Below are 72,089 nucleotides of genomic sequence, written 5' to 3'. Positions count from 1 at the left end.
CGGTGAGTGAATGAATGAACATGGTATAAATAGACTGAGACTAACAGAATGATGGGACACAAGTGAATGCAATCAGTGATAATGAGGTACAGGTGAATGTGATGAGTGATCAGAGATGAGTCCGGGCAGTGAGTATGGGAATTGTAGTCTGAGAGTGAACGTGAGTGTCTGATGTGGAGTGCCCTCTGGTGGCTCTCAAGGGCACTCCAGCTGGTGACCGTTACATAGCCCCCCCTTTAAGGAGCGGATTCCAGACGCTCCTAAATTGTCCAGGAGGGTGGTGGAGCGGAGGCGGACCCAGGGGCGGGATGGAGGGCCAGGCCCGTGCAGCGGAAGAGGACCTGAAGACTCCGGCAGGGCGGAAGGCCAGGGCGGAGCAGGCAGTGCAGGCGACGAGGGCGGATCAGGCTGTGCAGGCGGCCAGGGCGGAGCAGGCTGTGCAGGCGGCCAGGGCGGAGCAGGCTGTGCAGGCGGCCAGGGCGGAGCAGGCTGTGCAGGCGGCCAGGGCGGAGCAGGCTGTGCAGGCGGCCAGGGCGGAGCAGGCAGTGCAGGCGGCCAGGGCGGAGCAGGCAGTGCAGGCGGCCAGGGCGGAGACGACGGTTCAGGAACATGAACGGGCTCAGGGGATGTGGTGGCCATCTTGTCCGAAGACACAGGCGTGAAGTCGGCCATCTTGTCCAAAGACACAGGCGTGGAGTCGGCCATCTTGTCCGAGGACACAGGCGTGGAGTCGGCCATCTTGTCCGAGGACACAGGCGTGGAGTCGGCCATCTTGTCCGAGGACACAGGCGTGGAGTCGGCCATCTTGTCCGAGGACACAGGCGTGGAGTCGGCCATCTTGTTCGAGGACACAGGCGTGGAGTCGGCCATCTTGTCCGAGGACACAGGCGTGGAGTCGGCCATGCTGGATACCAGCCCTGGACGGTAATAGACCGATCCGGTGACCAGCTTGATGGTTGGCATGATGAGAAACTTCTCAGGCTGGACGGACGGGACGTGAACTGAATCAGGCTCGGGGGGTGCCAAATTGCTCAAGGAAAGGGCCAGGTTGATATACCCTTCTAGGGTCCAGCCGGTATTGTCATCCGGCATCATCTGAGCGATCGCCTCATCCAGTCCACTCCAAAACAGGTCCATGAGCTGAGTATCATCTAATGACGCTAAATGACAGCAAGCCAGAAAATCCCTCACATACCTCTCGATAGGTTGACCATCCTGATACATGGAAGATAGCCATCTTATTAGAGCTCCATTACTGACAGCTGCTGGATCCATGGTGGCGAAGTCTTCTGTTACGGACTGCTCCGAGACTTGAAGGTTGGGATCCAAATGCAGCTTTTAATAAACAGAGTAATCCAAAGAACAGGCAAGGGTCATACACAGGCAGGCAGTCAAAACAAAGAAACAAACAAACAAAACAGGCAGGGACCAGAGGCAAGAGAGTAATCCAGGGAACAGGGCAAGATATCCAAAACCAAAATACAAGAAACCAGGGAAAACGCTCAGAGATGCAAGTGTAACACTTAAACAAGACTTCGCGGTGAGTGAATGAATGAACATGGTATAAATAGACTGAGACTAACAGAATGATGGGACACAAGTGAATGCAATCAGTGATAATGAGGTACAGGTGAATGTGATGAGTGATCAGAGATGAGTCCGGGCAGTGAGTATGGGAATTGTAGTCTGAGAGTGAACGTGAGTGTCTGATGTGGAGTGCCCTCTGGTGGCTCTCAAGGGCACTCCAGCTGGTGACCGTTACAGGGGACATCAGAGACTTATTTTACATCTTGTGAAAATGGGCATAATACGGGACCTTTAATACTCATAAAACCTGCCCAGAAAGCCACATGGACAAAAAGGTGCAAACTTATTGTGTAAGATGTGGTGGTCCTATCTGCAACGATTATAGCTACAAAATCTACAAAGGTTAGTAGCAAATTTAAATTTCTCTCGAACACTATAACACGCAAATTATCAAATTTTAAACATTAGAGTATCATCAAAATCTTAAATTATGTAATTATTAAGTTAAAGATAAACATAAAACAAGGAACTCATTTTTGGAAAAAAACAATATAATTCAATAGGGTTTATTATTTTAATTTTATACTAATGTAATTGTTGAGTTAAGAACTAATTTCTCAGCACTCAGTAGTGTTTGGAATTAATATTAACTACCATCATTGTTCAAATGAGTAACTAGTTTACTAGTGCAAGCTAAATAATGCTACTACTGATTTAATTTCAGTTTACCGGTTCAGTCTGATTGCCGTCCTCTTCACTGGCTCAGGTACAGGTAGGGAGGGTGTTGTTGGTCATCATCAGCAGGCGCTGCTGGTTCATCATCACTGACATTGACTGTGCCGATGGGTCCAGCCTCACTATCCTTGACCTCAGCTGTAATACTAGAGCCGTCAGAGCCTGCTGAACTGCAACTTCCCTTCGCGCCAAATGCATAATATGTTCATTTGAAGCATTTCACAGCATCTACTACATCTAATGTTTTTTGTTTTTTTTGATGTGTAACTTTTCAGCTCCACCTTTTCTTTTCTTCCACTTTTTCATCTATGGACAATTATTTGTAATTATCTGCTCAGAGAAATTCACTGTAACGAATCAATCTCTCTCTCTCTGTAAATGAGACATGAAAGGGGGCGTATTTCAAGATACGCAATGGAGTAGACCAAACTAATTAACAGGGAGGGAGGGCAATACACTCACATGCACACAAAACACCAAAACACACTCCTTGTTGGCCGCGCCCGCGCGATCGACTCACTCTCACATTGGCCAGTGGCCCACCGGGAAAAGTCCCGGTGCTCCAGATGACCAGTCTGCCCCTGCATTCACCCTCTCAGTGTCCAGCCCCTGGCTGTTTTACCGGTACAGCATATGATGCCTTTCCATGGAAGTCAAACACCAATTCTTTTGTCTTGGTAGCATTGATGTGAAGGTGATTAAATTCACTCCAATCAACAAAGTCCATGATCACTTTCTTATACTCCAGGGGTCTCATTTATAAAACTGTGCTTAGGATCTTACTAAAAGTGTACGTGTGCCCAAAAGCCAAAAATGGCATACACAAACAAATATTCAGACTTATAAAACCATGCGTACGCCAGAACCTGCGCAGAATTCACTTTATAAATCCCAGTCAGCGGAAGATTGTGCGCACATATGTCTCCACCCCCGAAATAACCATCTATGGAGCTTACAACGCCTAGTTTTACTATATCATATATCTGCATATAATTTGCATATGCATATTCATCCACGTGATAACATAGCGGTACAAGACATTTGGAAAACATGAGTTACGGATGTACCATCACATTACATTGATAAAAAATCAATTAGTAGCCTATCCTTGCCTTGTTTTTGAATAAATAAATCAAATAGTATAAAATACAATTCATATAGTTTTTCTCAATCTTTTCCACTGGCCAAATCGTATTTTTAATTGATTTATATTTTTAATGGAAACAGATAGGCCTTTGTTGACAATCTGCTATTATCATGATAAGCAATTCTCTCTGTAGTTAAAACATTAAAACACAGCATGCCAGAGGAAAGGTGTTCACAGAGCATCGCATCCACAACAAATATTTCTATTGATTGAATATAAAAAAAACTTGTAACTTCTCAGTAATGATTTCATGTAATTTAAGTGTTTAACTCCATTAATGAGAATGGCATATTTAATCTGAATGTTTATATCAGGAGTAAAACACAGTTTAAATCATTATTTTATTTATTTAAACTTTTATTGTGAACATGCATTGTATTTATGATTAGTAGTAGTAGTAGTAGTAGTAGTAGTAGCTTTATTGGTCACTAGTCACAGGTACCAGCGAAATTCCGCCATCAACCTGTCCATACAAACATACATACAATATGACAAGGGGGAAGACAGGACAGGAAGACAGAGCATTGAGGAAAAAAATACAGCATAACATGAGGAGAGGTGAGGAGGAAAAAAAGGCAACCCCCAGACTATGCTCCTGTAAGGAGTACAGTTTGGGAACAGTAAAAAAACACCTCAGCAACATTAGCACATAATCAGTACACAACATGAACACACAAGACTTGCAACAGGGGAGGGGAGTGGGGGGTGGAGGTAACCCAGCACAGGCAAGCAGCCATCCGGTCCTGCAGCCATTTTCGGCGCTGGTCAGACCCGCCTGTCAGACTGGGGGTACAAAGCGTCGAAGGCGAGGGATGGGGGGTGGGGGGGGGGTGATTGCATATCTGTGTATATGTAAGAGTCCGTGTATGTGTAGGCCTCGAGAGTCGCTACGCCTGACATCCTAATCTAGGTGCTTCAGTCCGCAGGATGTCATAGCGATACACAGCAGTTGCCATGGAGTCAACCTTGATCAGGTCCCAGACAGAGTCAACAATCAGCAGGTGTCAGTGGGGAGTGGGGGAAGGAAGGCAAGAGCGTCTCGCTGCAGTGCTCTCTCCAGAGGGAGTTGTTGTTGCAGCAGCAGCCTCGGCCAAGGCCAGTATTAGGACTCATAATGAAGATTTACAGTTTTACTTCATCTGCTGTTAGATAGTAGGCTACATGCGTCAGTTTCAATAAACGGCCCAATGCACTCGCTGGCGCGGACATTTAAGAAGGGATGGATATTTGTTTCAAAGTGATAGGCTTGGTGAGTGAAATTATATTTGTATTATCTTTCTGTATATGTATCATTTTCTTTACATTTTCTGTCTAAAAGTGACCAAAAAGACATAACTCCAGCTCACCATTGGTGTCGCTAAACTGCTCCGTCTCCAAAATGTTCGCACACATGGGTCAGAGTTTGCGTGCAGGTGCACAAATTTTCCCGTCAAGTTTGTTTTTATAAATCACAACTTATTCGTCAGAAGGGGCGTACGCCTCTTTCAGGGCCTGTTTTTGTACGCAATGGTTATAAATGAGGCCCCAGGTCATTCCCATCCGATTCCCGTCCAACAATAGCTGTGTTCTCTGAGAACTTCTGGATATGACAACTGCTAGTGTTATAAATGAAGTCTGATGTGTACAGGGTAAACAGGAAAGGAGAGAGCACTGTCCCCTGTGGAGCCCCTATGCTGCAGAACACCTTTTCAGACACACAGCCATGAAGCCTCAGGTACTGTGGTCTGTTTGTGAGGTAGTCAATGGTCCACACAGTCAGCTGACTGTTAATAATGTACAGAACCACCTGACAAAGCTGGTCTGCACAGTCCCTGAGCAGTTTTGAGCAAATACCGTCTGGCCCTGTAACTTTTTTTCACCTTGATTCTCTGTAGTTCTCTTCTTACCTGATCCTTAGTTATACAGAGGCTCGTAGAAGAGGTGAGGGTGGATACATTTACATTTACATTTAGTCATTTAGCAGACGCTTGTCCAAAGCGACTTACAAATTAGGCCTAAATTAAGCGAGTCATCGTGAAGAGGCAAAAAACAACGCAAGAAGTGCTCAAAATACGAAGTTCAGTCATTGTTCAGAGTAGCATAAGCGAGGACATAAAGGAAAAGGAAAGGTAGGATATAAAGGAAAAGGAAAGGTTTTTTTTTTTTAGGTTTTTTTTTATGAGGATAAGTGCTCTCGGAAGAGAAGGGTTTTCAGTTGTCTTTTGAATGTTGCCAGGGATTCTGCATTCCGGATGAGGGTGGGGAGAGCATTCCACCAGCATGGAACTGTGAATGAGAATGTTCTGTAAAGTGATTTTGTGGCTCTCTGTGATGGAACCACGAGACGTCGCTCGTTGACCGATCGTAGGCTTCTGGTACGGAGCTGAGCCTGTGATAGATCTGTAAACAAGCGTCAATGCCTTGAACTTGATGCGAGCAGCGAGATGTAGCCAGTGCAATGTGATGAAGAGAGGAGTGACGTGGGCCCTTTTGGGCTCGTTGAAGACAAGACGAGCTGCAGCATTCTGAATCATTTGTAGAGGTTTAGTTGCACATGATGGAAGTCCAGCCAGAAGAGCATTGCAGTAGTCAAGCCTAGAGATGACCAGGGCCTGGACGAGAAGTTGTGTTGCATGCTCAGTTAGGAAAGGCCTGATCTTCCTGATGTTGTGCAGTGCAAACCTGCATGATCAAGCTGTCTTTGAAATGTGATCTGTGAAGGTCAGCTGGTCATCCAGTATCACTCCAAGATTTCTGACCGACCTTGATGGGGTGAATGATGATGAATCTAGCTGGATAGTGAAGTCGTGTTGTAGAGACGGATTGGCAAGGACGACGAGAAGCTCAGTCTTTGCCAGGTTGAGCTGCAGGTGATGTTCCTTCATCCATGTCGAGATGTCCGCCAAACAGCTTGAGATCCGTGCAGCTACTGTGGGATCATCTGGTTGAAATGAGAGGAAGAGCTGTGTGTCATCAGCATAGCAGTGGTAGGAGAAACCATGTGCCTGTATGATGTGTCCCAGTGATGTGGTGTAGATGGAGAAGAGCAAGGGTCCAAGAACTGAACCCTGAGGAACCCCTGTGGTCAGCTGATGTGCTTTGGATACCTCGCCTCTCCATGAAACCCTGAAAGACCTACCTGTGAGATAGGACTCAAACCAGTGGAGAGGAGTTCCTGCGATGCCCAGAGATGAGAGGGTGGACAGAAGGATCTGATGATTCACAGTGTTGAAGGCAGCAGACAGATCCAGGAGAATGAGAACTGAGGACTTGGAAGCAGCTTTTGCGATCCGTAGGGCTTCTGTGACCGACAGTAATGCAGTCTCAGTTGAGTGCCCTTTCTTGAAGCCAGATTGGTTGACATCCAGCTGGTTGTTCAGAGACAAGAAGGATGTTACTTGGTTGAAAACAGCTCTTTCAAGTGTTTTCGCAATGAATGGTAGGATAGAGATAGGTCTGTAATTCTCTACAAATGATGTGTTTAGTGTTGGTTTTTAAGCAGTGGAGTTATCGGAGCCTGCTTGAATGCAGTAGGGAAAGTGCCAGTATGGAGGGATGAGTTGATGATGTGTGTGAGTGCTGGTAGAAGTGTGGGAGAGGTAGCTTGTAGAAGGTGTGAGGGGATGGGGTCTAGAGGGCAGGTGGTAGGATGACTGGAGAGGAGGAGTTTAGATACTTCTTCCTCAGTTAGCGGAGAGAAGGAGGAGAGAGGGTTATTGGCTATGGAAGGGGTCGGTCTGGGTTCCTGTGTGTGTGGAGCTGAGAACAGACTGCTGATAGATGTTGTTTTGTTGGTGAAGAAGTTAGCAAAATCGTCAGCAGTTAAAGAGGAGGCGGGTGGAGGAGGAGGCGGACAGAGGAGAGAGTTGAATGTCTTCTAGAGTGATTGTGTGTTGGAGGAGGATTGTCTTGTTGTGGAAGTAGGAAGATTTTGCAGCATGAACATCAGAGGTGAACATCAGAATGAACCTCTGCAGTTCTGTTGAACAAATTAATGCATTTCTTGATAAAACAAAAGGCAAAGCTGGTGTTGATGTAACTAACTTCTTCCCTGACATTGAGAAGTTTATTGCTTCGGTTATATGGGCTAGGAAAGCGAGCAACTATGATGATCTTTCGCAACAGAAGCGGTTTCGTCTTAAGAAGCACATTACTGCTCTCAGACGAGGCAAAAAGACAGGGAAAGCGAGGGGGAAAACTAAATAATCTAAATGGTTTATATTTTTTCTTTCTGGTTTTCTTTTCTTCTTTTCCCCTTGTTAATGGAGATCTTGAGGGTGGGATCAATTAATATAAATGGATTGAGGGACAGGAGAAAGAAAGGGTTATTATCAGAAATTTTTCGATTGAAAGATTTGAGTGTTGTCTTTTTGCAAGAAACACATAGCAGTCAAGACAATGAAATTGATTGGGGCTTGTGGTGGGAAGGAGATAGAATTCTTAGTCATAGAACTAATGTAAGTGCTGGAGTAGCTGTGTTGTTTTCCCCTGCTCTCAAAACAAAAATAAATATTTTATCTAAAGATGAAGTGGTACCAGGGAGTCTTTTGACTGTAAGAGCTGAAATTATGAATCTTAATTTCCTGTTTGTTAACATTTATGCCCCTAATATAGGAGCAGACAGAGTAAAGCTTTTTACTAAACTAGAGAAGATTTTAAAACAAAAGCAGGATGGTGATCTTATTGTGTTAGGGGGAGATTGGAATTGCACGCTAGACTTTGTGCGAGACAGGAATGGGGAAGAACCTCATTCACAGTCAGCTTTTTGTTTAGCTAAAATAATTAAAAATCTAAAATACTCAGATGTATGGAGAGAGCACAACTTATTAGCACGCCAGTATACGTGGATGAAAGTTACCAATGGCAGTGTTTCTGGAGCACGTTTAGACCGTTTTTATATATCACATAACATGAGAAATAATTGTTAACACAAATATCTTCCCTACGGCTATTTCTGACCATAATCTTATCACTTTTGAGTGTATCCTGACTGAAAGGAAGCATACTAGCTATTACTGGCATTTTAATGTTAAACTCTTGGAAGATAAACATTTTTGTGAGAATTTTTATTTTTTTTTGGGAAAACTGGAAGAATGAAAAATGTCTTTATGAAAATGTTATTCAGTGGTGGGAAGTTGGCAAAGCGCACATTAGAGATCTCTGTCAACAGTACGCATCTCATACCTCTTTCATTTTTAAGAAGACACTTGTACTGTTGGAAAAAGAGATTATAGACATGCATGATAATAATGATGATGGAGATCTACAAGCATTGTGGACTGAAAGAAAAAATCAGTTAAGCTCTTTCTTAAATGAAAAAGTTAAAGGAGCTCTTGTAAGAAGTTGGTTCTTAACAACAAGAGACATGGATGGACCTTCTTCTTTTTTCTTTAACTTGGAGCGAAAAGCAGGCCAAGAAAAATTGATGTATGTTTTAAAGGACAATAATGGACACAACACCTCAGATCCAGAAGTGATGCGCAAACTTGCGGTGGATTTTTATTCTAATTTATATGCTGCTGAAAATTCAGATGAACTGTGCAGAAATCAACTTCTACAAGATCTTTCCTGTCCTAACATTAGAACATAAGGATTTTTTAGAGACTGAACTCACATTTGCAGAGGTTACTGCTGCTGTTATGGGACTTTCCTCAGGACGAACCCCTGGACTTGATGGGTTACCTGCTGAATTTTATAAGTTTTTTTGGAATATTATTGGTGATGATTATTTTGAGGTGATCCAAAAATGCATTAATGATGGAATTCTTCCTTTGAGTTCTCAGAGGGCAGTTTTAACGTTACTCCCAAAAAAAGGTGACCTAACTCTTTTAAAGAACTGGAGACCTATAGCAATTCTAGGCTCTGATTACAAAATTTTCTCAAAATGTCTGGCCAGCAGGGTAAACAGTATACTATATACGATTATACATAGAGATCAATCTTATTGTGTAAAAAATAGATCTATGATAGACAATTTGCATCTGGTACGTGATATTTTTGATTTTGCTTCTCACAATAATGCTAATTTGGGTTTTTTGTCATTGGACCAGGAAAAGGCCTTTGACAGAGTTGATCACACTTTTCTTTTTGATAACTTAAAGTCTTAACTATATTTTAACTATATTTTAACTATATTTTAGTTAACATAAATCTAAAATTTCACTCCTGGGACTTAAAAGTGCCCGTAGTTGCAGAAACACCCAGCTACGAACTTGAGGATATAAAATTGTTTTTAAGATCGACGAAAAACAAGAGAGGAGTAAGGGTAAAAGATTATTTCCCTGACCTAAAACAGTTTGCTGATAAAGCAAAGAGTTTTATGGACGGAGATTGCTTTACCAACAAGGAAGTTTATAGACTTAAAAAAATTGTGAGGAACACTAACAATGCCCTAAATAAAGATGCCTAGTGAAATAAAGTATATAGCTCCTTTTTTTGGCATCATGGAGTGTATCTTTTCTATCTAACTTTTCTTTTGACGAGTGAAGTACATCTCGCTTCTTTAAACGTAAATGGTGCAAGGAATTTTAAGAAAAGAGCAAATATTTTTGATGAAATTCAACAGAAAAATATAGATATAGCATTTTTACAAGAGACACATAGTAGCTCAAATAATGTTATTGATTGGATGAAAGAGTTTAATGGAACACCTGTTTTAAGCCGCAACTCTAATTTAAGTGGCGGAGTTGCTATTTTATTTAGCAAGAATTTTAAACCAATTTCTTATGATGTTGATGAAATTATAAAAGGTCGTTTGTTAAAAGTTCGAGCTACTTTTCAAAGTTTTGTTCTTGTTTTGATTTGCATCTATGTTCCTATTGCACCTGTGGAAAGACTTTTATTTTTAGACACCCTTTGCTCAACCTTAGAAAATTGTTGTACAGAAGACTTACTAATTGTAGGTGGTGATTTTAATTGTACTGAATGTGATCGAGACAGAAATCATGTTGAACCCCACATGGCCTCACGTAAACGTCTGGTTCATTTTATTGAAAAATATGATTTGTGTGATGTTTGGAGAGCTCTGAATGGAAATGAAAGACAGTATACATGGGCCCATACACATGATAATAATTTATCTTTAGCTAGATTATACAGACTGTATGGTTTTAAGCATCAATTGAACATGTTTAATAAATGCTATATCACGCCAGTATCGTTTTCTGATCACCATTTAGTGAGTTGTAAATTCTTTTTGAATACATTTAGATTTAAAAGTGCATACTGGCACTTTAATACAAGTCTTCTAAATGATAAGTTTTTTTATAGAATCTTTTGGGGTTTTTTGGAAAGAGTTTAAAAAAAACAAAGTCATCTTTTAATTCTCTACAACAATGGTGGGACTATGGCAAAGTACAAATAAAACAGTTTACACAGCAATACACTAAAAATGTCACAAAAGATTTAACTCGTTCATTGGAGTCGCTAAAAAAACAAATAATGGATTTACAGGAATTGACTCAAACCTCAAGTGATAGTATTTATTTAGAAACCTTTTTAAAGAAAAAAGCTGAGCTCAAAGAATTAATAGACTATAAAGCACAAGGGGCTTTAGTCCGTGCTAAATTTTTTAATGTTGATCAGATGGATGCACCTTCCAAATATTTTTTTTGGCCATGAAAGAAAAAATGGGCAAAAGCGTATAATTCATGCTTTACGCTCCGAGGATGGTAATTTATTATAAAATCCTAGAGAGGTTCGTGAGAAGGCAGTGAGTTTTTATCAGTCCCTGTATGGGAGTGAGGGTAGGCTAGAAAGTGGAGAACGGTTTTTGGGTGAAAGCTTACCCAAGATCTCAGAAGAATCTAAAAATGACCTGGAGAGTTCCCTAACTTTAGGAGAACTCCATGAAGCACCCCAGAGTATGGAGTCCGGAAAAACTCCTGGAATAGATGGGATACCGGTCGATTTTCTGAAAACGTTTTGGTCACAGATTGGAGCTGATCTGCTGGAGGTGCTCAACGAAGGTTTGCTGGAGGGCGGGCTGCCGTTGAGCTGCCAAAGAGCAGTGGTTACCCTTCTGCCAAAAAAGGAGATCTCACCGAGATTAAAAACTGGAGGCCAGTCTCGCTCTTATGCAGTGACTATAAGTTAGTCTCAAAAACATTGGCAAATAGATTGGCCAGGGTAATGGGGCAGGTGATCCATGCTGATCAGTCTTATTGTGTGCCTACAAGGTCAATTTTTGACAATGTTTCTTTTATTAGAGATATTATACAGGTTTCTGAAATATTTAATATCAATTGCGGTTTGTTGTCCCTTGATCAAGAAAAAGCATTTGATCGAGTTGAACACTCATATTTATGGAATACTCTAGAAGCTTTTGGTTTCAAAGAAAAATTTTTAGGTATGGTGAAAAATCTATATTGTGACATTGAAAGTGTAATCAAAATTAATGGTGTCTTATGTGCTCCATTCAAGGTTAATAGAGGAATCCGACAAGGATGTGCATTGTCAGGAATGCTATACTCTCTTGCAATTGAACCACTACTCCAACAAATTAGGAAGAGTTTGGATGGTTTAAGAATACCAAATTGTAGTTTTAATTTTTGTTTATCAGCGTATGCTGATGATATTATAATTTTAATCAATAGACAAAATGACATACAGGTTTTATCTAAATTATTAGAAGACTTTGAAAAATGCTCCTCAGCAAAAATAAATTGGAAAAAAAGTGAGGCCTATTTATTAGGAGCATGGAAAGAGGGGGAACCCAATCTTCCTGAAGGTTTATGTTGGAGTAGATGTGGTATAAAATATCTTGGGGTGTTTTTGGGAGATGATAATGTTGTGCAAAAAAATTGGGATGGAATGTTACAGAAAGTAAAAGGTCGTCTCGATAAATGGAAATGGCTTTTACCTAACATGTCTTATAGAGGTAGAACACTTATTGTCAATAATTTGGTTGCATCACTGCTTTGGCATAGACTGGCATGTATTGATCCCCCTGTAAAGTTAATGGCAGAAATTCAAGCGACCTTTGTTGACTTTTTTTGGGATAAACTTCATTGGATCCCACAGAGCATCTTGTATCTACCTAAAGAAGAAGGTGGTCAGGGATTAATTCATCTACAAAGCAGAATTGCAACTTTTCGATTACTTTTTCTACAAAGACTTCTCGATGGGCCAGTGAATGTAAGCTGGAGGGCCATTAGTTGTGCTTTACTACGTACTGTTGGAGGTTTTGCTCTGGATAAAGCCCTTTTTTTGATGGACCCCAAAAGTATGGACCTCTCGCATCTGTCTTCTTTTTATCAGAACGTTTTTAAAGTTTGGAGTCTTTTTCACATCCAGAAGACTGAGAACTTCCATTCCATTTACTGGCTTTTGAATGAACCTTTGATTTTCAAAGCTAGATTGGACATTTCCTCTTCCACTTTTCTGCAGGGTTTCAGTAAGGTGCTACAGAACTCAGGAGTGGTGGTGTTGAGCCATTTAGTGTCCTTAACTGGGCCTCATTTTAAGGACATAGAGGCTGTTACAAAAAAACTTGGACTAAGATCTATGCGGTTGATGACACGTTTTGTAAACAAGTTAAAAGAAACCTTTACAAGTGAAGAAAATTTGATATTGGAAGATTTTTTTTCAGGGGCTAGTATCCCTGATAGTGATGACCTGTTTCCATGTGTGTTAATCCAGCCGAATTTCGGAGAGTGTTCAGGGTTTTTTTTAAAAATAGAAGGTTTCCTTTCAGTTGATTTTTTTTCTTGTAAAGGCAAAGATCTGTATAAAATGTGTGTTCTTATTCTGAACAAAAAAATGCTTGACAAGAGAATTGATACCCCTTGGCGGTCAGTTTTTAAAGTATGCAATGATGTAAAACCTGAATGGAGAGTGCTATATAAAACACCATTACTAAAAAAGACGGGTGATTTGCAGTGGAGAATTCTGCACGGGGCTATTGCAGTCAATTCTTTCATTTCTGTATTGGATGCGAGTAAAAACCCGGGTTGTCCCTTCTGTCTTCAAAAGGAGACTGTTTTTCATGCCTTTGTGTACTGTTCTAGGCTTACGCCTTTATTTGTGTTGGTTCAAGAAATGTGTGATAAGTTCAATGAGATTTTTCATCCAGAAACCTTTATATTTGGTTTTAAGTATGTGCAGAAAAAACGCATAGAGTTTCAATTGTTGAATTTTATTCTTGGTCAAGCCAAATTGGCGATTTATACGAGTAGGAAAAGTAAAATAGAGAAAGGGTGTAATGATGATGTGATTCTGGTTTTTAGATCTTTAGTCAAAGCAAGAATGCTGATTGATTTCAGATTTTACAATGACATGAATGATCTTTCCACTTTTAAAACGAGATGGTGCAGTCATGATGTGTTGTGTACAGTAATTGAGGATGATTTAATCTTTTGCTTCAAAAAAAAAAAAAAAATTGTAAGTAGCCTAATTTATATACGCACTATTGTTTGTTAAAAAGGTGATTAATTTTTGGCTACTTGTGAATTAAAGTTTTTTCAAAATTCAATTCTCTCTCTCTCTCTCTCTCTCTCTCTCTCTCTCTCTACGCATGTGCGGGCGTTTGTTGAGTGGAGTGAGTGGTGTGGTGAGTGTGTGGTCTTTTTTTTGTGCCCGCTGTGGCTTTAAAAAATACTTTTTTCTCCCCCTTTTTTGTGTTTTTTGTTTGTTTTGTTTGTGTTTGTTGTTTGTTGTGAAATTAGCATAGAAACCTAACTGAGCGCCTGCTTAAACCAGTCTTTGTACTGGGAAGCATGGCGACTCAAGGAGTTAATGTTCTCGATTCACTCACGCGGCGCCACGGTGTGAAGGTGGTGGCTGCGGGGAGTGTAGTGTAGCGGTCGGTGATGTAGTGGGTCATGAATGTGTGTTAGCGGCGTCCAAAATGAATAATTCAATTGTACTGTTCTTAAATACAGTAGAGAAAGCGAATGAAGTCGTTGGAAAGGGAATACATATACGTGGTTTATTTACTCCGGTACTACCTCTTTCTACTCCCGCTAAAAAAGTCACCATTTCAAATGTACCCCCCTTTATTAAAGATGAGATGTTGATGAAGGAATTGTCACGCTTTGGCAAACTGATTGCTCCCATAAAGAAGATCGCTATAGGATGTAAATCGGGGTTAGTGAAACATGTAGTGTCGTTCAGGCGTTTCACGTACATGATTTTGAACGGAAATAGAACTGAGCTTGACGTAAATTTTAAATTTAAAGTGGATGATTTTGATTACACCGTTTTTGTAACTACAGACACGATGAGGTGTTTTGGTTGCGGAAAGTCTGGTCATTTGATCCGCGGGTGCCCGGAAAACAGCGCTCATCACAGTGGGCAGAATGATGGTGAAAAAGGTAACGCTGTGCAGAATGGAGACGGAGAAGTCGCCAGTACTTCCAATGCGCCGAATTCTAGTGGTCTAAAAATAGTGTCTGTAGAAAAAAATGTTGAATCTGAGCTAACTAGACAAAGCGTTGAAATTGATGAAAGAAACGCAAATAAATCCGAAATTGTAACCTGTGAGAGTGTTGAAAGCAACATTATTGATTGTGGAGAAGCTCTTGGTAACACACAAACGACGATAAATCAGGTTTCTGATACTGAGTTACAAGTGGAAAGTGTAATTCAAAATGAGGATACATTAATGGATATGGATCAGGTTGTTTTTAAAACACCTCTGAAGAGAAAAAAAATTGACAAGAGCATGGTTTTGAAACAGGCTAGAAAGAATCAAGTAGAGAATAAAGTGGACAATGAAAGCAGTGAGAGTGAGTGCTCTGATTCCGTTTGTTCTCAATCCAGTTGGTCATGTCTTGAATATGGAGTAGATGAGATCAGAAAATTCTTAAAAGTGACCAAAAATATGAGAGGAGTGAAAATTGATGATTATTTTCCAGATCTCAGAAGACTTCTGGAAAATATTAAGTGTTTAATGAGTGAAGGAAGATTTGCAGATAAAGAAGTATATCGTTTAAAAAAAATCGTCACAAAAATTCAACTTCAATTGAATAATGATGATGAAATGGTTTAGTATTTATGCCCTTACTGGATGTATTGCTCTCTGTGCTGTAGTTTCTTTTTCATTTTTATTTATGAGTGACATTCGCATTGCGTCTTTAAATGTGAATGGGGCTAGAGATTGCAGAAAGAGAGCTCAGATATATGAAGTAGCGAAACAGAATAAAATTGATGTCCTGTTTTTACAGGAGACACATAGTGACGTGAACATTGCTGTTGAGTGGGCTAAGGAATGGGGAGGTCTTCTTTTTCTAAGTCATAATACTTCACTCAGTGGAGGAGTTGCAGTTCTGTTTAATAAAAATTTTGCTCCCTCATCTTGTTCAGTAGAGGAGATTGTAAAAGGTAGATTGTTAAAGCTGCAGTCGGCAAGTCTGGCAGATTGAGTGGACTTAGCCAAAATTTTGAATGTTTACAACTCTCATGCCCCTCCCCCACTACCAACGAGCACCCGCCCATCATCAGTGCATGTGTACCTGATTTTCTGTGAACGCGCGCGTCTCTTCAGCATCGATCAACACCATGGACTCGGAGGTAGGCTGCCCTGGCTAATCTATCCATAGATAGCAATAACAGAGGAATTGGAAGCTTGTTAGTAGATTTTTTCTCTGCCATCACGCTTCCTACAATCTTCAGGCGAACTTCAGGCGTGTCGTGTGCATGTGATATTGTAATGTGCGCGTCTGCGTGAGGGAGAGGGGATCTGTGGCGTGTGCACGAACTGTGATTGACAGTCAGATCTCACACCCCCCTGCGCTGATTGGACCCGATGAGACGGGAGCGGTGGATTTTTGCAAAACAAATAACACGCTCCAGGTGGAGTTAGAAGCTCGGGTTTTTTTCTAAAACCAATTTATTTATGTTGTTCTGTCGGATTATAGTGTCGATTTCACTGAATATGATCAAAAAAAAAGTTGCCGACGGCAGCTTTAAAGATAAAAGCTCAATTTGAAGATCATGTTTTTGTTTTTATTTGTGTATATGCACCAACCTCACAGATAGAAAGAATGTTGTTTTTAGATCAATTGAGTACAGTAATAGAAAAATGTGATAATGAAGAATTTTTGGTTGTAGGAGGAGATTTTAATTGTGTCGAAAGAAATATAGACAGGAATCATGTAGAACCACATATGGCTTCACGCCGAAAACTGATACAAATGATAGAGGGGAATGAGCTTGGTGATGTATGGAGAAATTTTAATCATCATGTCAAACAATACACATGGACGCATGCTCGTGAGAATGTGTTGTCAATGGCACGATTAGACAGATTTTATGTTTTCAAACATCATCTTAGTTTTTTTGTAAATAGCTCAATTCTTCCAGTAGGTTTCTCTGATCATAGTTTGGTTGTGTGTAGAATGATTGTTAGTTCTGTTAAATTAAGTAGTTCTTATTGGCATTTTAATGTGACATTGTTGTCAGATTTACAGTTTAAAGATGTTTTTAGTTTTTTTTGGGAGTCTTTTAGAGAACAAAAAGATCAATTTCCCTCTTTACAGGAATGGTGGGACATTGGGAAAGTAAATATTAGGCAACTATGTCAACAATATACTCTAAATGTCACAAGAGTTTTAACTCAGTCTATAAAGAAGTTAGAAGAGGAAATTATAGAAATTCAAGTTTTAATTCAAGAAACAGGAAATCAAGACCATTTAGATAATCTTTTCATGAAAAAATCAGCCTTGTCTGAATTCTATAAAAGAAAGGCCCAAGGGGCATTGGTCAGATCACGTTTCCAGGATGTGGAGCAGATGGATGTTCCATCAAAGTTTTTTTTCGGATTAGAAAAAAAGAATGGTCAAAGACGGTATATTCAGAATTTAAGGTCTGAAGCTGGGGTTCTGTTATCAGACCCAGTCGAAATGAGAAAAAGAGCAGTAACATTTTATGAAAAGCTTTATAGTTCTGATCATAGGATAGATCAAGATATTGATGGTGGTTTCTTTGAAGATCTGCCTAAATTATCAGAAAGTGCCAATGCAAAACTTAGTGAAGATATAACTTTAATTGAACTGTATGAAGCTCTCCAGAGTACGCAAAACGGGAAAGTTCCAGGGTTAGATGGGATTCCTTTTGAATTCTATAAAGCATACTGGAGCATAATAGGAGAAGACTTGCTTGCAGTTCTTAGTGATAGTTTGGTCTGTGGTTTTTTACCACTTAGTAGTCGGAGAGCAGTTCTTACACTCCTCCCAAAGAAAGGAGATTTGAGTGATATTAAAAATTGGAGACCTGTGTCTTTACTGTGCTCTGACTACAAAATTCTGTCTAAGGTATTGGCGATTAGATTAGGGAAAGTTTTAGATGATATAATTAGTCCTGACCAATCCTATTGTGTGCCTGGGAGATCTATATTTGATAACATTTTTTTAATCCGAGATTTGATGGATTTTTCAAAGATTTGTGGTGTTAATTTTGGCTTGATTTCCATTGACCAAGAAAAGGCATTTGACCGTGTAGAGCATGATTATTTATGGAAGACTCTAGATGCCTTTGGTTTTAATTTGGTTTCTAAAGGCTATATTAAAGTATTATATAATGACATTGAGAGTATGTTGAAATTTAATGGTGGCTTGTGTTTTCCTTTTAAAGTTCAGCGTGGAGTGAGGCAAGGTTGTTCATTATCAGGTATGCTCTATACATTGGCAATAGAACCACTTTTGCAAAGATTGAGAAAGGTAATGAAAGGCCTCTCATTGATGAACTGTGAAAGGACTTTTGTTTTATCAGCTTATGCTGATGATGTTGTTGTAATTGTAAAAGAGCAAAATGATGTGAACCTCTTAATGAAAACTTTGGATGATTTTGAAATGGTATCAGCTGCAAAAGTGAATTGGTCAAAAAGTGAAGCTGTTTTGGTGGGAGAGCGGACAACAGTGCCCCCCAAACTCCCTGGTGGTCTGACATGGAAAAAAGATGGGTTAAAGTATTTGGGAGTTTATTTGGGGGACGAGTCTTTTCAATTAAAAAATTGGGAAGGGATGATTGAGAAAATAAAGGGCCGCTTGGATAAATGGAAGTGGATTAAGAAAATATTGTCCTATAGGGGTCGAACCCTTATTATTAATAACCTTGTTGCTTCATCTCTTTGGCATCGACTGACTTGTGTTGACCCACCACTACTTTTTCTTGCCAAGATACAATCGATGTTGATAGACTTCTTCTGGGATAAGATGCACTGGGTGATCCATAACATCTTGTACTTACCAAAGGAAGAAGGTGGACAAGGACTTGTGCATCTACAAAGTAGGACAGCAACATTTCGTGCACAATCTATACAACGTTTCCTGACAGGCCCAGAGTCTGTGAGTTGGAGACCAGTGGCAAGTGCTATTTTAAAAACTGCTGCAGGTCTAACTCTGGACAAATCCTTATTTTTATTGGATCCAAAAACTTTGAATGTGGAGAAATTTCCAGTTTTTTATCGGAATCTTTTTAAAGTATGGAGTCTTTTTAAACTCCAAAGGATAAGCAATCCCACATCGTTGTATTGGCTTTTGGAAGAGCCATTGCTTTATGGTGCAAGACTGGACATTACTAATGCATCAGTGTCATTGACAGAAGCCTTTGTAAAGGCTAAGGTGGTGACTCTTCGTCAATTAATGAGTCCAGATTTTATTGAAGTGGATGCAGTGGCAACACAATTGGGGTTTAGATCCACTCGAGTGGTTGAAAAACTATTACGAAAGATACAGACTATCCTTACAGTGGAAGAGACCGATTTACTCAAGAAACATTGTGAGGGAGAAATTACTCCCAATGATAAAGATTTTTTTCCAAGGTTGATGGTTTCACCTAATTTAGAGGAGGAAGGTGGAATTTTTCTGGAATCAGAAAAAGTAGTGGTCATGGACTTTGAAGAAGTGAATGGCAAGAGATTGTATAAGTCATGTGTGAAATGTTTTAATAAAAAAGCATTAAATGGAAAAACTGATACGCCTTGGCGAATTGTGTTAGGTTTGGATGATGTTTTTAAGCCAAATTGGAGAACTTTTTACAAGCCACCATTAAATAAGAAAATTGGAGATTTGCAGTGGAGGATTTTACATTGTATTATTGCTGTAAATGCCTTTATATCTGTGTTGAATCCTGATGTAGGTCATGAATGCCCATTTTGCTTACAAAGGGAGACTGTGTTTCATGTTTTTATGAGTTGTCATAGACTTAAGCCTTTATTTGAAGTTTTACAAAATTTGTTTAAGTCTTTTGATGAAGATTTTTCAATGCAAGCTTTTATCTTTGGTGTTAAATATACAAAGAGACGACAGAGAGAGTGTCAGTTGTTAAATTTTGTTTTGGGCAAAAGTAAAATGGCAATATACATGAGTCGGAAAGATAAAATTGAACAAAATCAGGAATTTAATTTGGTGTCTATGTTTGGTGCCATGGTGAAGTCAAGAATTTTGATTGATTTTAGGTTTTATAAAGCTACTTCATGTCTTGCCATGTTTGAGGATGTTTGGTGTTATGGAGGGGCTTTGTGCTCTGTTGAAGATGACAATCTTTATTTTACTCAATTTATGTAATTTATTTTAAATAATTTGTTTTTAATGTTTTAAAACACTTAATAATTTGTAATAAAGGTGTTTTCAAATTCAATTCTCTCTCTCTCTCTCTCTCTCTCTCTCTCTCTCTCTCTCTCTCTCTCTCTCTCTCTCTCTCTCTCTCTCTCTCTCTCTCTCTCTCTCTCTCTCTCTCTCTCTCTCTCTCTCTCTCTCTCTCTCTCTCTCTCTCTCTCTCTCTCTCTCTCTCTCTCTCTCTCTCTCTCTCTCTCTCTCTCTCTCTCTCTCTCTCTCTCTCTCTCTCTCTCTCTCATGCAGTACTCCAAACCATCAGCAGCTGATGTTAATTAGCAGGAGCTTGGCAGTGTGTATAAAACAGCAAAGAAACCGGCTTCAGATAGAGTCCCTCTTCGGCTATCCCAGACGTCGTTGGTGTTAACTGTAGTTGACCAAGAAATATTTGTGAATTCTATTGTCTGAAGATAATGTGAATTTAAACTGTGTGAGTTTAAACCGTGTAGGGAGTTGGGTGCCAATTTGTTTGGAGTATCCACTCCTTAACTTTTCTCCTGTTTATTTTTGGTTAGTCAGGGAGAAAGGTAAGGTAATTGTCTTTAATTTTGTTTTGTTTTTGTTTAGGGAATTTAACTTGGTTTAAACTTTAGTAAGCCCCTGTTTTGTTTGTTATTTTGGCCTGGTCCCCTCTCCTGACGATTTGGTTTCTATTCTAATTTGTTTTCCTATCTGATCTTTAGTTGTCCTATAACTATATTGGTTAAACCTTTAATAAAGAAATTAACTATTTAAGTAAACTCTTTCAGCTTCCTTCTTGTGACCAGGTGTGAATTAAAGGGTGTTTTTGACAATGTGAAACACAGTTAGTGCTGGGATAGAAGAAAAGGAGACTTCTCACGTTTATTTCTTTATTTCTTTATTATTGTTACGTCTTTCTTTAAATCCCCTAGACTGTAGAACTAAAGTGGGAACGTAACAATTGGGGGCTCGTCCTTTGTGTTCTTTTGTGTGATCTTGTTGGGGGGTTTTTTCAAAGTACTACAAATTTTGCCCCATGACAATTTGCTCGTCTTTACTAATATTGAGGATTCGTTACTCGTTTGCAAGCAACTCTACTTTGGTGAGTACAACTTTTTTTTTCTTTATTGCTGGCTGTTTTCTTCTTTAGGTGAAAGAGGAGAGTGTAGTAGGGGATTAAGATGGAATTTGATCTGCTCTCGTTTACTCTTGTGCCATCTTTCGAAGTCTTTAATCGCTGTAAAAAGAAAGATCTTATTCAGATAGCAGAATTTTTTAACATCGTCATTATCAAAGAAGCTACCAAACAAGTCATTAAAGAAAAGTTGTATGACAAATTGGTCAGTGATGGAATTTTGCCTAGTCAGAGCGACGATCGTGAGGTGGTAGAGCAACTTGACGCCGTAGCAGGTAAAGAGGTGGGTAGTGTAGGTCCACCTGACACTGATGCTATTGCTTTTCAAGACCCTAGGTTAGCACTGAGGTTAAAGGAGTTAGAACTGGAAATAAAGAAGCAAGAGTGTGAGGCTCAGATGATTAAATTGAGAACTGTTGAAGCAGAGGCTGATAGGGATATTAAGTTGCGAAAATTGGCTTTAGAAGCTCAGCGTGCTGCTCTACAACCAATCCCTTTTCCGCGTACCAAAACATCTTCAATTTCCTCTCCTACAGTGACAGCAACTAGTCCTTTGTCTGAAGGGCATAGCCATGTGTCTACTACAGTTCCTTTTGACCCCAGTAGATATATTAAACTAGTACCACCGTTCAGGGAAGCGGAAGTAGATTCCTACTTTGTCACGTTCGAGCGAGTCGCAGGAAAGTTAGGCTGGCCGCAGAGATTTGGGCTCTTTTATTGCAGTGTAGCCTCACTGGAAAAGCGCAGGAGGTCTGTTCTGCTCTGCCAATCGAATCTTCTCTCGACTATGACATAATTAAGGCAGCGGTTTTACGCGCATATGAACTTGTCCCTGAAGCATACCGGCAAAAATTTCGGCGACACATGAAAACAGCCAGGCAGTCGTACGTAGAGTTTGCAAGGGAGAAAAAAATCCTCTTCGATAAATGGTGTCTCTCTAGCAAGATAACAACTCTGGAACAGTTGCAAGAGTTGATCATGCTAGAAGACTTTAAGAATTGTGTCCCAGAGAATGTGGTGGTTCATTTGAACGAACAAAAAGTTGCATGCTTGTCTAACGCTGCTGTTTTGGCTGACGAGTTCGTATTAACACATCGCACTGTTTTTGCTGCAGCACGGCAGCCAAAATTCTCTGCGCCATATGCGGGCGATACACCAAATGTGATGCCTCATGTAATACGCCCTGCTAGAGCAGAAAATTTCACGAAGAGTGCTCGTAAATTTAAGTCTGGTAATAGTGAGAGACGGGAATGTTTCTACTGTCTAAGCCCTGAACATTTGATTGCAGACTGTCACCAGTGGAAACAGAAGGGTTCGAAAACTAAGAGTGTAGCACTTGCTCAGTCATTACCAAAATTAAGCCCAGCTGATGTAGAAAGTTACCAGCCGTTTCTTCTAGAGGGCATGGTTTCTATATTCCCTGATGCTGAGTTTAAGCCAGTAGTCATGCTTAGAGATACTGGAGCTGCGCAATCCTTCATTCTTGAGAGTAGCCTACCATTTTCTGCTGACACGTACACAGGGTATGATGTGTTGATCCGTGGTATTGAGATGCGCTGTGCTAATGTACCTTTGCATATGGTTCACTTAAAGTCAGGTCTTGTCAGTGTAGCTGTTAAGCTGGGTGTCCATAGACAGTTACCTGTAAAAGGTATAGACTTAATTATTGGGAATGATTTAGCAGGTGGCAAAGTTTTTCCCTCTCCAATTGTGTCATATACCCCAAGTGTAGAGGAGCAGACTAATCTTGCTACTTTGTATCCTTCAGCATTCCCTGCATGCGCAGTGACCCGTGCACAAGCACAAAAATTCAAAGAAGTGGTGGATCTCACTGATTCCTTTCTGGTTCCTGACACTACCCCATGTGAGTATACACTGACCACAGAGCCTGAGCTTGCACCTGATCCCAGTTCGGAGTCAAAAATCCCCTTAAAAGTGAGTCGAGAACATTTGATAACAGCGCAGAGAGAAGACCCAACGCTAGCTAAGTGTGTTAAAGCTACAGATCTTGGGCAAGCGCCTAATTTCGGGGTAATGTATTTCTGGGATCATGGACTGCTGATGCGTAGATGGAAACCAGACGAAGATGATGAGAATTGTCAGGTGGTGCAACAAATTGTTTTGCCTTCTGGCTATCGAACACATGTGTTGAAGCTGGCTCATGAACATGTAATGTCTGGGCATCTAGGAGTGACGAAGACATACCATCGAGTTTCCAGATACTTCTACTGGCCTGGTATAAAGTCTGCTGTGTCTACCTTTTGCAAAGCTTGCAAAGTTTGCCAACTCACAGGAAAACCGAACCAAAGAGTTCCTGTTGCTCCTCTTGCGCCAATCCCTGTGATGTGTGAGCCATTTGAACGACTGATCATCGATTGTGTGGGCCCGTTGCCCAAGTCCAAGGCAGGACATCAATATATGTTGACTATCATGTGTGCTGCAACACGCTTTCCCGAAGCAGTTCCATTACGCAATCTGAGAACCAAAGCAGTTGTGAAAGAGCTGATCAAGTTCTGTTCCACTTTCGGCCTGCCAAAAGTAATCCAGACGGACCGTGGCACAAATTTTACATCAAGAATGTTTGAACAGATTCTGAGGGAGCTTGACATAAATCATCAGTTATCCAGTGCCTACCACCCGGAGTCACAAGGTGCGATCGAAAGGTTTCATCAAACTCTTAAAACGATGCTGCGCAGCTATTGTGTTGAGACGGGAAAAGATTGGGACGAGGGTCTCCCCTTTCTTCTGTTCGCTGTGAGAGAGACAGTACAAGAGTCTCTAGGATATAGTCCAGCTGAGCTTGTCTTCGGTCATGTGGTGCGAGGACCGTTAAAGTTGTTGAGTGAGCAGCTGTTGACTGAACATCCAACACCTGTGGCTATCCCTGACTATGTCCAGGCTCTCCGCCAGAGACTTCAGAGCGCTCGTGAAGTGGCAGCAAAACACCTTGAAGCCGCACAAGGCAAGATGAAAGCACGCTTTGACCTGAAGTCTGTTAACAGATCTTTCCAGCCTGGCGATTTGGTTCTAGCTTTGCTACCCGCTCCTGGTTCTGTGTTCCAGGCGAAGTTTAATGGTCCCTACATTGTCAAGAAGAAAGTGAGTGACACAAATTACGTCATTAACACACCTGACCGCAGACGTAAAAGCCGTTTGTGCCACATCAACATGCTGAAAAGGTATGTGACTGCACAATGCAAAAGTGAAACGAAGTGTGATAAACCCACAGATGAAACGAACTGTGAGACTGCAAGTGTGCCAACCTCTACTGTTACTATGGTTACCAATTATACCATGGAAGAAGACGGATTGTGTAGCAGAGAAGTTCAAATTTCCTCCACACGTTTACAGAACTCTGCCATTCTAAACGACCTCAAGAGTTACCTTGCTCATCTCGGTGAAAGTCAAGCTAAAGAACTGACTGATTTACTGAACAAATTCCCTAGTCTGTTCTCAGATGTGCCTGGAAAAACTACAAGGTGTTCTCATGACATTGATGTTGGAAATGCATCCCCGATCAAACAGCATCCTTATCGAGTCAATCCCCAAAAGCGAAATATAATGAAGGCTGAAGTGGAGTATATGCTGCAGAATGGATTTGCTGTGCCCAGTCAAAGTCCCTGGAGTTCGCCCTGCCTCCTGGTACCAAAACCTGACTCCACCTATCGCTTCTGCACTGACTTTCGTAAAGTCAATAACATAACTAAAGCTGATTCCTTCCCGCTTCCTAGAATGGAAGATTGTGTGGACAGGGTGGGTAGTGCGAAGTTTGTAACAAAGCTAGACCTCCTGAAAGGATACTGGCAGGTGCCTCTGACTCCACGTGCGTCAGAAATCTCAGCTTTTGTCACTCCAGACAATTTTCTGCAGTATTCGGTTTTAGCCTTTGGGATGCGAAACGCTCCCGCCACATTCCAACGTTTAATGTATAATGTGTTGGCAGGTGTGAAAAACTGTGAAGTGTACTTGGATGATGTGGTTATCCATTCACATACCTGGACAGAACATCTTTCCACCCTCGAGAATGTTTTTCAGCGTTTTTCCGATGCCTCATTGACCTTTAACCTTGCAAAGTGCGAGTTTGCAAAAGCAATGATCAGCTATTTGGGTAAGCAAGTGGGACAGGGAATGGTGAAGCCTGTCGAGGCTAAAGTTGCAGCTATACTCGAATACATAAAAGCAGATCATCATTCATTCAGCGCTGTTGCTGCTGCGGCTTGTCACGTGACAAGCAATGACCCCGCCCCCTCTCACAATATAGTTCCCACGTCCCTGGTAGTGTGTGCGCGCTGGCTTTAGCGGTGCATTCAAGGGCACTCGTAAAACTGATGTTTGTTGTGACTGCAAGAGTTGTATGCAGGGCGAGTGCGGAGAGGGGAAATCTATATCGTCTATATCGTTGCTTTTTTCGATAGTAATATCTTGAAAGTTCATATCTAGATATAGATACGATAACGATATATCGTTCAGCCCTAATATGGATCTTATTGGGAGTTGTAAGTGTAATAGCATGATATTCAAACGAGTTGTTGTTGCATAGAGAAGAGAGTGCTGAGTATTTCCAATTGTTAGAAATGAGAAGCCCTGTGCCCCCACCCCTCCCAGACTGGCGAGGGGAGAGAAGGAGAAATTGCTAGAGAGAGCAGCGGGGGTTGCTGAGTCTTCTGGACGAATCCAGGTCTCAGTCAAGCCCAAGATACTAAGAGTAGAATGAGATGCAAAGGCTGGAATAAAGTCAGCTTTATTGACTGCTGACTGACAATTCCATAGACCCACGGAAAGAGAGAGAGGTGTGTGTGAGGATGAGAAAATGGGACGCAGATTAGCAGTATTGCGCTGCCTTTTGCACGTGATGAAATGGCGTTGCCGAGAGATAACAGGAATGTATTGAAAGCACATGTTGAGTAAGGTGAAAATAAGATAAAAGTGGGAAAGGAAAGGGAGAAGGAGATACTTAAGTGCCTTCCTGGTGTACTTGCTCGGTGGAGTCACGCAGGTAGAGTCGATGGTCTTTACCCGAGTCGGTCTTCACACAAGGAACTATAGGCATCCTTCACAATTGCATAATGTAAATCCAGGGTCTTATTATCCCTAGTGTGGCATGTAACATACTGTCTAAATGTGGGAAGAGTTGAGGACAATGAGACATGATTAAAAATCACCTGAGATGAGAAGGGGATGGGGGTGTGATGTTTGCAGCTGTGACACTGTAGTGTGAAGGAGCTCACATAAGCCGCTGCAGCATCAGCAGAGGGAGGAATATACAGTTATTGCAATAACATGTGAAAACTCCCGTGGCAGATGGGACAAAGAGAGAACAAAGGACAAAGAGAGAACGAGAAATACTGGGACGTGTAAGTAATGTTCTACATTTAAAAATGTTTAGTTTACGCCCAATACTACAAATAGTAAATCTATCTATCTATCTATCTATCTATCTATCTATCTATCTATCTATCTATCTATCTATCTCTCTATCTCATAGTTAAAATTTTTTAATATATAGCATTTAAAATGTTGAAGATGTTATTTTCTGATAAATTGCATGACAGCAGCTTCCCATTTGTTTAGCTCGTCTTGTCTCAAGGCAAAATTGATCTGTGTCAGATATGATTGAATGAAAGAGGAACAAAAACTGGAAATAAATAGCCACTGTATGTGCTTAAACTGTGGTTGACCTAGTTTGCATTGTTTAAAGGGATAGTTCAGGATTTTAGACATGAATCTCTATAGCTTCCCCATAAGCAGTGTGGTGCATTGACCATGACTTACCCCCGACAGCGTCCTGTGAGCCGAGCTCCGGTCCAGTTTTGGTCAAGATGAAATTAGTCCGGCAAGATTGCTGGGGTCACGGCAATAAAGCTTTTTTCTTCTCAAATCAATATGTGTTCAAAAGAGTGATATATTTGCGTCACTAAAACGTTGTCTATGGAGAGGTCAGACCTCGTAATGGCTTGGCACTATTTTCTCCCCTGTCATATCACTGCGCGCTGCCGCTACCTACAGCCAGCTGCGAGCTGCGCAGGCGCACACCACTTTTTCAGTTGTTCGGCAGTGTTTACGTGCTCAGAACAGCTACACGAACGAGCTAACATAGCTACTCACCAAGAGCGATCAGTTTTGCAGCTGTGGCTCCAGCTTCAACTTGTTCAACTTCTCTGTCCATCCTCTCTCTTTCTGTCCTTTCTAACTCCATCTGGCGTAACTCGTCATCTGTGTATTCAGGTTCGTAAAGATATCCTTTTGGCTGTGTGTCGAAGTCAATGTTGTCATCGTCGCTGCTGTAGTCAGACATGTTATCGTTCTCTTTACGAGCTGTAAACAAAGTGACACGTGCGCGGCTCCCAGCTGGCTGTAGGTAGCGGCAGCGCGCAGTGATATGACGGGGAAGAAAATAGTGCCAAGCCATTACGAGGTCTGACCTCTCCATAGACAGCGGTTTTGTGCTGCAAATATATCACTCTTTTGAACACATATTGATTTGAGAAGAAAAAAGCTTTATTGCCGTGACCCCAGCAAACTTGCCGGACTAATTTCATCTTGACCAAAACTGGACCGGAGCTCGGCTCACAGGACGCTGTCGGGGGTAAGTCATGGTCAATGCACCACACTGCTTATGGGGAAGCTAGAGATTCATGTCTAAAATCCTGAACTATCCCTTTAAGTATCTTCTAGGCATCACAAAAGTATGTTCTTGTAAACGGCTCCCCCTGGTGGAAACGTTCTCCTGACTTGGCTTTAGGGTTCTTGGGGCGTATTACAGAAACTTCCTAACCGCTAATATGATCTCAACTAAAATGACCATGGTAACTAAAGTAAAGAAATTCCTAAACTCATACATATAATCTCATTAAGATCAACAGTCTATATGTCATTTCATCAATGTTTAATATGTCAACAGTGATTAGTAAAAAAGAAGAAATGAGCCAAACTTGGTGTGAAGATTGGTATAGATTGGTGTGTTTACAGTACATTTATATTATTTTACATTAGAGCAAATCAAACATTGCAAAAAAACAGAACTGGCAGCTGACAATAAACTTGCCATTCCAAACCTTAGTCGTCAAGCTTTGTTCAGACACATCTAAAAAAAATTTTTTTACAAAAATAAAAATAAAACAAGTTTCTTTAGTCTGAACAGCAAATAAAGCCAATGAAATCAGGTGTTAACAAAGCTATATCTATTGTTGTTTTCTCCATCAGATCAGATTTCGAGCAGTTTTTAAATCATCATCTGGAATGTGGCACATTTTCGTGTGAATTATATGACATTCATTAGTGGTGAATAGAAACCTATACTACTTTTGTAATTAGCAGGGCAGATTTCATAACCTGAAAAATGTTTCAACAGTAAGTCCTAAAGATTGAAATTTAAAACCAAATCAGTTGTGTGTACAAAGCCCAAAAAGCTCCTAATGGCACACACAATAAAACATTGTAAATATATACATTAAATATATGTCAGGTTTAGAGATGAGTCAGACAGAAATTAAATAATAAAATAAGAAATTAAATAATAAAATAAACCGTAGTTTTATTTGGAACAGAAGCACAGAACCATCAGATGTTGTAATGAGTTGATAAATGAACTTAGCTGGAGAAATAACAGAATGTCTTTTGCAGATGGAGGTAGACCAGGCTGGTGAACGGAGGATGAAGGAGATCAGCGGTGATGGCAGATGGTAAACAGGAACACAGACTGAAGATGAGTATCACAGGTAAGTCTTGGGAGTGAGTCTTGCATATCTTGGTATAGACGAGACCAGACAGTGAACTGAAGGTGAAGTGGTGTTATAAGGATACTGATGATGATGAGGTGCAGGTGAGGTGAATCAGTAATCAGGGGAGGGTGAACGAGTGGGCGGAGTGTGCAGATCTGGTGAAACCCTGACAATATATCACACATACACATTAAATTCAGAACATTTTTTTGTGTATAAACACACAAATACACACAAAATTCACACATACACATAAAATTGTTAGTACGGCAGTACTATCTTTTTTAAAAGTGCAAAAACATTTTCCCACATTTTGTGTCCCCCCCACTTCTCAAACCAAAGTTACACCCTTGCTACTGTGTAATACATAGTTCCCACATGACGTCACAACATACGGGCATTTGCCGACCCGGCGCCATTTCTGAGGGCAGAACACAACATTCTTACAATGCAGAACATGAGAAGAAGAAGCTGAAACGGAAATTTTGTGATTAAAAAGTGAAAATGGTCATCTCCTGCTGGGTCAATGGATGTTCCAATCGTGCCGGAGGTTCAGTTAAATTTAGTTTTTTAGCATTTGCCGACCCGGCGCCATTTCTGTGGGCAGAACAATAGTAGAAGAAGCTGAAGCGAGTTAATTTCGTGATAAAAAGTGAAAATGGTGATCTCCTGCTGGGTCAATGGATGTTTAAATCGTGCCGGAGGTTCAGTTAAATTTGGATTTTACAGTATACCCGTCATTAGACTTCATGAATGTGAGAAGACTAAGCTTTTGTCAGAACAACGACGGAGGTTATGGCTGGCGAGGATAAACAGGAAAGAAACTCCCTCAAAACACGCAAGAATTTGTTGTTTTTTATTGCGAGTGTACACAAATAGAAGTTAATACTTTGCAGTTTGAATTATGTCCTGTATGAACAAAATGACGAGATATTAAAAACATACAAAAACAACATTGTTTCCACTGTTCGATCGCGCCCGCGACTCTCTCACTCTCTCACACACACACACACACATTCCAGCACGGCAATCTCAGATTATGTCCCTAAAGAATTACATTACATTACATTAATTAATTTGCACGCGAGTTTTATTTATTTTCATACCGTGTATATTCATATTCATGCACATATTTCCAGGCTCGGAATTGCTCACATGTATTAAAACTCCTAGCCAATACCAGATAATGGTACACATGATAATACTGTATCTGAGGCAAAGCTGCATAATCAGTGCTCAGTGCTTCCTTTGTTAGCGCATACGGATCCACACCATTTATGACTGAAATTTTCGCATTGTACCTCTCTCTGTCTTGTGTTAATAGAGTCTCTTTATAATCTCTGTCACTTTGTCTCTTCATGATTTTCGTAACATTATAAATGGAAAGAAATATTCGAAATGTGCTTGTAAAACTCATAGACAGTATGGTAAAACATTGTAAACACAGCAGCTTTTGCCCTCAAAGATGGCGTCTCCGGGGAGGTCACGTGACATTAATTGGCCTGTGGGAACTATGTATTGTAGCCTATGCTATTCACCAACTAAACATATCCTATTCAATGTGTTCACAGTCTCTTTCACGGCCATCATTTGTAGTAGCCTATTCACAAACTGTTTGCTCAAGCATAGCGTTTTCTCTGAGTTCACTGTGTAGCCTTCTCCCTCAACCATATAGTTCAATTTTCCATATTTATTGTATGTCATTATGTCAGTATCAGTATTTGCTTTCTACCATGCACAAATAAAAATGTCCCTGAACTTTTGCTGTGAAATTGTATTACACAATTACGAAAAACACACACAAAAACTGATTTTGCACAAGTTCATTGAAATGAATTAAAGGAAGTCTCAAAATAATCATCTTTTGGTTATTACCTTTGATGGCCCATCAGGACAATTCATAATCGGTGGATTTGTAGCTTTCGTTGCTTTCTGGTTTCTTATTTTTCCATAAAAAGAAAGTCTTCCTGTGAAAGCCTATGTTTAATGCACACAGACTGTCCAGAAATGCTGGGTTTGAGTTTAATAACGGCCTCAGAGTGAATAAAATTAATATCTGAACACCCTTTAGAAATGGAAAGAAAAACAGAAACATTGCTGATTTTATTTATAATCTATTATAAGATTTTGTTCATTTTTGTGCAATGTGCATTAACACACCTGTGTTGTGTTTAAGAGACAGAAAACCACACTCAGAATAAGTTTGAGATTTGTTTCATGGGTGATGATCAAAATGTAGCCGGTGACCCAGGACAGGCCGAGCATCACTGCCAGAGAGAAACTACTCAAAATCTTCTTCTTTAGAGGAGTTTTCAGTGATCTAAACAGCACCAGTGTTATTGGTTAAATATATTCTCATAAATGCCTTTTGGTTGATAACTGATAGTGCTTTTCTGGTCCCAAAGTAAACATACCTGTTTAAGTTAGGGTTGGTCCTGCAGATGTTGTGAGAGAAGTGCACCAGTATTGCCATGCTTGAGAGCAGCATGAGCATTAATGGGAGCAAGAATCCCCAAAACATGGGTTTCCACATACTGAACTTCTGTTTGTGGTCCAGTGAAGCCAGCCAGCAACTGCATCAAAGAAAAGTGACAACTGAACTACTAAAATCCAGAGAGAACAATGTAAAAACACAGAATTAAAGAATTTTTTTTTTTTTTTACATTTAACGGGTTGGTTCACCCAAAAATGAAAATTCTGTCATTTACTCAACCTCATATCGTTCCAAACCCATAAGACTTTAGTTCATCTTCGAAACACAAATTATGCTATTTTACTGAAATCTGTGAGCTTTCTGTTCCTCCGTTGACAGTAATGCTCTACCACTTTTACACTTCAAAAAGTTCATAAAGAGATCATGAAACTAATCCACATGAATTGAGCAGTTCAGTCCAAATTTCCTGAAATGACTCGATCACTTTATAAGATTAACATATTGAATTTAAGATTTAATTCACATATAAACATTCATCAAAGCCCGCATCAGTTATGGTATATGGAAGCCCAAGCATGCTTGCGCACAGCATGTTTGAGCTTCTGCAAGAACCAATGAGGTTCATTCTCGTGTTACACAGCACGTTTGAGCTTCAGCAAGAACCAATGAGGTTCATTCTCGTGTTACACAGCACGTTTGAGCTTCGGCAAGAACCAATGAGGTTCATTCTCGTGTTACACAGCACGTTTGAGCTTCAGCAAGAACCAATGAGGTTCATTCTCGTGTTACACAGCACGTTTGAGCTTCAGGAAGCACCAATGAGGTTCATTCACGCACATAGGGTGAGGTCCGTCGCTGTGTGCAGTTCCTGCATCAACCTGGGTCAGAACTACTCTCGTGCAACTCTTTGAGTGCCTTGGCCTGATACACTAGCAGGAGAGGGCCATGGCGTGCAGGGCAGAGGCAGAGACGCCTGTTCAGCATTGCTGTAAGCCTTGGCCATAATCATGGACGAAAACTTACAGGCCTTGAATGGGAAATGCGCATTACCCCGCCAGATGGCAGCATTTTAAAGCCATAGCTGCATCGCAATGGCACGCTCCACTGGGGGGAGACCCATGTACCCCTTGCCCACCCAACCATCGAGGGTGTGGAGGAAAGGCACTGGAGTGGGAAGCTGCTGTTCAGCATGCCCCACCCCAAGATACCAGTCATCCAGTCTTGAGCGTTTGGGACACAGTGGAGGATTTCACTCGAGCCTGACGCTCTCAGCGACGCAAGCAAGGATGCTTGAGTTTCTGTTTATGTTCGCTGAACAATGTTCATATGTGAATAAAAGCCTAAATTCAATCTGTTCATCATATATAGTGATTAAATTTGGACTAAACTGCTCAAAGTGTCAAAGTGGTTGTTGCGTAGACTGTCAATGGAGGGACATAAATATCTTAGATTTCATTAAAATTATCTTTGTGTTTTGAAGATGAACGAAAGTCTTACGGGTTTGGTACGATGTGAGGGTGAGTAAATGATGACAGAATTTTCCTTTTTGGGTGAACTATCCTAAGGGCTGGTTTCGCAGGCAGGGCTTAGATTGAGCCAGGGTTACTGTAGGTCTTAAATTAGGGCATTGAAGTAGCTTTTTATAACATGCACAGCTCAAACATGCATTTTAGTCTGGGACTAGGCGTAAGCCTTGTTTGTGAGTCTGGGCATAAAAGTAATAAAGTTGAGTTTTAAAAAAATGGAAATATTTGATACTTACAACTCTTCTTGTCGATAACCTAAAGGATCTTTCACACTGTAGGTGGAACCCAATGAGATACCAACAATAACAGCAGGTAGAACTAAACAGAAAAAGATTTATTGGCATTTAATGACATTATATATTATTGGATATATTATTTCATATTTAGGGTTTAGTCTTATGTTTGATTTTGCAGTTAATACCCAGGATGCAGGGGTGGGTGAAATAAGAAAAAACGATTTACCAATATTCATAAAAATGTTGGTTGATAACAATATACACAAGTATACACCTACCCTTCTTTCTTTCGTTTTTGGAAAAGTGATTAAAAATGCTGAAAAACGTTTTAATTAAAATACAGTCATGTACACTGCAGTAAAGCTACTTGATCAATATAACTAAACAATCATTTGAAATAGTTTTATAATATCTTCTCACCGAGTAAGTAGTGTTTTTTTTTTTTTCCAATACAAGCAAGACTTCTTATTTGTATTTAGTTTAAGCAAGATGAGTGATTTCTGAAGCCTCTTCAACTTTGTAATCTTCAAAAACATACTGAAAACATTTTGGTGATTATATATAGGCCTATGTTAATACTTGACATGCTCGAAACGCATGGTTACTCTAGATAATGATTAAAGGAGTAGTTCACTTTAAAAGGAAAATTACCCCATGATTTATTCACCCTCAAGCCATTCTAGGTGTATATGACTTTCTTCTTACAGACGAATACATTTGGAGTTACAGTTTTTCTCAGTTGCTAAAACACAATTTCTGAAACCTTGCTCCATTTTCTGAAAACATTAAACACAAAAGCTCATCTTCAAGCACTATTTACAAAACCTCTGACTCCTCTTACAAAATGAAACTTTCGCCTCAAAACAGTTTTACCGGTGTTCAAAATCAAACACTGCTCTCAAATCATAAAGTGATCAAAATGATATACACTATCAAGCAGTCAGTAAACAATACACCAAAAAATAGAAAACACATTGTTCAAAACATATAGTTCTCAGGGAGAAGTACATTTTTAATCTCGAAACAAATTTCATATTTTTCCATCATTGTCTTTTGATGAACGAAAACATGTTCTATCATAGTAGCTCAAAATTGATCAGAAATTACTACTCTGCTTTGCTCTTTGCAATTTTTAACTCCTTGTACCCCTATTTTTACAGTACTGTACCCTGCATCTCACAAACTTGTCCTTTGTCTCTGTGATACTGTAATTCTTGTTCTTTGTTGATATGAACCTGCAACATGTCAAAATCTATTGAGCAGTCAGTACTGTAAACAAATGGTACTGTTAACAATGTTCAGGGCCATACAATTTGTTCATTGTACAGTATACAGCCTACAATGCACTGTACTACAGTATACAATACTAAAAGGGACAAAAATCAAAGGAGTAAACGTGATCAGTGTGCTTCTTGTCTTTGGGCTGGGTCAGGCCAGGCCAGAGCACTTCGTCGACATCACAAGCAATATTGTCCCTCCTCCTTTCTTGCCCTCCTCCCCCTCTTCCTCTTTCTTGCCCTCCTCATCCTCATCTTCCTCTTTCTTGCCCTCCTCCTCCTCCACCTCAGATACGCACTCGTCCTCATCCTCTCACATTGTTTCTTCTATCCATTCTCAGACTTTCTCCTTCCCACCTTCAACAACCTGTGAACTGGCTTATATTGGTTGTGTCACATCTTTTGAAACAGGTTAAATCAATTTTGAGTGGTTGTGTTCAATCAATGACATGTGTTCTTTATTTTTATTTGATTGTTGCCACTTGTGTTTACCAGTATGGATGGCATGTGCATTAGAGTGCAGAATGTGTTTTGAGAATGACAATGTGTTTAGAATTTTGCTGAAGATCTGTAAATTTTGTTTTACCATGTGAAATGGTTTAAGGTATTGACAACAGACTGCACAATTAGCTAAATGAGTTCAGGCAACTGAGAACTTTGTTCAGCCAATGGGTTTTAGTGTTTTAGCAATTGAGAAAAACTGTAATAAAAACCCTGACGCTTCCCAGCTTTATAATGGCAGTGAATTGCAACCATGTGTTTGAAGCTCAGAAAAAGTGCATCCATCCATCATAAAAGTGCTCCACATGGCTCTGGGGGGGTTATAAAGGCCTTCTGAAGCAAAGTGATGACTTTGTGTAAGAAAAATATTCATATTTAACACGTTACAAAGTAAAATTCTAGCTTCCAGCCAAACACAGTCTAATTGCATCTAAAGCGCAACTTACGCAACTTACGACGACGGAAGTAGCATGGCGTAGCGTAAATATCAGCAATATGTCGCACTACTCCCATAAGTTGCGCTTTAGACTTAAGTCGAATCCGTATGTTTGTTTGGCTAGAAGCTTTTTTTGAGCTTCAAACTGATGGTTGCAATCCACTGCCATTATAAAGCTCGGAAGCGTCAGAGTGTTTATTAATATAACTCCGATTGTATTCTGAAAGAAGAAAATCATATACACCTAGGATGGCTTGAAGGTGAGTAAATCATGGGGTAACTTTCATTTTAAAGTGAACAGTCCCTTTAATAATAACTGAGGTACTTCCCTCACCGTTATCACTTCTTCATGCTGGTAAGAAAACGTCACAGTGAGAGGGTCAATTCCACACAATCATACACTACTTTAGATGATTAACGTTCAACAAACCTTAAAGGGATAGTTCACCCTAAAATTACGAAAAAAGTCTTAATTTACTCACCCTGGTGTTGTTCGTATGCCACATGCCCTTCTTTCTTCTTTGGACCATAAGGGGAGAATAAAAATAAATAAAAAAATAAAAAAAAATCTGCTTGCACTCTTCCATATAATGGCAGTGAACAGCGACCAGCATCTAGCTTTTAAAAAAATATCCAAAAGTATCACAGAATGATCCCATGCAACACTTGTCTTATATTCCATGTGTACTGGGGGTATATAAATAAACAAACCAAACAAAAGTTTTATGTATTTTTTTATGAAAATCCTGACCTTGGAGTTAGTGTTATAGTCTTCTCTGCACGGCTGCGCAATGTGTGCATTCTATTAGTGCCGCAGTTCACTCCGTCTTGCCCAGAAAAAGCACACAAGTTGTGAGAAATCAAGATTAATAAAAACGCAACATGAAAAGTATCTGTGTGCTATTTTAACCGAGTTAAATATCTCTGGGAAGTCTCAAACTCACACGTCGCCCAGTAGTGTACAGAAGACCAACGGCTAAGGTCAGGATTTTTCTGCAAGTTTCTGGTTGTTGTTTTTTTTCCAAACCCTATAGTATACTCCCAGAACACTTGGAATATATGGCATGAGTCTTTGTTTTTGCATATTTTTTAAAAAGCTTGATGCTGGTTGCTATTCACTGCTATTGTATGGACGAGCACGAGCAGGACATTTTGTTTTTAATTCTCCTTTTGTGGTCACAAAAAGAATGAAGGGCATATGGCATTGGAACAACACCAGGTTGAGTAAATGATGAGAAATTTTGAGTAAATGATTGAGGAAAACTCAACAGAAAGCAAAGCTTTCTTGACATTTAAAAAAAATATATATTTATTTTGCCGTGGCACTAATGATTCAGCAGCAGAAAAGTGGCACAGGTAACACTGGCATAACCGCACTAAAAATGTCAATATTTATACCAGTTGATGCATTTACGCATATATAGTTTTAACCCATGCTGAAAACCAAGACGTTAGTCACAAACTACACAATACATTAGTGTTTTGTTCAATGTCCCCTACCCCATCCAATAGCCAGGGAAACCTTTGGAAACCATGGAGGTGTTCCAGACACTCCATTTTTGAAGAGGAGGAACACATTAATGCCGTACAGAGTGTTCCAAGTGAACGTGGCCAACAGGAAGTACTGAAGCAGAGCTGTAAATGCTGTACAGGGACCCTCGTCTGGGTACTTGTGATGGTCTGACTCAGGAACTATGTTCTGATCAGACAACTTTGCCACACTCAGATGTTGGACAGGGTTGTTTATGCCGAAGATGAAGAGAAGGTAGAAAACCATCATGCTCATGCAAATGTTCACAACTAGCAAAGTAGGATTGCCTCCTCTTGACTTCCTGTGGCAAAGTGAATGAATATAAGTTATAAAAGTTGCACCACTCAAATAGCTGTGGCTATGCTTAACAGTGTAAACTATAAGCCTTTACCTGGTTATGATTTGGTACCCAGCTGTGACAGACAGACCCAGTACAGACAGAGCACAGCCGGTGATGCTGATCCAATGCAAGGCTTCAGAATACTGATAGTTGATATCAAATGTCTGCAGAAAATTACACTAAAATTCAAGTTCCAATGGACTTTAATTCACAACATCATAGACTTTACACTCTTAAAAATAAAGGTTCTTTATTGGCATCTTTGGTTTGTTTGCATTCCATGGAACATTTCCATTGCACAGAAGGTTTATAGTGGAGAAAGGTTCTTCTGATTATTAAAAATGTTCTTTACACTAAGAAAAAAATGGTTATTTTAAGAATTGTTCAGTTAAGGTTATTTGGTGAAGCAAATATGTATCTTCTATGGCATTGCTCTGAAAACCACCTTTATTTTTTAGAGTGTACTGACCCATTTAAGTCAAATATGTAATATCAATGATATTTACATCCTTTTACAAATATATTTTACCATCAGAATGGCAAAGTTTGCCTTTTCAAATATTTTCGGTTGACAGCTGCATACTGCATGACCTGAGGGGTTCATTGTTTTGGTGCAGCCTTCTGGGCTCCAGTCATTTTTAGTGTAACTCCAAAACACACATGCAAAGTCGTTGAGGGAAAGTGTGGAATCGACCTGAAAGTTCAACAATGTATTAATTCATGAACACCATACCTGTGCCGACCTCTGTCAATGTCACACTAAGGAGAAAAAAAATGGTTTAGAACTATATACTGAAAGGTTCTTTCGGGGAACCAAATCTCCCTTTTGGAACCTTTATTTTTAAGAGTGAAAGGCCTGAGAAAATGTGTTTTTTCTCATTTCATTATTAATGTGCCCAGAAGGAAGTGTGATGTTGGACTAGCTGCTCACCGATGGTGTGAATGCAAACTCAATGTCGACAAATCCAAGATTTTCTTGAAGGTTAGCAGATATTACTCTTCTCTTGGTATCCAGAGAAGGTTGAAAGCTTTTTGACTGAAAGAACTGATCGCTATCATAGAGGACAAACCCAACATCTTTATTAAAATCTACAGAAAGAGTGAAAAAAGTTACTATAGTTAAAATATCACTTTCAAACGATAATTTCATGTGGAATAATCACAAAATACAACAAGGGGGAAAGTAGACCTTCACTGAAATTGACTTTCATTTGAAGGTCAATGTTATCTTTGGAAATCTCAGCCTGTGTCGTATCCAGTTTTATTTTGTCAGGTAAAAAAGTATCACTTTTCCCTGAAGAAATGAAGAGAAACATGACTGTTAGGAGCACTCTAACATTCCAAACCCTTACAAAAAAAAAAAAGTATAATTCAATTTTATTCAGTATAAGTAAAGTTCAAGTATATTTTTACTTTATGTATAAGTATAATAATATCAATATACTAGGAGTATACTTGTAAGTGTACAATTTTAATACTACTTGGGACTAAATTGGCCCACTTTTTTAGTGCAGAAAAGTATATTTTTAATTGCAACAGTACTAAACTTTGAGTACACAACTAGTTTACAACTACATTTTTCGTTTGTGCTGCAATTATACTACAAATGAACTTGTAGATACTGATAGTTCCCTCTCTGACGTCGCACTACAGATACTAGGGGTCACTCTTGGGAGCCCCAAACACCTGATGTATTCAGAAAAGGTCAATGAAAATGGCATGTGGAACCAGAGCAAACATCAGCGGTCTCTCTCAGCGTTTGCAGAGATAAATGCAGGGAGTTCACATCAGTGGTGTTCTGAAAGAGGCAATTTCCTTAATAAAAGAGTGAATTCCTCTAAAAGAGCTGCACGGCAGATCACCTCTTTTAAAAAGATACCATTCCGTCCGTGTCCTTCTGGGTGCAGACAATTTCTCTCTCTCTCGGACGGCCACGAGTGATGTTTTCACTGTATGGGCCACGCTCATGATGCAGGGTTCGTATGGGTGCTTGATATCCTTGAAAATGTTTGAATTTTGATGTTGTGTTTTCAAGGTTTGAAAAGTGCTTAAATTTTGGATAAAATCCTTGAAATTGTAACTGTTTCTTTTACAACAAATACCTATCTGACTGAATAGTTCATTTATTAAATGGAGAAATAAAATGTAGCCCTTCAGATACAGAGTGATTTGCTGGCCAGAGCAAAAGTAGGTGGAGTTTTCATTTTGATTTCCGCGCTTGTTTGGATGCCCTGTTTTTATTGGCCATGCGGGTAATCATCACAGAGTGCGGCGGCAAAAGTTTAACTATTTTTAACTTTGACTGCGGCGTGCGCGCAAGCTTGCCAATGCTGCGCTCCGCTTTGGTCGACGCAGCAACAAAACGTCCTCGCGCGGCACAAGCCATTGAAATAAATGGATTTCATAACGCAGCGCATTCCGTATCTATTCTGAAAGGGCCATTAGTGACTGAGAGTACTTGGTGTGATAATGTAATGTTAGTAATGCATGTCCGTTATGGCACGTTCGTTTGTGGAATATGCAGTGAACATTGCCAAAGTTACAGCACAGTAACTACATTAACTACCCGCAACTTAAAACCTGCAAACGTTAACCCAGTGCATAACAACAATCGTTGATTGCTGAACAGAAATCGTGTCAGATGGAGTGTCGTACAAGTAGCCTACTGTAAGGTTGAGGATGGCCTTATGCAATATTTACACTGTGCTATTCCAGTAGATAAATGTATATGCCTTGGCAATGAAATAATTATTTATTTATTTTCAATTAATATAGGTTTGTAACGCGGTTTGTTGTTATGGGAAGGAGGAGGCGGGAACCGGCGAACATTCATGCACATTTTAATTATACAAATAAAACAAATACAAAACAAAAGTAAAAGACAGCAGCCCCTCACGAACGACTGCTGTCACAATAAAACAAAACAAAACAAAACACAACACAAGTTCAGGCCTGTCCTCTCTCGCTCTTCATTGTCGTCGCTCCTCCTTTATGCTTCCGCTCCTCCGTGAGAGATACGAGACCGGTGTGTCGCGCAGGTGTCGCTCATTGGTAATCACGCCACCGGCCTCGTGCCGCTCTCTCACGGCCCTCGGCCTCGTCCTGCTCGCCACAAGGCTATTTATCAGGCAGGTGCCTGTGCACTGTCAGAGTCTTCTGGGTTAAAATGGAATTACAGGTTGTTGCCGCACTGTCTCAGATTTTGTTCAAACCTTGTCTATATCAAGAATGTGTCCCAAAACCAAGGCCTGTAAAATATTTCTGTTCAAATCCTGTGTCTTCATATTTTCAGCCCTTGAAATTACTTCAGTTTTATAGTCTGAAAATCACATTATCTGGGAAGCAATATTTGGACATTAATATAATGAAAAGTATTATTCATAGGCATCATTTACTTAGACAGTGATACATTTTGAAAAATAAAATTTGTGATTTGCTTAAATATCTGATCTTTCTGCTATTACGAAACACAATTTTGGCTGTTCATAGCATTATCTCTTTTAATGTGATAAAAACACTAAATAATAATTTTAACTATATATTGGTATGTAATTTACGGTGGTGTAAGGTTCTGAATTTTTTTTTAAAAATGGACCTTGAAAGTGCTTGAAAAGTGCTTGAATTTGACCTTGGAAAAGGGGTACGAACCCTGATGATGAAATGGCGTTCATGGATAGGTCATACACTCACTACGAGAGCATGCCCATGGGAACGTTGCGGTCGCAAACTCTTGTACTTCAAGAGGCATAGAGTCTCCTCAGCTGCTTTCTCTCCTGGTTCTTCTACCTCTGGGTACGAGGCTTTGGCGGCAGGTGCTCAGGACGATCTGGAGGTTACAATGGGAGAGCTTCTCCCGGGATAATCCGGGCCCCCTGTTCCTCAGCACACTCTTGTCCCCCGGTCGAGTTTCTGGATGAGTTAGGCTGTTCGTCCACGGGTGAGCTTAATTTCTTAATCTGGGCTCATGAGGAAGATGAGTTATCAATCACAGCATCAGAGGGCGGCCTTATGCCATCTGAGTTGAATGAATCGTCTGAACTTCCATCTTCGGGTGTCATAGCTCAGTCTGTGGCTGACATCGAGTTGGCAGCCATGACTTCCTGGGCCTCTGCAAGCATCAGACTTGGAGCAGGCCTCACTCCCATGGGAGGGGGTGGGACATTTACATGGTCAGAAAAATAGCAATTTTCTCTTTCCCTGGGTCACACACACACACACACACGGTGTTCATGGCCCTTGTTTTTTTTACGATGGCCAGACATCGAATACTCGCACCTGAACCTTGGTGAATACGAACAGAACACTTGGCCTCCCCACAATTTGTTGCAAGAGAGAAAGGTAAGTGTGAGAGAATCAACGAGGCGCAGCCCCCTCGACAGCGGATTCTGTGAGCAAAGTAGGTGTTTTTACACACCATTCACCACGAGTGCCAAGGGATGCAAAACCTCCCGACGTGGCAACCACTGCTCCCCCTCTCAACCCGCCTCACATGAAATGCGGTTCCATTGGTATCGCTAGTACAGAGTCTGGACGCATTGGCTAGCGCTTTCCAGCCCGTCATGCTGGCTCATCAGAACAGTCCGGCTCGGCTGTTCTTTTCTTCAGGCGCCCACACAGATTCAATGGCGTTCTTTCTACCTCTGTACGAGGCGAGAATGCTGCTGTCATTCGGGTGGAGATCGCTGTCCTCTTAGCGAAGGACATGATAGAGTTTGTCCCACCAGCCGAGAAGAAGGGTTTTACAGTCCTTACTTCATCGAACCCAAGAAAGGGGGTGGGTTGAGACCAATCTTAGATCTGCGAGTTCTGAATCGGGCCCTGTACAAGCTCCCATTGATGATGCTCACACAAAAACACATGCTCTCATGTTTCAGACTCCAAGATCAGACTCCAACCCTTTCGGGTTGTCCCTGTCTCCTTGCGTCTTCACGAAAGTCGCAGAGGCTGCCCCTGCACCGTTAAGGTAAGTGGGTATTCGCAAACTCAACTCCCTCCATGGTATCTAATACTAGCCCACTCGTGAGAGTTGTTGTTTGCGCACAGGGACTAGATCCTCAAGCACCTACCCGACTGGGACTTCGGGTCAACTGGGAAAAGAGCAAGCTCTCCCTGGTGCAGAGAATCTCTTTTCTCTGTGTGAAGTTGGACTCAATCCCCATGACAGGACGTCTTTCACAAAACCTGTTCAAGCTCAAAACAGCGGTACCACTGAAATATTTTCAGAGGCTCCTGGGGCAAATGGCATCCTTGGCAGCAGTCATAAGAGACTTCTTATGAAAACATAAACATTTCTAAAATATTCAACATTTTGTACCAGCAGTGTACATAAATAAAAACACTGCATCATGACTCTTCCTCTTTTGCTGCATTCACACCAGGTCAAGTCGACAACATGTGACGTTCTACTCAGAGCTGTTCATGTCCTTAGATTTGTAATTATGCATCTCTATGGTAACACTATTAATGGCAAAATCTGCAGTGGCCTGGTGGTACAAGTTGGACCCTTGCACTACCCTTTACCCTAGAACTGCAATTGCGAGTTCTACAAGGTCATGAACGCTTTTTACAAGTCGTAATCTTGTTATTTTGACATGCCGTGAATGCACCTTTTTTCTTGAGAGTTCTGTTGTATATTAACCCTCTGGTGTCTGGGCTGTTTTTGGGGCCCTTGAGAAGTTCTGACATGCCCTGACATTTGTGCTTTTTTCAGTTGCTTATAAACCAGAGCATGTGAGCGAAGCGGAGCGGTGTGACGCTCAGCTCAATATTCCGCTCTATGCGCGTGCGCTCCACTCAGTCGCTCGCGTCCCAAGCGAACGCTCCACTGATGAATCGCTCACGCTCACCGGTAAAACAAATCCCGCTCAGATCCCGCTCAGAAATAAAATGTCTCTGTAGGCTACTTGCTTTCTGTTTGTACTTTGTAATGAATATCTGGAATAAATGTATAAATTACAGTAGCTAGGATTGTAAATAGAAGATATTTCGGGGTGATTCTGAATAAAAGTCTGTTCTTTTTATTCATTTAAATGCATTAAATTAACTTAATTAAAAAACATGTCTAGCCCTTTGGCAAACTTGCCTATTAAATGCAATAACTGAAAAGGTATATTTGATTTTCGTTATTTTATTTCCGTGAACATAACTGCAGTTGCAAAACAGGCATATTAAAATGCGCGCGCGCACACACAAGCACGCACGCACGCTCGCACACACACACACACAAACAAGATGAAATGCATGTAGAACTTCACAAAACACATCTGGACTATCATGCTCATAAAAGCACGCACAGGTGAAATGCACTTAACAACATCTTATCAAAGCACACCTAGATGATTTACTGGCAATGGCATTAGTAAAAGAAACGCGCGTTCTAAAGTTTAAATAGACCAAAACTGCGGGTAACTGCGGTCTATTTAAAAACGTCTCAATCTTTACATCACTTTAGAATTTACTTTTAGAAACATTAGCTTGGACAAAGTATTAGGTTTCAGGCTCGTGCGGTGTGCCCGGGACAGTAATCCAGCGGCGGAAAACACGCGCTCAGCACTGGAAGAACCACTGGGGATGCTGAAGATTTTGCGGGCGACCCTGGCTAGTCGAGGGAGTGATCCAGCATTGGTTTTCCAAAATCCTAGGACGTCTTCATGTGGACCTTTTCTCATTGAGCCCAGGTACTCCTCCATCTCACCTCTGGCACTGTCAGCTACACTCGAGTTGCTCTCATATGAGCCGAAAATGCGGGCCTTCTTGGGAGCGCTTCTAGCCTCCACTGTGTCCACCGCAGTCTCCACACCACTGCATTCTGCCTCTTTTACCAACATTTCACGAATCTCTACGAGTTGATTGCTCACTGTACCATCTCTAATGATCCATTCAGTTTTAAAACGTGGATCCAATACAGCCGCCAACACAAGGTGCTTGTCAGAGTAAAATCTGTTAAAACGAGTAGAGACATTATCTGACAGTGTCTCCACAAATGCACGAATGTTGACGGAGCGGTTGTCAGGGACACTGGACAAAAGCTGTTTGATTTCCATTACAGCTGGAAGAATCATGCCAAGGTTTCCGAGCTCTTTTTGCATAGCAGTTGTAAGCTCTGCCAGAGGCAACAGCACCTCAGTCAGGGCTTGGAGATGAAGTACGTCATTCATGGTCAGCTTACTGTGCTCGGGAATTTTCAGCTTGTTTTGGAATTGCGGGTCTCTTTCAAATATTTTTAGTACTGATTCGATCATGCGCAGCTGACTGCTCCACCTGGTGACACATGCTGGGGTGGGACGCACACCTAGTTTATCAGCCTCCTCAGTGTTTAAGGTGCTTTTTCTAATACTCTTTACAAGTTTTGCCGTTGTGTGATCATTTTGTCTACATCAGCATGACCGTTTATTGCATCCTTTATGGCGAGTTGCAGTAAATGGATGGGGCATTGCATATGCAGATTAGATTCAGTAATGTATGTGGCGCTCATGTTTTCTATGATCTGCGCAAAATCTGGCTGGAATGGTGAAAGTGGACCTTCCTCTGTGCCACTGCCATCTTCCTCAAGGACCTCTTCCTCGCCCTCCTCTTCAGTTGAACTTTCATCAAACCCTGGGAGGTCGAAAGCCTTTACCATGTTACTTGCGCTGTCAGTCACCACCCTGACAACTCGCCGTTGTAAATTCCAGTGTTGCAAGACACTTTCATATTTATGAAAAATATTCTCAGCGGTGTGGTGTCCTTTAAGATGTTCACAGGACAGCAGCACAGTGTGACTGTTAAACATTTCATCAATGAAACTTGCCACAACACCCAGAAAGCTGTGTCCTCTTCTGTTTGTCCAAATGTCTAAAGTAAGCGCAAAGCCATCTCCTAACTGCAACAGCTCTCTAAGTCTGCCTTCCATCTCGCTAAGAGCATTCGGCATCAGAGTGTCACGTACTGTACTGTAGCACGGTGTGGTATAGCCGGGCTGGGCAACGCTGACAAAATTACGCATACCCTCACGTTCACCTTTTGTGAGAGGTTCATAATCCACGTAAACCATCTGAAAAAATGCGTCATCTAATTCTTTCTTTCGTGCATTAGACACAGAGAACTGTGGAGTCTGGGCCTGGGGACGCAGGAGAGGAAAAAAATTATTTATCTCCCTTTGATTGGTAGCAGTTTTTTCTGTAAAAACAAATTTGCGTACATTATAATAGCGTACAGTAAATTTTCTGTTGCCTACATCTAAATTATAGGCCTACCTAATTATTCGGGTCAGTTTTCTTTTAAATTAAAATTTAACAAGTGGTTCAATAACTTCTGTCTAATTTCAACTTAAAAATAGGCTACATCAACTACAGTTATGTAGGCTAATTCATATTGTGTGTTGGCTATAGGTTATTTTTAGTTGCACTGATATGATGATTGCATAACGAATTAACAATTCGTTCCAACCTGACGTCAGCATGTTATCACGACCGCCAAAGAGAATGAGCACAGGATCCAAAGTGCAGCAAGAGAGGTGTTTATTATAAAAAGGGTAATCCAAAAAGCGAAATCCAAAAACAGGCAAAGGTCAGAATCCAGGTAGGCAAATAACAAAAACAAGAAACAGACAAGGCAGGGAAAAACTCAGGCAACAGACGCGGTGTGACGTTAAACGTTGATCCACAAAGAACACAAGACAAACAGGGCTTATATACATGAATGACAAGGGGATAACAAGAGACAGCTGGTGATTACAAAATACAGACACCTGGGTGCAATTCACAGACAGAATTGTGGGAGATGAAGTTCCTAGTGCAAGACACCGTGGGGGTAAGGAGGACATCTAGTGGGTACCCGGGGAAACACAACCAGACACTGTGACATAACCCCCCCTCTACGGAGTGGCTCCCAGACACTCCAAGACGGAACACAGAACAAAACAAGAGATCAGGAGGGAGGTGGCACGGTGGAGGATCCAGGGGAGGGACGGGGGGCCAGGTCCATGCAGGGGAACAAACACGGGGGAACTCGGATAAGACAGGGGCCAGGGAAACATGGACAATAGGATGGGGAAACAGGGGAAAACCAAAAGCTTCTCAGGTGGCCGGGGCCAAGCGAACAATCCATCGGGTGGTCGGGGCAAAGGGAACAGTACATCGGGTGGTCGGGGCAAAGCGAACAGTCCATCGGGCGGCCAGGGTGGAAGGACTGGAATCCGCTCTGGCTCTGGATCGGCTGGGCAGGCGACTGGCTCCGGCTCTGGATTAGCCGGACAGGTCTCAGGAACAGCCTCCTCCACAGCAGCAGCAGCGGCCTCAGGGACAGCTTCCTCCTCCTCCGCAGCGGAGGCTTCAGGGACAGCTTCCTCCTCCGCAGCAACAGCGGCCTCAGGGACAGCTTCCTCCTCCACCGCAGCAGCGGCCTCAGGGACAGCCCAGAGTAGGGCAGGGGAAATGGACAGTTCGGGAGGCCAGGGCAGGCCACAGAGTTCGGGCGGCCAGGGCGGAGACTTTCCCTCGGGCGACCAGGGCGGAGACTTTCCCTCGGGCACTGGAACTGGCACCACCGGCTCGGGCACTGGAACTCGCACCACCGGCTCGGGCACTGGAACTGGCTCGGGCACTGGAACTGGCACCACCGGCTCGGGCACTGGAACTGGCACCACCGGCTCGGGCACTGGAACTGGCACCACCGGCTCGGGCTCAGGAACTGGCACCACCGGCTCGGGCACTGGAACTGGCACCACCGGCTCAGGCACTGGAACTGGCACCGGAACTGGCACCACCAGCTCAGGCACTGGAACTGGCACCACCGGCTCAGGCCCTGGAACTGGCACCACCGGCTCGGGCACTGGAACTGGCTTGGGCACTGGAACTGGCACCACCGGCTCAGGCACTGGAACTGGCTCGGGCACTGGAACTGGCACCACCGGCTCAGGCACTGGAACAGACACCACCGGTTCAAGTGTGTGCGTAGCCCACACACACCACATGGCTGTGGTCATAATGACCAGTGTCGCAGTCACTGAGGGCTCAGGAACAGACACCACCGACTCAGAAACAGACACAGAAACAGACACAAGCACAGGCACAGACTCAGGAACAGACACTGGCTCCGGCTCAGGAACCGGAACAGACACAGACACCGGCTCCGGCTCAGGAACAGACACCGGCTCCGGCTCAGGAACAGACACCGGCTCCGGCTCAAGAACGGACACTGGCTCCGGCTCAGGAACGGACACTGGCTCCGGACTGACAGCTGGCTGTACAGGCACAGTCTCCGGAGTGACAGCGGGCTGTACGGGCACAATCTCAGACCCGTGGTCGAGGCCGAGAGGTTTCCTCCTCCTCCGCCGTCTCTGATGGCGAGTGGACGGCTCTGGACTGGGTGGAGCCCGCGGCGGGGGAACCTCTGGATCGACGTGCGGCCAGAACGGGTAATGGGACGGGATCTCCTCCCGCCCACCTCCTCTGCGACCTCCGCGGGTATCGCAAAATTTTACCTGGCGGGTCCCCACGAAGGAATGTTCACGGAGGGAAACGTTAACCGACCTGGTTTGCCCGGTGTTCTTGCGCTGTGGCTCAGGGGAGTTGACCACCATTCTCTCCTCCGTAATCTGAGCCCACAGTGCAAAGCATTCGAAAATGTTCATTCTGGGTTCTGATGCTGATGGTCCTCCTTGTTCCCCTCTGGCAGCGGGGAAATTGCGGCGGGCGCTCATACTGCTTGGATCCTAGGTGGTGGATCAATCTGTCACGACCGCCAAAGAGAATGAGCACAGGATCCAAAGTGCAGCAAGAGAGGTGTTTATTATAAAAAGGGTAATCCAAAAAGCGAAATCCAAAAACAGGCAAAGGTCAGAATCCAGGTAGGCAAATAACAAAAACAAGAAACAGACAAGGCAGGGAAAAACTCAGGCAACAGACGCGGTGTGACGTTAAACGTTGATCCACAAAGAACACAAGACAAACAGGGCTTATATACATGAATGACAAGGGGATAACAAGAGACAGCTGGTGATTACAAAATACAGACACCTGGGTGCAATTCACAGACAGAATTGTGGGAGATGAAGTTCCTAGTGCAAGACACCGTGGGGGTAAGGAGGACATCTAGTGGGTACCCGGGGAAACACAACCAGACACTGTGACACATGTTTTAATAATTAATTTCCTCATTTTATTTAAATCGTACAAAATTAACAATATAATATTTCGATCCATGGTTTAGTAAATCGTCACCACGTTGTAATAATTTGTTTCCTTGTTTTAATAAAACGAGAGTAGGCTAGCCTACGAATTAGTTCAGCATGGCCACGATTTACTAAACCAGGGAACGATTTAAGAATTTGTGGAAACGAATTTAATTCGTGGCCACCCTAAATGAGAGAACGAATTCTTAATTCATGGGAAGTTGGTAACGAAATGTTAATTTGTATATTACAATATATTTTTGTCTGCATGTCATGAGAGGGGCTCAGTACAACAGCCTACCTTACCCATTTATCTATTAATTTATTTTCGAATGGTATAGGCTATAGCTCACCTTTTGCTGCACTACCATGTTTGCGTAGCACATCCTCGTGCTTTCTGGCAATGTGACGCTTTAGATTCCAATATGAATCTTTGCTTACTCTCACAGTCTCTCCACACTCCCTTTCAATTTCTTCTCCCTGCTCGTTCTTAACTTTGATTTTTACGGTGCATTTATGCATAAGGCTCGCAACTTCCTTAAAACAATATTTGAACTCCATAACCAACCCACTATTGCTTTAGCTAATTCACCGATTCTCGAACTAGCAAATCACAATAGGGCATTCTGGGTTGAGCGAGCGGCGCTGAGCGGACGGAGCGAGCGGAGCGGAATCTTCAGAAAGGCGCTCTCCGCTCAGGAGGAAGTATTACCGCTCCGCTCCGCTCACATGCTCTGTTATAAACATATTAATGGCAAAGGTGTAAATTCACTCTATAAAGCACAAACAGGGCTACAATAATATGTGAGCCACGTGTATGTACATGTTTTCATTTTTGAGAGAATAATGTTTATGCATGGATATTGAAAAAACTAAAAACTAACATTTCTGAAATAAGGCCACAAAACACATAGTAAATATGTGTCAATAAGACTTTTGACTAATGGATGTCCTCGCCTAGAATTTTTTCTTCAAAATTATGTGAAAATAGTCTTGCTTTATCGTTCACATAAAACCATACATTGATTTAAATTGATGTAAAACAGGTTTTGCTTGGAAAGCCAATATGCGAGGGGGGCGTGAACGAGGAGTGGTTTACACCTGAGAAATACAATGTCCCACCCACTCTGCATAATGATGAGCCATTCACTCAGGTGTGAAACTGACTGAGCCACAATGCAAGGACAAAAGATATATTTAGAAGAAGACTTATATTGACCATTTAAGATTTTGCTTACATCTATCTTGTAAATATGTTTAGCTATTTTATTAAAAAGGTTACAATTACAACAATAATTACAATTTCAACAATATTTCAAGTGTACTCTTTCTTTGTAAAAAAAAATGATTATAGGCCTACATTTTATCTATGTATTCATTAGTTTGAATTTAGTCAACATTGGAACAGCTAACATCTTAGTTGATGACTTATTTTTGACAAAAATAGTAATTTATATATAGAAATTGCTAAACAAAAGCTTATTTGACGTGGCAGTATATTCTACAGTAAAAACTGTACCCAAATCTAGTCAACAAGATGTCTTTCATATTTCGCCTGACTGTAACGTTGTTTTCATGAAATATTAGGGCATATTGTTAATTTGCAGTTTAATACGTTGCTTATACAAATAGCCTACATTTTATTTCAACATATTTCAGTCGATTTTTACTCATCTCAGTATAGCAATACAGTTTGCTAAAACATCATCATTCATTCACACACGCGATTTAAATTTAACTTCTGGCAAAGATGAAGTTGACGATAGGCTTTTGACTCGCGATCTTCGCAGTAGGCTAGTGAACGAAATCCAGGAAATTTGTTAATGAAAAAATTATTAAAATTAAGATACAATTGATACAAAACGAAATTCGTTTTAAAGAAAGGATTTGTACTTTCTGTTTTGAGGTCTCTGTGAAAGTTTGAAAGTCTTGTAGTGCTTTGCTCGCGTCCATAATGGAGAACTGTCACGTAATATTGTTTTTTGCCAGCTGTGGTAAACAGCGCGCATCTATGCCGTTCATTCATTCATAAACAGAAACCCGAGAAGGAAAAACTTACTAGTATTCCTCAGCTCGTATTCCTCGTATTCCTCATTATTCCTCACAGCGCTGCGAGAAGGTGTAAACAAGTAATGTTCTGAATAAACTTGTGTTTTGGTTTTCTCGAGCTGATGGGGGCGTTCACAGGATTGCGCAGATTACCTCAGCCATTTGCGTATGAATAGCGTGCGCTCTCCGTGGGCGGAGTCACATTACATTTGAATTAGCTCTAATGAGGTCGACTGGAATCGCTCTCTTTTAATACAGATTTCACAAGATGAGAATATTTGTTTTTTATATAAATTACTTCATTTAAAAGAAGAGAATTCAAGCTTCATGCCTGTGTGTCTGTATGCCTGTTTGACTGAGTATTCACTGAGTTATTGCTCTTTTTCGGACGCGTTTCAGACTTTACTGGCAGAGAGAAGGCAGAACTCGCTTCGTGTTTATTTTTCTTTATTTGGCAAAAAGCACTACACTTTGTTTTTATTGTGAGTATACACAAAAATAATACACATTTAACAGAATCGATTGATGTATGAAACTTGTTTTGTAAAATCAAAGTCAAAAGAGTATTTGGGGTCTCAATTCAACTCATAAGGAAAAAAGCGAGCAGATCACGCCGGCGTGATTGTCGACCTCTGAGGGTTAAAGCTTCAAACTTGCCTTTAAAAGAGGTTAATTGCACTTGTCGGATTGGAGTTTGCCCCATCAGTGACATCACTGCCATGTTCGGTTGCACCAGCAATGGATTTGACTCCTCATGCAGAGAGAGTTTCTGTAGAGTCTGTGTTAGTCTAAACAAACAAAATTAAAAAGTCAGACAGCAGGTCAAAGTGCTTATGAATTTGGTTGAGATGGTTCTGTATGTCAGTGTCAGTGCAGTGAGTGTGAATTGTTTTGTTACTCATTTATTGCAGTTTGGTTGACGGAAAAGTACATCCCATGACCTGCGCTCAGGAGCTGACTGATTGTGGCAACTGCTGACACTGCAATATCCTGAACAATGAAGAAAAAGAGTTTCTCAAAACAACTCTGGTTTGTATATGCACTGATGCGCCAAAACATTATGACCGGTCACAGGTGAAGCAAATATCGTTGATCATCTCCTATCAAGACTACATATTAAGGTCTGGGTAGATTAGATGGTAAGCAAACAATAACAATTATTGTAATCAACATGTTGGATGCATGAGAAATAGGCAGGAATAAAGATCTGATCGAATTTGATAAGGTCCAAATTGTTATGGCAATGCAACTGGGTCCAAGTATCTCTGAAATGGAAAAGTTTGTGGGTTGCTCATGGTCAGCAATGGTGAGAATTTACCAACAGTGGTCCGAGATGTGATAAACTACAGACCGACAACAGGGTGTTGGGCACTCAAGGCTGGCTACAACACACAGTGCATCACACTCGCTGCGTAGCTCAGACCAGAGTGTCTGTCAGAGTGTCAGAGTGCCAGAGTGCCCTGTCCACCATCGAAAGAGTCTACAATGGGCACTTGAGCGTCGAAACTGGATCTTGGAGCAGTGGAAGAAGGTCAGCTGGTCCAATGAGTCCCTTTTTTTTTTTTTACATAATAAAATGATAATTTAAAAAATTACAGGTAATGACACCAGGATGCACTGTGGGACGACGACAAGCCGGTGTAGGGAGTGTGATTCTCTGGAAAATACAAGCTGGGAATTGTTCTGCTGGGAAACCCTGGGTTTGGCCATTCATGTTTAATACGTGCCACCTACCGAAACACTTTTGCAGACCAAGTCCACCCCTTCATGACAGTGGAGTTCCCTGGTGGAAGTTGCCTCTTTCAGCAGGATAATACACTCTGCCACACTGCACACATTGTTCAGGAATGGTTTGAGGAACATGATGAAGAGTTCAAGGTGTTACCCTGGCCTCCAAAATCCTCAGATCTCAATCCAATTGAGCATGTGTGGGATGTGCTGGACCAACAAGTTCGATCCACAGCAGCTCCACCTCACAACCTACAGGACTCGAATGACCTGCTGCTAATGTCTTGGTGCCAGATACCAAAGGACACCTTCAGGGGTCTTGTAGAGTCCATGCCTCGGTGGGTCGGCGCTGTTTTGGCAGCACATGGAGGGACCAACGGCAGATTAGGCAGGTGGTCATAATGTTTTTGCTCATCTGCGTACAGTAATATTATAAACATGTTGCAGACATACTTTTGGTTCTATGAGGGAGATGGGTGTGATTTATCTCAATATGAGTGCTGAGTAGAAAAACCTTAGCAAAGGAGTGCAAAACAAAAAAGTGCTTGTATGGTTGTATACGCAGAATCTAAAACTGGACTTGCGCAGTCAATTGACCCTTCGCAGGGAGCTTGATTGACAGGTGATCTGACCAATCATACTTCGCCATCCGCCATTTTGTCCGACAAAGCAGTCAGGAGAGTTAGTAGATTAACATAGGAGGATTTGAACTTGAAAAACGGAGTGTACTGACGCCTTTCTGTGGTTAAAACAACATTCCTTTTTGTGTTTGTTCATGTTTATTTGAGGCTATAAATTAACTAGAAGGAAGAGATGATCGGTTCACGAGCAGCTTTAACTGATGCTCTACAGCGATCTGTCACGGCACATTAAAGAGCAACAAAACGGTATTTATTGTTAAAATTTATTTTTAAAAATGACCAAATTTGAAAGGTGAGACTTTGTTTAATATGTTTAATATCAAACGTAACCGAAAAGTAACCTGCTCTGTCCTGTCTGTCAGCGTGTTGTCAGTCTCCTCTCTACTCCGCGATGTATTTTTCACTGCATGAGAACATGGTGTGGCATGAGAACGGCGTAGCTTGTCGGACATAGCGACAGTAACTAAGGGGGGCGGGTCTTTGCGAACGGTCAATTATGTATAGTGTTCTGTGGTACTTGGAGTAGTCAAATTAGTATATCTGTCTATTTCATGTGAAGTTTGGAAAATTCGGCACTGATATGCAATGTTTACACTGCATATGGAAATAACAACATGTAAATTATGAAAAACAAGTTGTGCAGAGTAAAGAGAGAAAGAAAAAAGACATGAACAAGAGCAAGTACAAATTGTCTTGCTATATTGTTACCCTAAAAATTAACATTTAAAAATTGACTCTTATAACAATAATACAATGAATATATAATATAATGATTTTGATGATAATTATTATTAGTAATGATAATAATAAAACAGTATAAACATTTATATATGAATAAGAAGTAACAAGAAATGTTTCTTGAGCATCAAATCAGAATATCAGAATGATTTCTGAAGGATCATGTGACACTGAAGACTAGAGTAATGATGCTGAAAATTCAGCTTTGATCACAGGAATAAATAATCAGTTCTTTTAATTTCTAATAATATTTTGCAATATTTTACATGAAATAAATGCAGCCTTGGTGAGCATAAGAGACTTCTTACAAAAACATAAAAAGGGGTAATGTTTCTAAACTTCCAAACAGGTACTGAACACACAGACAGTTTGAACTGAGAAAATCTGGAAATGTCCCTCATGACAGGAGACTTTAAATTTTAAAATCTGTTTAAGGCTTAATAAGTACCGTGCTTTGTGCAGTTTCATCACGGGAGAGCAGGATGTTGGTTATTTTAACAGCATTTGTGATGTTGTGGGCTGTTAGCTGTTCTGGTATGGATGTGAGGATCTGGGTACTGGAGGCTAATTTGAGGACATTGGCTTGAGTAGCTCCAGAAAGCTTCATAAAAAAAATAAAAAAAATCAATTATGCAATCATGCAACCTTTCCTGTTTTCATCTGAGTAAATTCATGTTTTATATGACTATACTTCGAGACTAGATTACTGTAATGCTTTATTAGCTGGTTGTCCTGCATCCTCAATAAACAAGCTACAGTTAGTCCAAAATGCAGCTGCTAGAGTTCTTACTAGGTCAAGGAAATATGATCATATAACACCAATTCTATCATCTCTACACTGGTTACCTATTAAGTTCCGTATCAATTACAAAGTATTACTACTGACCTATAAAGCCCTAAATGGTTTAGCTCCTGGGTATTTAACGGAACTTCTATCGCCCTACAATCCATCGTGCTCTTTAAAATCACTAAATTCAAGTCCACTAAAGGAGGGAGGGCGTTTTCACATTTAGCTCCTAAACTGTGGAATGGCCTTCCTGATATTGTTCGAGGCTCAGAGTCGCTGTCCCAGTTTAAAACTAGATTAAAGATGCATCTCTTTAGCCAAGCGTTCGCATAATACTACCTTTTATACTACAGTTGAATCATATCGAATGCATTAATATTATGAACAGCAGCTATGCTAATTATTTCCCATCTGCTTTTCTGTCGTTATCTCGGGACGCTAGTATCCAGCCTCACATGGAACCTTCAGATGCCCCAACACCCATGAAGAGACGACTCGACGCCTGTGAAGAGACGACTCAACGCTGGCGATATGTTATGCCCTAAAATAATACATGATTAACTAACTGTATTTTTCTATGTACATTTCTGAAATGCACTTTCTGTAAAGCTGTTTTGAGACAATATGTATTGTGAAAAGCGCTATAAAAAAAATAAATTTGAATTGAAATTGAATTGAATATACATTACAATCATTAGACATTGATTACTTACATCATTATTAATGGTGTCCAGGGTCAAACCACAATCTAGAGCGTTTGGAGGATCAAATAAGTGAGTAGATCTATTACAGAGGGCTGAAGCTTTGGGGATTCCAGCTGAAAAACATTCATGTTAAATGAAGAGATATTTAAAGTAGAGAGTATATTGTAAATACAGAAAGGTAGACTGAAATACCATTTAGTGTATTTGATGGACATCGCTCAACTGAGGAAGCAAACTGGCCTAAGACTGTTTTTGGAAAGGTGAATTCACTGGTTTGTGTGGGGTTTTGTTTAGGGCAGAAATTTGCTGTAAAAAAAAAAGAGAAGACGCTCAGTAACCTTGAGAACTTAAGCAAGATTATTCAGTCTACATATCATGCAATATTTTAAATGGGTTTTACAGATGTTGCAGGTAGTTCCAGTCCAATCGTCTGGGCAGAGGCAGATCCCATTTAGTAAGGTACCCTTGTTTTCACACACCAGATAGGGTTTGGTCATTGTTGTGTTCAGGGGTGCTGTAGTGGTGGATCTCTGGGTTGTTGTCTGGAGTGTAAAGTTGTCGAATGTTGAGGTGCTGGTGTTCAGGGGTGCTGTAGTGGTGGATCTCTGGGTTGTTGTCTGGAGTGTAAAGGTACCGAATGTTGAGGTGCTGGTGTTCAGGAATGCTGTAGTGGTGGATCTCTGGGTTGTTGTCTGGAGTGTAGAGGTGTCGAATGTTGAGGTGCTGGTGTCCAGGGGTGCTGAAGTGGTGGATCTCTGGGTTGTTGTCTGGAGTGTAGAGGTGTTGAATGTTGAGGTGCTGGTGTCCAGGGGTGCTGTAGTGGGGGATCTCTGGGTTGTTGTCTGGAGTGTAAAGGTACCGAATGTTGAGGTGCTGGTGTTCAGGAGTGCTGTAGTGGTGGATATCTGGGTTGTTGTCTGGAGTGTAGAGGTGTCGAATGTTGAGGTGCTGGTGTCCAGGGGTGCTGAAGTGGTGGATCTCTGGGTTGTTGTCTGGAGTGTAGAGGTGTCGAATGTTGAGGTGCTGGTGTCCAGGGGTGCTGTAGTGGGGGATCTCTGGGTTGTTGTCTGGAGTGTAAAGGTGTCGAATGTTGAGGTGCTGGTGTCCAGGGGTGCTGTAGTGGGGGATCTCTGGGTTGTTGTCTGGAGTGTAGAGGTGTCGAATGTTGAGGTGCTGGTGTCCAGGGGTGCTGTAGTGGGGGATCTCTGGGTTGTTGTCTGGAGTGTAAAGGTGTCGAATGTTGAGGTGCTGGTGTCCAGGGGTGCTGTAGTGGGGGATCTCTGGGTTGTTGTCTGGAGTGTAAAAGTGTTGAATGTTGAGGTGCTGGTGTCCAGGGGTGCTGTAGTGGGGGATCTCTGGGTTGTTCTCTGGGGTGTAGAGGTGTCGAATGTTGAGGTGCTGGTGTCCAGGGGTGCTGAAGTGGTGGATCTCTGGGTTGTTGTCTGGAGTGTAGAGGTGTCAAATGTTGAGGTGCTGGTGTCCAGGGGTGCTGTAGTGGGGGATCTCTGGGTTGTTGTCTGGAGTGTAGAGGTGTTGAAATTTGAGGTGCTGGTGTTCAGGGGTGCTGAAGTGGTGGATCTCTGGGTTGTTGTCTGGAATGTAAAGTTTTCGAATGTTGAGGTGCTGGTGTTCAGGGGTGCTGTAGTGGGGGATCTCTGGGTTGTTGTCTGGAGTGTAGAGGTGTCGAATGTTGAGGTGCTGGTGTCCAGGGGTGCTGAAGTGGTGGATCTCTGGGTTGTTGTCTGGAGTGTAGAGGTGTCGAATGTTGAGGCGCTGGTGTCCAGGGGTGCTGTAGTGGGGGATCTCTGGGTTGTTGTCTGGAGTGTAGAGGTGTCGAATGTTGAGGCGCTGGTGTCCAGGGGTGCTGTAGTGGGGGATCTCTGGGTTGTTGTCTGGAGTGTAAAGGTGTCGAACGTTGAGGCACTGGTGTCCAGGGGTGCTGTAGTGGGGGATCTCTGGGTTGTTGTCTGGAGTGTAGAGGGGTCGAATGTTGAGGCGCTGGTGTCCAGGGGTGCTGTAGTGGGGGATCTCTGGGTTGTTGTCTGGAGTGTAAAGGTGTCGAATGTTGAGGTGCTGGTGTCCAGGGGTGCTGTAGTGGGGGATCTCTGGGTTGTTGTCTGGAGTGTAGAGGTGTCGAATGTTGAGGTGCTGGTGTCCAGGGGTGCTGTAGTGGGGAATCTCTGGGTGGTTGTCTGGAGTGTAAAGGTGTCGAATGTTGAGGTGCTGGTGTCCAGTGGTGCTGTAGTGGGGGATCTCTGGGTTGTTGTCTGGAGTGTAGAGGTGTCGAATGTTGAGGTTCTGGTGTCCAGCGGTGCTGTAGTGGGGAATCTCTGGGTTGTTGTCTGGAGTGTAAAGGTGTCGAATGTTGAGGTGCTGATGTTAGAGTGGGTCGAATTGTTTTGACACCAAGTCTGTTCAAAAACAGCTGTTTACAGAGACAAACATTAGACAAAAGGTATCTGTCATTTTGCAGGTTTTATCTGTCTCTCCTCCTTCAATTGTTTTTAGTTTTTCACGTGTCGGCCGCACGCAGCTGATCGGGCTTTGTAATAAATGCCGACGTGCACGCGCAAACAGCTGTTTCTCATTCTTTTCTTATGTGTTCCTATTTCTACCCCTCAGTTTTCTCTTTCATTGCCGGTGTGTTTTGTCTATTTGACTACTCGTTTGTCTCATTTTTGTTTTTTTGTTCTTTTATTTATTCATCCCGGCTTTTTTCTATGCCAGTGATTCTCGCTACCTCTGGCTAGTGACTTGCTCCGATGGATTATTCCTGTCTGCGTTTTAACATGTGTCAAGTGATCGTCTGCCTGGGTCTGAACCTCTGCCTGTTCTTATGGACTGTATAAACTGGCTGCCAGTTCAGATTTGGATTTTCCCGTTCCTGCTGAGTCTTACCTGAGGGACGTGCTCATCTTTTTGCCTCCTGACCTCTTCATCTGTTATCTAGCCACCCGTATGCACTTTGATCTTTTGCTGGGACATTGATTGACTGTTATAACTCAATAAATTTTGAGTCACATTTGAGTCCTTTTCCTTGAGATCCCTGACAGTATCAACCTGTGATCACTTGCCTTTACAGAGCCAAAGTCCCTGTATAAATCTGGTCCAGCTTGCCAACTTATTCCAAGAACCAGCCATTAAGACAGGAAAAAACAGTCTAACTAACCTGAAAAACAAACAATCTCAGTTTGTTTTGATTTCTAAGTGCCATTTAGGCACTTTAGGCAGGTTGAAAAACTTTCAAATTTAACTTGTAATTTAAACTTGAAATAAATAACATCAAATATTAGCAGAACTGTGTAGTTTCAAACAAAACTTTAGTTAAAACATAAAAATTAAGTCAAAAACTATTTGATATGACTTGGATAAATTGAACTATAGCAATAAAAGTTATTTATATGGGTCGGATCAGAAATAGCTCAAGATAACAACTGTGAATGTTCACTTTTTGTACCGTATACACAAACACATCACACAAACCCCTTCATGTGATTTGTAGCGATATGTATCGTGCCTTCGTCAAATTAGTAGGCTACTTCTATCTCACAAGTATTTGGAAAATTAGGATGTGACATGCAGTGGTTACACAGAACTGTGATGTGCAAAACACTTATGTGGAAATTAACCCAGAAAACAAACACACAATTAGGAATGCAAGTTGTGCAAACAGGGTAAAGAAAGAAACAAAATATGAGAAGTAATGTCTTGCTGCACAATCTGATAAAGCATCACAATGAAATAATATTGCATTAATGTCTAAAATATAACCATTATTAATTAATTATAAAGACAATAGTGGAGAAATATTGTTTTATGATTTCTATTGTTATTAATAATAATAATAATAATAACATAGTATGGTCAATTCAATCTATGTATTACAATGTGTATATATACACATATAGAAATGCATATATTTTTTATTTATCATTATTATGATAAACTATTAACTATATATAATTAACGTGTATTACAATTCTAACAATTTCAAAAGTGAACCTTACCTGTGGTTAAGATTAAGAGCAGAAAGTGGTCCATTACACACGGCAAATATAAAACTAACTACTTATATGAACTCTTGTTACTGTCTGGTTTATAAAGGGCTGGATCTTTGCTGGAGTGGGAAGTCCATCGGTCATGGAAATAACCATCCATTTCCAATTAAACTTACATTACAGACAGAGCTAAACGAGGCAGGAAAACAGCGCTAAACAATAACAGTATATTATATATTATTCTGTGTTATTCACACAGGCACAGCATATATTTCTTACCAATCTTTTTCAGGGTATCCCCAAAACATGCATGCAAAATTATGAAGGGATATTGTGTCTTTAGACTGAAAGCTCAATAATCCATTAATTCATCCTATATACCCTTTGTCAACATGTTTAATGCTGAATCTCATGAATGATGTAGAGGAATTTAAAAATGAAATTAAAAATGTCTACTTTCTACAAGTATGAATGAATTTTTAAGGTAATGATTAGCGTCCCTAACCTTACCTGTATCCCACCTCAATAACAGCAAGAAAAAACATGAACACAATAAGGAAATTGTGCCAAAAAATGTTTAAGCTAATGATTATAGCTAACCTTACCTGTATCCTACCTCAATAACAAGATAAAACATGAACACAATGAGGAAATTGTACCAAACATTTTCTTATGTAAGTAGTTAAAGACATGAAATAAAAGTGGGACCATACTTGTAAACAAAAAAAGATGAGAGCAGTAAAAAAAAAAAAAAAACATTTTCAAATAAACTTTTAATAAACTGTAAGAAAATTGAAATCCATAATTTGTCCTAAAGCAAGTCTGATATAAATCAAAGACTAAAGTAAAGTTTTTGAAAAGACTGTTTGCATATTATATATATTATAATATCTAAAGTTTACTATACAATGTAAACAATTATGTGATCAATAAGTAATGACAACATATGCTTTTACATTGCTTAACTCATCAAAATAAGTTCTGCAATTTGCAACTTTTTTATAAGTCATACAAGCTTCAACTAATTAATTTAATCATTTAGTCATTTAGGTTGAAATGATTTACATTTTTCAGTACAATCAACTTGTACAGTACCTAATGAGAGTATATGAGATAACTGAATAATATATTAAATAATATTAAACTGAAATAAAATAAATGTCAGCAGACAAAGGGAATCTTCTACAATCTTGTCTTGTCCTTGACTTTTTGTGTCCATTTTCCATGTTTTAAAGGACAAATCCAGTGAAAAATGAACCTAGGGGTAATTAACACATGGTTACCGAGTCGATCGTTCCCTGCGATGCGTTTTCATGAAAATCGAATGTATAGAGTTTTATCTTTAAAAACAGATTAGCTCATAACAGTATATGGGGCACAGAGTAAGTAAAAATAAATCGCTAGTTAATACCATTAACAAGGCTCAAAATAGCCTCACACTAACACGGTAACATAATGAGGGTCCTTACATACAAACCGAAGCATTGAGAACTTTGTAAGTGTACAGACAGTTTAATAAGAAGATACTTTATAAAGACAGTACATTACGCGTTGACATGCAGGATCCATCTTGGAAAACAGTCTCGACTAATCGAGCCACGAACGCCGTGCTACGTTAGATTTCACAAACGTAATTCCTATCGACCAGCTATCCTATCGACGGCGTTCGTGACTCGATTAGTTGAGACTGTTTTCCAAGATGGATCCTGCATGTCAACGCGTAATGTACTGTCTTTATAAAGTATCTTCTTATTAAACTGTCTGTACACTTACAAAGTTCTCAATGCTTCGGTTTGTATGTAAGGACCCTCATTATGTTACCGTGTTAGTGTGAGGCTATTTTGAGCCTTGTTAGTGGTATTAACTAGCGATTTATTTTTACTTACTCTGTGCCCCATATACTACTGTTATGAGCTAATCTGTTTTTAAAGATAAAACTCTATACATTCGATTTTCATGAAAACGCATCGCAGGGAACGATCGACTCGGTAACCATGTGTTAATTACCCCTAGGTTCATTTTTCACTGGATTTGTCCTTTAAGGCTCTCCCCTTGATTCAGTCTTAGAATCCAGATTATATCGAGCTCTCGTCTTTAGAAAAGACTTCAGTGTAAATAAAAAGAAAATCTGAACACCCTTTGAAAGACAGAAAATGAGGTCGTCAGTCACCAAACAATGCAAGACAGCTTGAATAAATCCAATAAAAATGTGCTGCACCTAATATTAATAATGTGTCAAAAATATATAGAAAAAATAACAGTGTAATAACACACCTGTGTTGTATTGCAGAGACAGAAGACCACACTGAGAATGATGTAGAGTGTTTTGTCATGGGTGATGAGCACAAAGTAACCAATGACCCAGCACAAACCGAGCACCACAGCCAGAGAGAAACTGCTCAAAATCTTCTTCTTTAAAGGAGTGGTTCGTGAGCTAAAGAACCAAAAAATAATATAGACAATATTAACTTTTATTGAACTGCTAGTATGTTGCCATTAGGCTAAACATCAAAGCTCTGAGAATTAGCTACACCTCAGACAGCTACTACTGTTGTTAGGCCTACATGAAATAGTTTATCTTCAATTAACTATTTTCAATCCGAAACAAATCATATATTAATATTAAAGGACGGTCTTCATAAACTTTGACTTGATTTAAACCCGGAACATTCGTTTACGGTTCAGTTACGTACCTCTTCAGGTTGGGATTTGCACAGCAGATGGTTTGAGAGAAGTAAAAGCAGAGCTGTGTTAAAACACAACATGACCGCTAGAGGGAGCAAGAAACCCCACAACATCGGCCGCTTCGGATCAAACGTTCCCGCCTTGACCAGAGACGCCAGCCAACAGCTAAAACAGGACAAAGAGAGAACGAGAAATACTGGGATGTGTAAGTGTAATGTTCTACATTTAAAAAAAATATTGTATGGTTTGCGGCCAATATTAGGCTACAAATAAAATGCATATTTTAATGTGGGGTATCCACCTTGTTTTTAATGTAGGCTAATAGATCTTCAGAGCAGTGCCATGGCTGTGACGCACTTACCGTGTTTTCAATGACATTCGCTGTAAAAAAACAAAAAAAAACAATGAAGAGGAAGAGGACCAGAAACCTGTATTTACCACAGCTCATGTTGTCTGGATTTTTTTTGTTTACTGAAATTCTTTGGAAAGATATTTTTTGTAGCGTTTCTTCAGCAGAACATAACAGTAAATAACAGTACAACCCACTGAAGAGATGTATAATATCCATAGCTGTCAACCCTCCCGTTTTTTCAGGGTTTCTCACGTATTTTAGCTCTTTTCCCGCTGTCTTCCCGTTTTAGTATTTTCCCGTAAAATATCCCATATTTTTACGCTCTGATTGTGTTAACTCAGAACACGCAACTATCTGTGTCTGTGAAGTGGCTTGCACTTGGGTTGCTAGACCTCCAGTAAAGCAGGTGGCAGTATACAGTAGCTTAGGCTACTATCGAAGAAGAAGAAGACAGTTGCAGCGGCGCCGGCAGGTGGGAGGAAGAGGGAAAAAGTAGCGGGAAGTGAACTTAGAGAGTAGAGTAGATGAGTGTGATGTGCGATGTTGGATCAGGACGCCGACGGCCAAAATCACCGAATTAATCACCAACCAAAACCGAGGACATTATGCCGATATTTGAGTAAATGGGAGACCACCTTCCACTACCTGACAAGCAGCCATGTAGGTCCAAATTATGCCTACTGCAAAATTTGTCGTTGTAATTTCAGTGTTGGTCATGGAGGGAAAAACGACGTTTCGCAGCACGACAAATCACTGAAACACAAGTGCGCGAGTGAGTCAGCTAGGCACACAACATCTTTACCATCATTCGTGGTGAACCGTGCCTCGTCTGAAGCTGACCAAATATTGAAAGCTGAGGTGAAAATGTCGATGCTAATTGCCAAAAATAACGTTGCGTTCAGTTTTTTGGACGAATTCAACCGTAGTGAGGCTGACATGTTCCCGGATTCAGCGATTGCCAAGAAATACACTCTGGGGAAAACGAAGGCTACACAAATCATTAAAGGTAAGACTACATACTTTTCATGGAGTTACTAAGCTAAGCTCTTCTAACGTTAATGTTACTACGGGTACACCATATGAGGGGTTTTCACGAATCACAACTTCACAGCTACCCATACATCAGAAGACTGACAAGATTTCGGAAAGATTCTTGAAAGATTGCCGTCTTTTAACTAATGTCCCACATTCACGCTTTACTCAAAAGACTACAGTCTTTCAAGAATCTTTCCCAAATCTTGTCAAAGTCTTCTGGTGTAAGGATGGCTTCTTTAGTTGACATTAAGTCAATGTAAGTTAATGTTAACTTCACATTTTTGCTGCACAGGTGCCATAGCTCTGGACATGGATAAAGATGTGACATCAATCTGTAAATCCCAGCCTTTCTCTCTTTTATGTGATGAGTAACAACAGAAACATTGATAAGCAATTTGTCATACTTGCAAGGGTATACAATGAGGCAAACCTGGAAGTAGCTACAAAGTTTCTAGACATGCCCACATGCAATGTGGGCAATGCAGAAAACTTGTTCAACAAGCTGGACATAACACTAAGGTCAGTCTCTCTCTCTCTCACTTACTCACACACACACATACACACACACACACTGTCTTTCTCTCTCACACACACACTGTCTTTCTCACACACACACACTCTCTCTCTCTCTCTCTCTCTCTCTCTCTCTCTCACACACACACACACACACACACACACACACACACACACACACACACACACTGTCTCTTTCTCTCTCACACACACTGTCTTTCTCACACACACACTATCTCTGTCTCTCCCACACACACACACTCTGTTTCTCCCTCACACTCTCAGAGTTTACATACAGTATTTATCAAAGACATTGTGGCTCCATTTTCCTTTTCTTTCCTGGTTTTAGGAATCGTGGCATTCCCTGGAAAAATCTGATTGCGTTCAATTCCGATAACGCAAGTGTCATGAAAGGCAGGCACAACTCAGTAATAAGTAGGGTTAAAACAAACCAGCCTAATGTGCAAGATCTCGGCTGCATCTGCCACCTAGTCCAGCTTGCCACTGGTTGTGGCATGAAGGCTGCAAAGCTGCCTGTGGAAGACATACTGGTGGGCATTTACACCTACTTTGACAAAAGGTAAAACTCATACATGTAGACATGCACTCTTTTCTCTCACTCACCTGTATAACTGTTATCGTGTTAACTGACACTTACAGAACTCATATATGTTTGTTTTCAGTGCAAAGAGATGTGAACTCTACAAGGAATTTGTAGAGTTCACAGATTCTGACAGCCTGAAACTGCTTAGATATTGCAGCACCAGATGGCTCAGTCTGCTGAGCTGTATAGAGAGGGTTCTCAACCAGTGGGCTGCTCTTCAGGTAGGGTTTGTTATAGTATATGTATGCCACTCCTAAAAAAAATAATTACATAACTCTTGTGTGATGATGATGATGATAAACTATGTTAAAAAAAAATTGCCATTACAACACTTTTAAATTTCCCTTTGTGTTCAGGTTTTTTTTTTTTTTATAATTTGCAAACCTAAAATTATATTTTATAATGGTATTTTCTTTTTCACCATATATTCCTATCTATAGGCATATTTTAACAGTCACGAGGGGGTGGAGACGAACACCAAAATCTCAACGATCCATTGATTAAGGCGTACTTCACGTTCCTCAGTGTTGCCCTTAAGCCTCTATCAGACTTTAATATTGCCTTTCAGGTTGGTATAGTCATCATATCCTAGTTGTCACAATAATAAATTGATAACCACAGATGATAATCCTCATCATTTCACTATTATTTACTATCTACAGTCAGAGCAGGTACAGATACACAAGCTGGACAAAGAGATGACCAGGCTTATCAAGCGGATGCTGGGGTGCCTTGTTCCAGCAAAGGCGATTATGGATGTCCCTCTCAAAGAAGTGAACTTTGGAGAGGGACATCAATTGGCAGACGAGGACCTCTTCATTGGAGGGGACACAAAGGTGTTCATTAGAACTGCAGAGTTCCCTGTTCCAACTAAGAACAAATTCTTTCAGTAAGTGATTTATTTTGTACAATATAATTATAATGTTCATCTTCTGTTCTAACCCACATTGAAATGTCTAACACAAATCCATGTTTTTTTTTATACATTTCATGTAGAACTGTGAGAGCTTTCTACGAAGCAGTTTTACTCAAGATGTTTGCCTGCTTTCCAATTGATTCCCAGCTACTGAAGGACTTGAGAATACTAGACCCTGGATCTCGAATGGAGATAAGTCCAGACACTGCAAGGGATAACATGTATTTTGTATGGTAAATCTGTGATGAGTGAAGGGCAATTTCTGAATGTTTTTAACTAAGAAATCAGAGATAGTAAGCTGGCAGGATCTACCTTGAAGGTTATGATAAATGAATTTGTTTTCTTTCTCAGTGTCGAGGCTAGGTGCCCTGTTCCCACAGTTTCTCATGAGTGAGGATAGGCTCAGAGAGGAGCTAATTGATTTCCAAGTCACTGATAGCAAAGATCTCCCACAAGAACCAAGAATAGACAGGTTCTGGGGCCTTGTAGGAAAGAATGACAGCTTCACTGAGTTGGCGAGACTTGCAAAGACACTGTTATGTATACCATACAGTAACGCAAGCTCAGAAAGGGCGTTTAGCATGGTGAGCAAGATTGTTACATCCAACCGAATGGCACTGGATTCCAGCACTGTGTGTGCATTGCTATCTTGTAAAATAAATCACACTGGTCAGGTTCACCTATACACTCCCTCACAGAAAGTGTTAAGAAATGCAAAATCAGCCACATATGTATACAATAGGGCTCATGCTTCACACCAGGAAGGGTGACAAGGTTGTCTTTACTGTCTCTATCCATTTGTTCAACTGCCTCTTACACACATTCTTTGTGTCTGTCTGTCTCTTTCTCTCTGTTTCTTTCTCACTCTGTCTCCCAACATTAAGCTAATACACGTTGTAGCAAATGAAAATGTGTAAGTAATGTTTACTTTGTTCATAAATAAATCACTTTTAACATATCCATTGGTCTGTCATTCTTTAATTTATATTGAGTAGTTATAAACTCTTTAGACTGTTAATGATTAGTGCTTTTTTAAAAGTTTGTGGGTAAGAATCGTGTAAAAAAAAAAAAAAAAAACTTATTTTGGGAATGGATTCTGGGAAATCTCCCTTATTTTCAATGTTCAATGTTGACAGCTATGATAATATCCATCTCTCACAGTTCGCTTTATTTCCTGTTAAAAATAAAATATGGCGCTTTTGTAACTTGAATGTGCTCCGCTTACACGTATTTTGGCTGTACACTACAAAAAAACAGTCTGTTATAGGCTATTGCTTGATGTCGCAAACTGTTCTTTATCATATAATTTAAAATGTATTATTATCATAAACAGAATTTGTAGCAAAACTACGTTAGTTTTACCATTTCGGTTTTTCTGCACTTTGTTATTCTTTAGTTAGGCTAAAGCGATCAATGAATCAGAAGTCTCGCACAGTCACAGGAAATAGCTTGGATAAAGCGAAATGATTTTCACTTACAACTCTTCTTGTCGATAACCTGAAGGGTCTTTAACCCTTGTGTGGTGTTCATATTTTTATTATTCAGCCAGTGTTCGTGGTAGAGTCCTGCACAGGCGGGTACCCGACGGGTGCGGGTCGGGTCGGACTCGGGGGAAACACGGGTCTAAACACGGGTTTAAAACAATCACATGCAAACGTAAAAATATATGCATATTTTTAGGAACACATCTACAAAAATATGCCTGTATTTCAAGTTGATAAAATAATTTAAAATCCACATCAGTTTATTTGTGCCCACGCGCCACGCCCTCCCAGGATCTATAACGTTACGTATAGGCTACTACTTTCACTTTTAAAAATTCATCATAACCGCGCGCGCGATCGCTTGCAGTCGTCGAGATGGATGCTGAGGAGTTGAAGAAAAGAATAGCTAGTGGAGATTGTAAAGTTGTCGACAATACGTCATCAAAAATCAAGTCCAGTGTGTGGGAGAAATTTGGAGTATTCTGAAGAAAACAATATTGTGAAAGGATTTGCTGCATGCATTTTCGTTTTCGATAGCCGCAATGAGGGAACTTCATCGCCGAGGAAGCACGCAGATAACTGTGGTAACAAACCAAGCAGTTCTATCGAACAGTATTTTTCAAATTTAACACTGTTAAGTATGTGTGGTGTGCAGGGCGTGTTTGAACCCAAAATTGTCAGATGTAGGCTAGATGAAATTGCGTGGCATATAGTGTTGTAGCCGGATTTTAATTAGTGCTGCTGTCGGAAAACGGGTCGGATGCGGTTTTAAGCACTGCGGGTAGCCTACGGGCGGGTGCGGATTTACAAAATCGGAGTATGTTAAAATACTCAACAGATGTTTACTTCATCCCAATTACAAGCAATATAAACTGCATATATGTGACCCTGGACCACAAAACCAGTCTTATGGGTAATTTTTTTTAAATTGAGATTTATACATCATCAGAAAGCTGAATACATACTCTTTCCATTGATGTATGGTTTGTTAGGATAGGACAATATTTGGCCGAGATACAACTATTTGAAAATCTGGAATCTGAGGGTACAGAAAAATCGAAATATTGAGAAAATCGCCTTTGAAGTTGTCCATTTCTATTGGCGATAGTGCTGCAATCCATTCACAAAAATAAATGTTTTATACATTTAAGGTGGGAAATTTACAAAATATCTTAATGGAACATGATCTTTACTTAATATCCTAATGATTTTTGGCATAAAAGAAAAATCTATAATTTTGACCCATACAATGTTTTGTTGGCTATTGCCACAAATATACCTGTGCAACATAAGACTGGTTTTGTGATCCAGGGTCACATATGGTTAATATTTTCTCTTTACCTTTGTTAATCACATTTAAGAATTGCAACCTTGGCGGGGCACGGCAAGGGTAGAAACAAAACTCACTTTTGCACTCACACTCTCTCACACTTACACACAATCTCTCTCTCACATTCACGCACGCACACATACATACACACAACACACACACACACACACACACTCACACACACTCACTTGGATATGTGGTTTACGGGGACTCTCCATAGGCATAATAGTTTTTCTAATGTACAAACTGTATAATCTATCCCCCTACACTAACCCTACCCCTAAACCTACCAATCACAGAAAACTTTTGGCCTTTTTGAATTTCAAAAAACACCATTTAGTATACAAGAACACACACACACACACAATAACAGCAAGCCTGATGAAGAACGTCTAACGGCACGCTCACGCTGTTGTTGTATCATTCAAACATGCGTTTTCGAGATGCCGAGAGCTCCACATCCGCGACTAACTTTGACTTGACAGAGACGCCGCTCTTGCATGTCCTTTATTAGACAGGTGAGCAAAATGTAGCGTCTGGACCAATCAGACACACACAAATTATTAATGTTTTTAATGAATAATCCAGCAAACTCACTCTCCCAACAAAGGCCTGTGAAACTTACCCCAAAAACTAACATCCCAAATGAAGCTAACACACTGGCAGAACGCGGTGTCCTGTTACAGGACATATTGAGACTGATAAGAGTTTTACGACCCCAAAAGAATTTCCAGAGAGCTGTGACTCACTTAACTATTGCTGAAAAGGAGAAATAAACCATGTTAATCCTATATATTCTATATATATAACCACTTGAGAAATGTGTAAACATGTATCTAATTTTCCCATCTCATGATTTTCCTTTTATGTGGTTTGGCTTTTGTACTCTTGTAAACTCTATTGGGTTAATGTTTCAGACTTTGCATATTATGGTTAAACAAAATCATATGTGTGTCATGTTTAGTCCCTATAAACTCCAATCTTCATCCCACATTTGTTAATTTACATTACATTTTGCTAACTTTGTGACGCATTAGTATTATAAGCATCTTAAACATTTTGTGTTAAACATCCAATCAAATTACACGTTCAAAGGCCCGCACTGTAAGAAATGATTCTGTGGTCATGTAGATTTGAATTAATGTTTTTGGTTAAAATGTATTCAATATAATTGTGTTTTTAATTTTGAGGCAAATATTTAATTAAATTTCAAATAAAAATGTTTGGAATAAAATCTACCCATTGTAGTTAAATAAAACTTAAGTATTATATTTATCTAATCCCAAATGGAGAGAATATTGAGTGAATTCAAATTAATGTAATCAGGCAAATTTTAATTGAAAAGCACTTCCTGTCAAAATGCGCCTTTAAAAATGCAGCAGGCTACCTAGCCACAAGACATTTGAAGAGAGTAGGCTACAGACAGTGAATGTTCGTCTTCTTCCACTTTGCTCATCTTGCAAAATTGAACTGGTTGACTAAGGTAAGAAAATTCTTATGTCGAAGTCAAACTTTTATTTTGAAGGATGTGGGTTAGCATTTCCACTATCATGGTTCCTAGACGTCCTTTGCGTGTTAATATCATATCCTCAGTATGTTTTTATGAAATTGCGTAAATAAGTACATTGGGTTTAATTTTAAGGTTCCATAAAGAGAAATCTTTGGGGTTATCGCTGGAAGAGCATCTTATATTTCAGACGGCACTTGAAGCACTTCCATTGGCTTTACTTCCCGTGTGTGGAGTTCGTCTTCCCGAGGCAGGTAAGTTAACGTAACTTCTCTCTGTTGTTTCACTGTTTTCTTGCAACTTGCAAATGTGAAGGTACTAAGCTAAATCCACGTGAAGTCAGTCTAAAACAAGGTTACGTTTTAGAGCCGCAGTTTTATTTCTTTTCATGCATAAATCTGTTAATTTTAGTGTGGTAATGTCTGTCCATAGCGGCTAGCACTTAAGTTAGTTAGCTAACGTAACTTTAGCAGGAGGGGAGGACCAACCTGGTCTCACAGGATTCCGTGAAATGTCCACGGGCCCTTAACTCAAAATCCGTGGAGCCATCACAGAATCGCCCCAAATTCCGTGATGCGGCCACGGATATAACTCCAACGCAAGTCAATGACACTTACCTTCCGTGGTCCACACACGGATACCCGTTTAAATGACGGAATACAGAACTCACTCAACGGACGTCCTTTCTCATTTGGAAACGCAACATTTGAAGTATTTGTTTCTTTTCCAACATCAAATGCCATAATGACGTTAACCTGTCTGTTATTGTAGCTATTGCATTGTCCTGTCATCATAAAAATTCAGTTAGCCTAACCAAAGTCCCGTGATTGCACCACGGACCGCAACAGCCTGACCTCACTCATGGACGTTGTAATGTTTCTGGCTTGTTTAGGAACTTATAAGCTTTAGGTCAACTGTGTTGCAATGGCATGTAATTAACTTGACATTTTGTCTCGTCCTGTCATCATAAAATCCAGCTTGATGGCGTTTTACACCTATTGCTCGCTTGGCTATAGTCAGAACTAAAATCTGTGATAGGAGCACGGAGTGAGTCTGTGCTGAGACCACGGATAACTCCAATGCAAGTCAATGACACTCATCTTCCGTGGTCCACACACGGATATTCGTTTCAATGACAGAGAACAGATCTCACTCAATGGACGTGCTTTCTCATTTGGAAACACAACATTTTAAGCATTTATTTATTTTCCAACACCAAATACCATAAAGATGTTAACCTCTCTGTTATTGTAGCTATTGCATTGTCCTACCATCATAAAAATTCAGTTTGTTTCAGTTAGCCTAACTGAAGTCCCGTGATGGCACCACGGACCTCAACAACCTGACCTGATCACTGGATGTTGTAATGTTGCTCACTTGTTTAAACACTTAAAAGCTTTATGTCGAGTCGACTGTGTTGCAATGGCATGTAATTAAGTTGACATTTTGTCTTGCCTTGTCATCATAAAATCCAGTTTGATGGCGTTTTACACCTATTGCTTGCTTGGCTATAGTCAGATCTAAAATCTGTGATAGGAGCACGGATTGAGTCTGTGGTGAGACCACGGATAACTCCAACGCAAGTCACAACCCAGTCTCACGTCAGTTCGTGATATGGTCACTGTAATGGAAAATTTTGATTTTCATTGATTTACAGTGTTGATTTTCATTATTTTCATTATTAAGACATTGAAATGATCTTTGCTGGACTGTACGTAGTCTGCCAACATATGACTAATGTGTGTGTGTTTTTAAACACTGGGAAACAGGTGAGACGTCAGGAGGAGGCAGATTGAAGGCCGCCCAATTTAGAACTTGTGAGTTTGTAAGAACAAACTCAGCAGGATTAGATGACTAGCAGAGAAACCTTCCCTTGTTTAGATAAGGGCCTGTAAGCAGAAGACCTTGAAAGCAGTATAAAGGCTCCTCTGCCTTCCCTCTCGTCGTCGCACTTGTTTCACAGACTGTACTGGTGACTTCTGTGTGGCAACTGGGCCTTCTTGCAAGAATAAATACTTTTAAAAGACAATTTGACTCCAGAAATGTCTCTTACGCAGTGATGGTTGTTTAATGAATATTTTTGCCACAACAGTCACGTAATTTAATCTATTGATTCGTGCCACGTTTATTTTGCTATTTTCGTACAGTGCCAGCACGTTTTTTAAACTAATGTATTTTCAATGGGAACTAAACGTCTTTCGTGATCACAGCACGATTCTGTCTGCCTGTCGGCTGCAGCAGAGAAGCTGTTTAATCATTCACGAGATCTTATCTTATCATGGTTTATGTATTTTTTAATGTTATTATTTCGGTCTTATTGCCAGGGAAGCTGGATTGCTTTGCTGTTTATTGATATTTTTAAAATTATATTTTATCAGTAGGAAATCGCGATGAAGAAGTCTTGTTCCGAATACATTGCGATATTTGGCATCAGGTCACATGTGTCAGATGTTGGTAAGTAGTAAATACCTAAATACGTTGTCTTAATAATGTGTATATAATGTATTTTCTGTTTGTCGATATTAATCTGCCATTATATCTGCCATCTCCACGGAGACTTTGCGTTTCATTGCTTTCTAATTCAAAATAGGGTGATTAAACACTGCCTGTCACGTGACGTGCTATAGGCCTAGATATTCATATAAGATTAAAAATAGTACAATTAGTTCCAAAGCTGTATTTGTAGTAGAAGCACAGTAAAAACAACACTTACCATGCTTTTACCACAGTAACATTAGTTTTACTGTGATTAGTGTAGTAAAAAGACAGTAATCACAAAACTTACCATGCTTTTACCACACTATTGGTAGATTTAATGTGATACTTA

At 40.7% G+C, this 72,089-nt stretch overlaps 1 protein-coding gene across 1 annotated transcript; it reads right to left on the bottom strand.

Moving 5' to 3' along the window:
• Positions 1-28,869: 28,869 nt before the first annotated feature.
• LOC311085154 (adhesion G-protein coupled receptor G7-like) lies at positions 28,870-41,600 on the bottom strand (the record flags this gene model as incomplete). Its single annotated transcript, XM_084117586.1, has 11 exons — positions 28,870-28,924; positions 30,753-30,823; positions 30,919-31,078; positions 31,173-31,331; positions 32,955-33,036; positions 36,669-37,000; positions 37,091-37,203; positions 37,569-37,733; positions 37,971-38,128; positions 38,229-38,333; positions 41,561-41,600. 11 exons carry the CDS (start codon positions 41,598-41,600, stop codon positions 28,870-28,872), a joined length of 1,440 nt encoding a protein of 479 aa, XP_083973712.1.
• Between the last annotated feature and the right edge of the window lie 30,489 nt (positions 41,601-72,089).

The sequence above is a fragment of the Abramis brama genome (genome assembly GCF_963993115.1).
Source record: "Abramis brama genome assembly, chromosome: 6".
In the NCBI taxonomy this organism is placed as follows: domain Eukaryota; kingdom Metazoa; phylum Chordata; class Actinopteri; order Cypriniformes; family Leuciscidae; genus Abramis; species Abramis brama.
The sequence above is the reverse complement of the archived record's forward strand: the minus strand, read 5'-3'. Positions and strand labels throughout refer to the sequence as shown.